The sequence below is a fragment of the Callorhinchus milii genome, unplaced genomic scaffold, assembly GCF_018977255.1.
Source record: "Callorhinchus milii isolate IMCB2004 unplaced genomic scaffold, IMCB_Cmil_1.0 Scaffold15, whole genome shotgun sequence".
Classification (NCBI taxonomy): domain Eukaryota; kingdom Metazoa; phylum Chordata; class Chondrichthyes; order Chimaeriformes; family Callorhinchidae; genus Callorhinchus; species Callorhinchus milii.
Genome location: NW_024704756.1, coordinates 16,547,984 through 16,617,068, shown reverse-complemented (window position 1 = coordinate 16,617,068; position 69,085 = coordinate 16,547,984). Strand labels below are relative to the sequence as shown.

At 46.4% G+C, this 69,085-nt stretch overlaps 7 protein-coding genes across 12 annotated transcripts in view; 4 read left to right on the top strand and 3 right to left on the bottom strand.

Annotated features, from left to right (window-relative positions):
- LOC103179040 (forkhead box protein O1) overlaps window positions 1-9,680 on the bottom strand; it is a 16,889-nt gene extending 7,209 nt beyond the window's left edge. For both annotated transcript variants that reach the window (XM_007894102.2, XM_007894103.2), the window contains exon 1: window positions 8,119-9,680. In XM_007894102.2, coding sequence (XP_007892293.1) covers window positions 8,119-8,619 — 501 coding nt within the window. In that variant the 5' untranslated portion in view covers window positions 8,620-9,680. The remainder of the gene's footprint in view (window positions 1-8,118) is intronic.
- Window positions 9,681-13,051: 3,371 nt separating this feature from the next.
- snx12 (sorting nexin 12) lies at window positions 13,052-20,258 on the top strand (the record flags this gene model as incomplete). The annotated part of the gene is given in 4 exon segments (NM_001292213.1): window positions 13,052-13,223; window positions 17,937-18,032; window positions 18,862-18,986; window positions 19,676-20,258. Coding segments are annotated over 4 exon segments (486 nt in total). The 3' UTR covers window positions 19,779-20,258.
- Window positions 20,259-23,250: 2,992 nt separating this feature from the next.
- LOC103179038 (ras-related protein Rab-7L1) lies at window positions 23,251-27,010 on the bottom strand. 2 transcript variants are annotated; one of them, XM_007894099.2, is made up of 5 exons: window positions 26,757-27,010; window positions 25,350-25,421; window positions 24,781-24,962; window positions 24,141-24,262; window positions 23,251-23,435 (listed from the first exon to the last, which is right to left on the bottom strand). In XM_007894099.2, exons 1-5 carry the CDS (start codon window positions 26,923-26,925, stop codon window positions 23,324-23,326), a joined length of 657 nt encoding a protein of 218 aa, XP_007892290.1. In that variant the 5' UTR covers window positions 26,926-27,010; the 3' UTR covers window positions 23,251-23,323. The 2 variants fall into 2 exon arrangements, with proteins under 2 accessions (XP_007892290.1, XP_042196694.1); XM_042340760.1 differs by lacking the exon at window positions 24,141-24,262 and having other exon boundaries at window positions 23,373-23,435.
- Window positions 27,011-28,703: 1,693 nt separating this feature from the next.
- igbp1 (immunoglobulin (CD79A) binding protein 1) lies at window positions 28,704-33,085 on the top strand. Its single transcript, XM_042340907.1, has 6 exons — window positions 28,704-29,032; window positions 30,369-30,680; window positions 30,833-31,028; window positions 31,698-31,768; window positions 31,987-32,099; window positions 32,213-33,085. Exons 1-6 carry the CDS (start codon window positions 28,752-28,754, stop codon window positions 32,356-32,358), a joined length of 1,119 nt encoding a protein of 372 aa, XP_042196841.1. The 5' UTR covers window positions 28,704-28,751; the 3' UTR covers window positions 32,359-33,085.
- A 433-nt stretch (window positions 33,086-33,518) lies between these two features.
- On the bottom strand, window positions 33,519-39,185 carry LOC103179036 (serpin H1). Of its 2 annotated transcripts, XM_007894097.2 has the most exons (6): window positions 39,075-39,185; window positions 37,632-37,678; window positions 36,196-36,809; window positions 35,982-36,080; window positions 35,307-35,539; window positions 33,519-34,948 (listed from the first exon to the last, which is right to left on the bottom strand). In XM_007894097.2, the coding sequence occupies exons 3-6, from the start codon at window positions 36,776-36,778 to the stop codon at window positions 34,649-34,651; spliced, it is 1,215 nt and encodes a 404-aa protein (XP_007892288.1). In that variant the 5' UTR covers window positions 36,779-36,809; window positions 37,632-37,678; window positions 39,075-39,185; the 3' UTR covers window positions 33,519-34,648. The 2 variants fall into 2 exon arrangements, with proteins under 2 accessions (XP_007892288.1, XP_007892287.1); XM_007894096.2 differs by lacking the exon at window positions 37,632-37,678.
- A 14,290-nt stretch (window positions 39,186-53,475) lies between these two features.
- On the top strand, window positions 53,476-58,743 carry gjb1a (gap junction protein beta 1a). Of its 3 annotated transcripts, XM_007894095.2 has the most exons (3): window positions 53,476-54,576; window positions 58,140-58,188; window positions 58,581-58,743. In XM_007894095.2, the coding sequence occupies exons 1-2, from the start codon at window positions 53,859-53,861 to the stop codon at window positions 58,142-58,144; spliced, it is 723 nt and encodes a 240-aa protein (XP_007892286.1). In that variant the 5' UTR covers window positions 53,476-53,858; the 3' UTR covers window positions 58,145-58,188; window positions 58,581-58,743. The 3 variants fall into 3 exon arrangements, with proteins under 3 accessions (XP_007892286.1, XP_007892284.1, XP_007892285.1); XM_007894093.2 differs by lacking the exon at window positions 58,140-58,188; XM_007894094.2 differs by lacking the exon at window positions 58,581-58,743 and having other exon boundaries at window positions 58,140-58,242.
- A 2,815-nt stretch (window positions 58,744-61,558) lies between these two features.
- Window positions 61,559-67,056, top strand: gja2 (gap junction protein, alpha 2). Its single transcript, XM_007894961.2, has 3 exons — window positions 61,559-61,636; window positions 62,138-62,243; window positions 65,929-67,056. The coding sequence occupies exon 3, from the start codon at window positions 65,946-65,948 to the stop codon at window positions 66,978-66,980; it is 1,035 nt and encodes a 344-aa protein (XP_007893152.1). The 5' UTR covers window positions 61,559-61,636; window positions 62,138-62,243; window positions 65,929-65,945; the 3' UTR covers window positions 66,981-67,056.
- Window positions 67,057-69,085: the final 2,029 nt, after the last annotated feature.

Below are 69,085 nucleotides of genomic sequence, written 5' to 3'. Positions count from 1 at the left end.
CATTGTCTCTGTAACAGCTCCCTTGTAAATCCATATAACCACAAGACCCTTTCTGTGCAAGGATGCCAAACTGGGATGGAGCTGCTCACCACATCTAATCACAATCGTGAACGGCAAACTGATTGGGAGTGGGATATGCTACACCACCCTACTATTGCCACTGCTCCAGTCTTCCTTTGACCTGTATTTTCCCCCCCACCGCCATTCGAAAAATACAGCCAGCAGTCTGACAACACTGGGATTGAAATAGTATTCTGTTGGGACAGAGATTTAGAAGCAAAATAAAACTCTCAGAATATAACCCAGTGACTCCTGGTCTATATTTGTTGCAGATGGGTTACAATAACAGTCCTGTATTGTGCTCAGGGTCTGAATGCCGCGAGTTGAGTGTGAGATTGAGTGTGAGAGTGTTGACATGACCACCAAATGCTGGCCTTTTCTTGACGTGGGTATGAGCCAGTCAACCCATTGGCTGTCAGAAAACGTGTCCGACTCTGCCTCCAGTAACAATGTTTACATTAGTGTTGGGGGGAGAGCAGTGGCTTTTTGGCAACATAAACTGAAGCATAAGCAAAGCATTAACTTGGGGCCTATTTTTTTTATATAAACTATCCTGAAGGCAACTGAGGCACAGGTTAACCCACTGGCTATTTTTTTCAATCCTACTCATGTGCAGGATTCCTTTGAATCTATTTCAATTCATCATAGTAAACAGTCAAACAAAAGGCCAAGCAGGGGCTGATAGTGTTCAGAGCAGACATTACAGATTACATCCTCTCCTGGCGATGTGAGAAGTGCAGCAAATCCATTTTCTCGTTACTTATCACAAATTTCAAATGTACTTTTTTTTAAAAAAATGATGGGGCATTAAAGGGATCAATGTATTTTTGAACTTAGAGATTTCCTAGAGTTTTAATCTCATTACAATTCAGAATAATCCACCATAAATCTGTACAATCCAAAGTACTCTCATTCCACACGCCTAATAATCCAAAACCAAAAACAATAATAAATTGGTCATTTTCAATCCACGACGGTTTGTGGGACATTGCTGTGCGCAATTGGCTGCCGCGTTCGCCCACAAATATACAGTCAATTCACTTTACAGTGTGTTCTGTGAAGCGCTTTGGGACGTCCTCCTGATGTGAAAAGCGCTATATCAAATGCAAGGATTATTATTATTATTCCTTCATCAACTGACTGAGACAGGACTGCATTGCTGGTTCTGTAGCATACCAACACTGTGACAAATACCATCAGAATTAGCATGCAGACTGCTCAAACTCCTTCATGGTAAACACATATCCTTTCTGAAGTCTATTAACTCCTATAATTTCCATTGAGAACACTTGTGCCAGTTACATAACTAAGTGTAACAGCTGCAAGCCTGTTTACTGGATCTGTACTCAGTGGCTCGAATTCAAGTCCCAGCATTTTTGCTACTCATGTTTTTCTGTGAAAGGCACTGTATAAATGGAAGTTATTGAGTACTGCCTTCAAGAGGGGAGGATAATGGAGGAAGAGGAGGATAATGGGGTGGGGGGGGAAGAACCTGGAAATAGTGTAGTATGAGTGGTAGGATATAGTTTAGCTCTCAGCATGCAGTGAATTTTATATCTCAGTTATTTGGTGGGTTCCACAGTCTTCTCACCTCATGCCAGTTACTATACTTTCCAATATTCCAATGCATTTTCCTGATGCAGGAAATGATAACAAACTCCATTAACATCTAAAACAGAACTTACATTTTTGTCACAGTAGAGTGACTCTTTTTGTAGGCAATTGCACCCAGCAGAGTCCCATTTATCTGGAGAATTGTTGCCCAGGACACAGGAGAAACTTCCTTCTCTTTTCCACCAAAGAGGGGCACAAATCCAGAACCTTCCAAGAAGAATAGAGCCCAAGCCGTACAAAAGCACAAGGCTGTTGTGCTCAGCCATGTGCCCTACATCCAGGTAATCTTTTTCTGGTACCAATACTCATGCAACACAACCCTACCATCTTAAATTATATTTTATTCTAGAAAAAACATAACATGTGCAGAATTGAACAATATCAGCACTATAAAAAGTCTGTAAATATTCTATGCCTAATTTTAATGGAGGAAAAGAACTGTTGAGAGCTGGCAGGTAAAACTGATCAGCATTTTCTGACTTTGGTCAAGACAAGCTATTGAATGAATAAATAAATGGTCTGAGGCTCAAAGACTTGTCAATTGCTCATTTTTAATCTTGAGTTTATAGAAACCTCAAACCATGTACAACCTCAAACCATGTGCTAAGTACACACCCCAAGCACAAGGATTATGATTTTAATTCCAGGTTGCGCTGAAAACTATCTGCAAACATTGGGAGTGCAAGGGCATAAATGTTCCCAAGATAAAATGTTTTTTTTCTCCTGTTGTCATTGTTAGTTAATAATAGCACACAAGGGAATCGTTTACAATCAATGCTCTGCTACTAATAAGTCTCAACTAGGGAATACTAGTCTTTAAGGCAACAATTAGCTTTTTTAAAAATATTGTAATCCTTTTAGGTAAAATATTAGAGATAATTGCAGCCTTGTGAATCTCCTATTGTGAGGTAGGTTTTACCTGCAGTATCAAGCGTCAATTGCACTGACTGGCATTCCACTGTGGAAAACAGAACCTACCCGGTTTGTGCCTCAAGGCATTTGTGCCTTCATAAACTGACTAAAGCATTCTCAGATTATGAAGTGGCTCACTGGTAAGAGTGCTGCGTTAACTATTAACTGTAATGCACGCCAGAAAAAAAGAATATCAAGGACTGAGCGGGACAGTTTAATGTACAAATTTGACTTTACTTATAAGTTCTGTTATGTGCCATGAATAAACACATGTGCACAGAGGGAATGCAGGTGCCTTTAATTATGTAATTAAGCAATGGAAAGAATTGGTGAATTGGATAATAAATTATTTTCATTTGTTAATTAGGTAAATCAGGGCACATTTAGGCACATGGAGTCCCGTAGTGTATTGGTTAGCTCACTCGTCTTGCAAGCGAGAGAACCCAAGTTCGAATCCTGGGTGGGGCAAAACCTTAGACCAGTTGCCTTACTCCACATGCTCCTGTTTACCTAGCAGTAAGTAGGAACCCAGTTGTTGGTGGACTGGCAAATCACTTTCCAGGAATAATAATTCCTCCCAAACAAACAAAATGTGGTCACTCAACAACAACAACAATAAGATTTCATTTATAGAGCGCCTTTCACGTCGGGAGGACGCCCAAGGCGCTGTACACTTGGGTCAGGACCCAAGCACGGGGGAAATGGTCAGGGTGAGGGGAGGGAAGGGAGGGAGGGAGCGAGGAGGGAGTAGAGAGTCGAGAGGGGAGCTGAAGGCACGGTCAAAGAGAAAGGTCTTGAGACCGGCCTTGAAGGAGGAAAGGGAGGAAGCGGTGAAGGCACTGGGGGATAGAGTTCCAGAACCTCGGGGCTGAGAGGCTGAAGGCCTGGGCACCGATGGTAGGGCGGTTGGGGCGGGGGATGTGAAGCAGACCGGAGCCAGAGGAATGGAGGACCAATTTATTATTGTTTTTCTTGGGAGTGATTATTATCAGGCATGTGGAGTAAGGAAACTTGCTCAAGGTTTCACCCTGCTGGGAATCAAACCCAGGTTTCTCGCTTGCAAAGCCAGTGCTCTAACCACTGAGGACTCCACTTTGTCTGTGCCTGCAGAGATGATATTGTTAACATTAAAGCAATAAAGTCAGTTTCATGAATATAATTTAAATTAGTGATCTGGGTTGGGTTCAGTGTTCCAGCACAACAACAGCCAGGGTTCACTTAACAGACAGCAACAATAAAGTTAAATTCTCAAGTTTACAATATGTACTTGCCAAAGTTAGGCTTTCCAGTCTCTATAGTCTTGTAACAATCCTAAGTTTCCTGCATTAAGTTCATGACTTGGACAGCATGAATGAGAACATAGGCATTTCTATGACCAGGCAGCAAATTCATTGGCATCAAAGCACGTTCAATCTCTCTCCCTGTCCAGATGGAGATTTGAGTCTCTGAGGACAATCTCTGGCCCATGGTTCCCTTCCTTCCTCTTGCTATACTTGCACTATACTCTCTTTAACCTCTGGCTATCACTTTGCGCATACTTGCATTGTTATGTTATGCTTATTAGACGTCTACTACAAATCAATCTATTTCAACTCTAGTAAACAGGTGATTCTGTACATTACTCACTGACAGACAGCAAACAAATGGCTGTTGACAAGCTGTGAACTGGGCAGACCAGCCAACTGTACAAACTATTGGCAGCTTGACTATACTGCTTGGCTGTGTCATTCTCTCCACCATCCCCCATGTGAAATAAAATATTGCAACCTGAAGCTACTATAAAGGAGCCATCACCTCAGCCAATATGATCACTCCTAAATTACTTTGCATTAAAATGCTTTTTGTTACAAACAATGTTTGCCTGTTCAGACAGACATTAAAGATCTTGTGACACTATTGAAAAAGAGAAAAGATTCTCCCAGTATCTGGTCCAACAATCTTTCAAATAAATTGGTCATTCCCTGCTCTGTGCTCCATTGTTCGTGCGACCTTTTGGCATGCAAATTGATTGCTGTGTTTGTTTATACACGGTCACTACACAGAATTCCCTGTGAAGCGCTTTGCTACCTTTTGCCATTATAGCCACCATATCAAATGCAAGCATTATTGTAAGATTATGTTCTCAGAAGTTGTAATGCCTGCTCAGTGCCAATGTGAATCCCTTCCTTGCACATCTTACAAGTGAGATTCCTGGATTAGCATGTGCGACATGATTAGTGTTTTTTCATTATGACACTGAAGAGGAAACATTTTTACTGTATGGATTGCAATTCACTCCCTCCTGTTTCTACCCACATTTTACAGTGCTGTTTCCCGTGGTTTCTCTTGCACAATGAGAAGTATACTTAAGTTTGTTTACCTTCTAAACCGTGAATCAACCATATGGACGTGCATAAAACCAAAGGCTCGGTTAAATTGGAGCCTGCATTCTCAGCCACACCCATAATGGTGGTTGAAGATAAGCATATATTAAATTAAAATATATTTAAAAAAATGTTAAACATACATTACGTAATAATATACTCCTTTTATCAGATGTAGAATCATTATTAACTCCAATATCTGGTTAACAATAAGGTTGTTTCTCCCAGTGATCTGACCAACAAACCTCCAGATAAATTGCTTGTTCACGTCACATCTATTTGTGGAAACCATGCTGTGCGAAATGTTTGTCTTGTTTCCTTACAAATGAACAGTCACTACACTTGACAGCAATTCCCTGGGAAGCACTTTGAAAAGGTGAACATTATATTAAGATCAAGGATTATTTGTTAAGCAACAGGCTAGTTTTTTTTTCTTAAAGATTATACGAACAACACATGAAATGTTGATATTTAATATTTTCTGATGCTCTCCATTGAGGCTCTGCTCTGTGTGGCATTAGCCATCCTCAGGAGAGCAGTGGAGTGCTGCAATGAACTTCTTACAATGGTTTCCACTCAGACATGATCCACAACATGCGGTTTTCAAGTAAGAACCAGACGGTGTACAGCTGTAAGATATTTCCCCCCCACCCCTGTGGTCAACTCACCAGGCGAAGTCACACTATGGCTCAAATGGCTGCTTCAGTAAGATAGCTACTGCCAAATGCACTTCAATCACTGGCTTTACGAAAGGACAGGGGAAGTGGGGAAGAAAACTAGTCCTTCAATTTCACTAGGTTTTACCCTGTAAGTGTGTGGGGAATGGGTGATTCCAAACCACCTGCAGTGCAACCCAATTTCTTAGGAAGATTATGACCAGGTAACACACCACAGGCTCAATGCTGTAAAGGGAGATAGGCACAGCACAGTATGGTAGGAACGTTTAAAACAAGCAAAAGATAAAAGTCAGCCACTCATCACACCCTGTATCACCACTCTTGAGATGTGGCGGGGTGAAAATTTAAGGAGAGAAGGAGCACATCCCCATCGGAAGGAACAAAGGTAGCGTGCCTAGTAGCCAGCTATACAGCAGTATTACCAGAGGTCTCAGAACAGAACCTGCCTGTGCTTTCAGCAAGGAATTCTATGTATAAACAAAACAATGCTTCAAAGTGTGTAAAAAAAATACATTTCTACCCATTGTCAGCATCCAAAGCCTTGGGTCACAAAGTTTTCATTAAGTAGCCAGAGCACCTTAAGTGCTCAAAGCACATCAAAAAGATTGATTTTTTCATTTCAACAATGTAATCAGGTCAATCCTTAAACTTGCAAGCCTGAACAGGCTGGAAGGAAATTGTATTTTGGAGCCAAGGTTTCAGGTTCACTCCCCGCTGTCGAATGACCTGCCAGCACATACAAACAATGGCCATATGGGTAAAGTACTGGAGGGAGACGAGCACCTATGGAACTGCACCCAAATCCTACTATAAATTAATCAAAACGCCTTAAGGAGACTAAGAAGGTGAGGAGGAGAGATTGAAGGATAAAATTGCTCAAGTGACTTTATTACAATAAACCTGTTTCAGTCATGGAACATGAGCTGAAACCTCAAAACCAAGCAAAGGCTATTGAGAAAGAAAAAATATCATTATGTGTGATTTGTGTCATTTACATCAGGAAGATATATCAAACTGCTTTACATGTTTACTGTAAGGTGTAGAGAATGTGCATTTTGCGGACAAATGCAGCAGCCAATTTGCACACAACAATCTCCCACAAAAATCTATGAAGTTTTATTTGGAGGACACGGGGAAAAATTCCTTTCTCTTTCAGGTAGTGCCACAGATGTTTCATGTCCAACTGGTTTTAACAGCTCATCCAAAGCACAGCACCTCCAAGAATGCAGAACACCACAATATTGCATTGGAGAGTCAGACAAGACTTTAAAGTTCAAGAGGTGAGATTGCTACCAACTGAACCAGGCTGATGCCAAGGTGTGGGTTTAAATTTGTTCACCTATCAGTTGATATGAGGTGTTCTGATGAGCTGCTTGTTATGTGGTGATGCTACAGCCTGACATAATCCTTTATCTTTGTTCAAACAAGATACATCTAATTCTACAGAAAATTTGAATGAATTTGAAAGATAATTTCAGGCTACTGAAGATTGCTATCAACACAAACACCACACCACCTAACAATAGAAACGGATTAGAATTAAACCCACAATCTAATCTCAGAAATTGTTTTTACAGTTTACGGCAGCAACTGCTGCTCTCCAGGTAGCTCAGTCATACACACTGAGTGCAGCTGTACAGAGCGTTCCATTAAATTAAAAACTACCTGGTAATGCCACATCTCAGCCAATGGCACTCAACCAGAATCACTCTCCAGTTTCCTGGGTTACTGTTCCTCAAATTATTTTTCCCGCCTCCTATTTGGATGTGCTGAGCATTCCAGCGGCCACCTCTGCATACCCTCCTCAACAGTAACATAGTGGACTATTGCATCAGTTGCCTGTTCAGATCACTCTGCCTATTAAGGCAGAGGTTAAAATCCCACCCCAATTTGGTCATTCCCCTCATTGCAGTTTGTTGGACGTTGCTGGTGCACATTTGTTGCTGCATTTGCTTAAATTTATAATTATTTCACATCAATGCCATGCTCAGTTTGAAAGGCACTGTATTAAATGCAAGGATTAGCACAAAAACAACAACTTGCACTTACATAGCGCCCTCCACGCTGGGCGGCGTCTCCGAGCACTTAACAATGGTGAAGCCCAAGGCCAAGCCAGGGGGAGGGGGAAGGTGACCATAGGTGCCAAAGCCAAAAAAGGTCTTCAGGCGTGACCTGAAGATGGGGAAGGAGGGGGGTGAGGCGAAAGAGTTGAGGGAGGGCATTCCAAAGTTTTGGGGTGTAGTGGCTGAAGGCACGGCCACCGACAGTGGAGCGGAGGATTCAGGGGACGCGGAGGAGGCCGGACCCAGCAAAGCGGGGGCAGCGGGTACTGCTGTGGGGAGAGAGGTTAGAGAGATAGGGGATGCCAAGGAATGAAGTGATTTAAACACTAGAGTGAGGATCTTGAAGTTGATCCGTTCTGTGACAGAAAGACAGTGGAGTTTGGCAAGGACTGGGGCTTCTTATAAGGATCACCACCTCAAAACGCTTACCTTCCATCCAGCTGAACTGTTGCTGTCTCCTTTGTCTCTGAAGTAGGGCACAGATTTGACCATCCACTCGTAGATCTGTGACAGAGTCAGTCTCTTGTCAGGAGAGCTCTCGATTGCTTTGGTGATTAGGTCTGCATACGACTGATGACCCCACGCATTTCTCCTGGAGGTACCTTTCCTCTGAGCTCCCGCCGCACCAGTTTGGGAACAGATGTCGGCATTGGGACCAGCTTCGCTCTCCGATTTCACAGCGTTTGGATCTGCATTGTCAGTTTTTTCTTCTTCCGTCGGTGTTCCCGAGGCCGACTCCTCCGGTTTGACAACTGTCAAATCCGGCCTTGGCAAAGGCCAAGTACAAGATCTGGGGCGACTCTTCGGCTCAAAGTCTGGGTCTATCTCGACTTTTGGCTCTTCTTCAGCCATGTCTTTATAAAAATGACTACAGAGAGAAAGCTGTATACTTTCTATTAAAATTGAACTGCTAGAAAATGTTTTAAGCATCGATTTTCATCATCCCAAACTGCTAAATTTCCACAACATATTCGACAGTTATTTCCGTCCTTTAACTTATTCCAGATGGCGTCCCAGTGTTTGCATCAAGGAAGATTAAAAACACAGACCTGGAGATGCCAAATATGATGGTATATTGTGCAACAACTCAATATTTGCAACCTCAGTATTCGTCTGCAGCTTATTTGAATTTCGGACTTAAAAAACAGAATCCACGTGAACTATTTTGAGTATATTTTAATTGGCTGTAATAAGTTTGGGCACCTTTTCACTTAATCAGTCCTGTATTTCAAAGTGCAATCACGATTTAGTCACGGTGTAGATTCCTCAAATACGTATTCTTTCGTGTATTTTTTTTTAAAAAACAAAACAAAAACCAGACCACACTATAAAACCTCGATGAAATCCACCAGGTGCACTGCCGTCGACCGGAATTTTCTCTCTCTTTTTTTTTTAAAAAAAATTGCAAAACAAAATTGTGTCCCGATGAATTAATCTGAAGTAGTAACTTCTGGAAAGTGATCTTCGGCGAGAGAGACGATACAGGGAGAGCACTCTTGCTTGAATGGCAAACTGGAAAAGGCAGTAACTTCCCCCCCCCCCTTATCCGTTAACGTGACTGGCAGCAGTAGGTCTTCTTTGTCCACAAAGCAGTCTCTTCCACACCCGCTCCGCTCCCCTCCCCGATCTGAAAAGGGCTCCCGAAAGCAGTCTGCAAACACTTAAAAAGTTCTGCCTGATATCCAAAACGTTTCTTTTATTCAAAGAGGTGGGGGGGTGGGTGGATGATGATGAGGAGGAGGAGGAGGAGGAGTTTGGAGGTGAAGAGAGTCAACGATTTCGCAATTCGGTTTAAATCCGGATTCAATGCAGGTCCTGATTTGCTTCAAGAGCAAAAGTAAAAAAAAAAAGAGAATCGATTGCGAATCTCTCCCCCCCCCCACAACAAAAAAAAATAAAACCCTAACAGCGGGCGATTGGGTTGTGTCGGGATGTGAACGCGTGGCTGTCAGTCAGTCAGTCAGTCAGTCACTACTGCTGAGGGAGGGAAGAGAAATGGGATGGGAGGGGGAGGGGGGAGAGGAGAGAGGAAAAAAAAAAGTTTGTTGTCTCTCCGCTGTCGCTGTAAGTCAACACGAGTCCCAGTGCCTCACAAACACCTGTAAATCCGGAGCCATTCGGGGCTCGAAGGCCCCGCGCGCGCGCGCGCTCTTTTCCCGCGGGTTTACTCGCGAGCCGGAGTCCCCTCCCCGGGTTCCCGCGGCGGCGGGCAGCTGCCGGGCGCCTCCTCGGCCCAGGCTGCCATCTTGACCGCGATCACCAAGACGGGGGGGGGGAGAGAGAGAGAGAGGAGAGGGGAGAGCGGTGCGGAGCGCGCGCCACGAGTCCGCCTCGCGCCGCCCGCCTCAGCTTTCACTCGAGCTCGGTGCGGCCTGGGCCCAGCGACGCCCGCCCCCTCCTCGCCGCGCCGCGCCGCGCTGCCGTGCCGTCCGGCCTCTCGCTCGCTCCGCCGCCGCCGCCGCCTCCTCCTCCTCCGCCTCCGCCGCACCGCGATCCCGGGGCCGCTTCGGGCGCCTTTCGCTTCTTTCCTCCGCTCTTCGCTCCTCTTTGACGTGTTTTCATCGCGTAGTAAACACCGTCGCCATGACGTAATGGCGGGCGGGGGTGGGGGTGGGCGGGGCTGCGCGTGCGCGGGAAGGGGTGGGTGTGCGCGCCGCAAAGCACGACGGGAGTTGTAGTCTTCGGTGCGGGGGGGGCGTGTCCCTGCACCAGGCATTGCCGGCGGCGGCGGTACAGGGTTGGAACTACACGCTCCAGCGCGCACCGCAGCAGCCAACACTTTAACCCTCTCCCCTCCTCTTCCACAGCGTTTAATGATTTGATTTCCTTACCGTTGTGTATAATGATAACGACAGTAACAATAATAATCCTCGCATTTGATATAGCGCTTTTCACGTCTTCTCGACGTCTCAAAGCGCTTCACAGCGTATACTGTAAGGTGAATTGACTGTATATTTGTGGGCGAATGTAATGACGAATGTACTTTGTAATGACCATTACTTACTGCATACTCACTCGCACTGAACCCCTACACCCCCCCCACCCCCACACCCCCCCATCGCACCATTTCCAGCCAGGCTCCACTGGTTTCCTATCACCGAACAAATCGATTTCAAAATCCTCGTACTTGTCTTCAAATCCCTTCACGCCTTGGCACCGCCCTACCTCTCCGACATACTTATTCCCCAACCCACTACCCATTGCCTCCACATAGTCTGCCGCTAAATCTCAGTCTCCCCGCTTGACACCTGTCAGCTTCTTCTCACCTGAGACACTGACCCTTTTGACCTGCGCAAGTCCCCACTCCATCTCATAGAGCCGGTGCAGAAGCTCGGTGTCAAACAAGGGATGTTCAACCTCTAACTGTCCTTCAAGCTTTCACTCAGCTATCCCCTGACCTCCACATAGGCCTACGACCTCCATACTCAATCGACTTGCTAAAAGTGTCATAAAAATGCTAAATCAGCCTCTGTACATGTGCAATAAAGAGCAGTCATTGTTGCCTCAGGAAAAATTTGATTGGCTGCTGGGGTAACCGGTAAGACTAGTCCTGTTCTAGCCCAACATTCACATACTAAATAAAATGTGAACAAAACACAAAATACTGCAGATGCTGGAAATCTGAAACAAAAACAGAAGTCGCTGGGAACAGTCAGCAGGTCAGGCAGCATCTATGGAGAAAGGAAAGTGAGTCAACATTTCGGGTCCACGACCCTTCGTTCAGAATGCAAGGTTCTGACGAAGGGTTTGTGGACCCGAAACGCTGACTCACATTTTTCTCCATAGATGCTGCCTGACCTGCTGCATGTTCCCAGTGACTTCTAAATAAAATGTGCGCGTGTCTGCCCCTCAAAACAGTCACTTCGCTTTGCATTTCTGTGAACCACTTTGAGATGTGCTCCCGACGTGAAAGGTGCTGCACCAAATGCAAGTACTGTATGATAGACTGTAGTTTAAATCTTGCAATGCCAATTATCTGCCATTAGAGGGCGAGCTAATTCCTTCTGTTTTCTGAGGCCCTCGTGTGGCGGCAACCTCACACTGCAACCTCGCTGTGCAACAGCTTACAGTACACTACACAGTAAAACAGTTTCAGAGGGCGGGTGCCCAAACAAGGTTGGGAGATTGTGGTTGGAGAGGGAGGTAGAAACAACAACAACAACAAGATTTCATGTAGGGAGCGCCTTTCACGTCGGGAGGACGTCCCAAGGCGCGGGACAGTTGGGTCGGGACCCGAGCATTGGGGGGGGAAATGGTCAAGGTGAGGGGAGGCAAGGGAGGGAGCGAGGAGGGGGGAAATGGTCAGGGTGAAGGATGGGAAGGGAAGGGAGGGAGCGAGGAGGGGGTAGAGAGTTGAGAGGGGAGCTGAAGGCACGGTCGAAGAAAAAGGTCTTGAGACCGGCCTTGAAGGAGGAAAGGGAGGAAGCGGCGAAGGCACTGGGGGATGGAGTTCCAGAGCCTAAGGGCTGAGAGGCTGAAGGCCACTGATGGTAGGGCGGTTAGGGCGGGGGATGTGGAGCAGACCGGACCCAGAGGAACGGAGGGTACGGGCAGGTAAGTAGGGGGATAGTAGGTCAGAGAGAAAGGAGGAAGGAGGAAGTTGACAGAGATATGTTTTTAGAAGGGTTTTGAAAGCAGAGAAGGAGAGTAGAAGGGAGGGAGGTATTGGGAGAAACTGTAGATAGCTGGGGGAAAGTATGCTTGCTCTTGATGACCAAAAAAAATTCATGTATTTCTTATATTTTATTTTTTCGTGTCCTCTTTCAAACCTGAATATGAATAACGGACTATTATTGACGGATCCTGTTCTTCTGAACATAGGGCACTATGTCAAATACAAGGATTATTATTATATTTGATGTTATTATATTTTTCTTACCCTCTGTTCATAGACGACTCTGGAGGCAATTTGAACCCGGGAACCCGAATATCAGATAATCTTCCATACAGCTGACTGGATGTGCAATGCTCTATGCTCGACCCTAGGCGAGTAGCGCGGCGCCCCTGCAATCTGAATATCCCACTGCAAGTTGCGTATCGCACTTAGCAGGAGTCACTACGCATGTTTCGGGGCTCCGTCTGCGGCGCCGGTCGTGGCCCGGCAACGCGAATACTCGCAAGCACGCCTCGTGCCCTGGCGTCAGATCTGTGCTATCGCGCACACGTTCCGGGGTGCGGCATGGACGTCATCGTTTGCCCGCCCACCGGCTGCCTGCGGACCCCGGAATCCGAATGACGAGGGCGCGACAGTCACGCCCGGCCGGAAGTATAGTGCGTTATGCAGGTTGCGTGGCGGGGCCTTTTTAAATTTAAAAGCGAGCGCTGGAGGCGGGGAAGGCGGGTAACGGGCTGAGGGGAAGGGAAAAAAAAAAATGGCGGAGGCTGTGGCCGACACCCGCAGACTCAACAGCGGACGCCAGGACTTGAACGACGCGTACGGGCCCCCCAGTAACTTCCTAGAAATCGACATCTTCAACCCGCATACTGTGGGCGTGGGGAGGAGCAAGTACACCACCTACGAGGTTCGCATGAAGGTGGGTGGCTGCGTGTTTCAGGTGCCCTCCCCTCCCCTGGGGAAGCCGGTGTAACTCCAGCCCGAGGCTTCGGCCGCGGCCTACCTGCTCAGTGCTGTTCGTCGCCCTCAGCGACCCCCCACTCCCCCTCCCCTCCCCGAACCCCCCCCTTCCCCCCCCACCGCCCGAGCGTTTGATTCCTTTCGCCGCAATGATTCGTGTGCGACGTTCAACCGTTGCTCGTCAGCCACAACACAGCTATTCACCTTAACCACAGGGGGGGCACTGATTTTTTTTATAAAAAAAAGTGTGGTTTTGCCAATGCGATGGGTTTTTTTTAAAAAAAATAACCTTTTGATTGTTATTTGGGTGTATTCGCAGTTCACGTGCCTTATATCCAGTGGTGTGCGCTGATGGCCCTTCTGATAAGTTTAATATTTGTCGCCAGGACCATGACAGACTGGGGTATTGCCTTCCCCGTCGCTCAATATCTGTAAGGATAAAGATTTCTCTCTCTTGCTGTGTTAAACTATGTTGTGGAGATAATCGATGTTGGTTTTAAGTGCGGGCTTTCCCTGGTGTGTTTGGCCTGCACCCTCCAGGAAATTGGGACGTTCTCTTCTTGGCTGTCACTGGTAGTCTTCTGCTGGTTGCTTATAAATACGCAATTATTACGGTTGCCTGGTTTACCTGATGTGCCCTTTTGAGTTGCTTGCTGATGTTATGCCTTTTTACTGTGGTGGTCCCTGCACTGATATTATTGGTATGGACTTGTTTAGCTGGTATGAGTCGGTGGGAGCACGCTGTACAAGAAGGTGCATAGATCTAACCACCTTGTGATACTTGGTGTTGTGTCTTATGGTTGTTGAACTTGGACAGTTGTGACTCAACAACTTGCATTTATATTGCGCCCTCCGTGCTGGGTGGCGTCTTAGTGCACTTAACAATGGTGGAGGCCAAGGCCGAGCTAGGGGGAGGAGGAAAGTGACTGTAGGTGCGGTCGAAAAGGAAGGTCTTCAGGCGTGACCTGAAGAAGTTGAAGGAGGGGCTGAGGCAAAGGGATTGAGGGAGGGAGTTCCAAAGTTTTGGGGCGTAGGGGCAGAAGGCGCAGCTGCCAATGGTGGAGTGGAGGATTCGGGGGACGCGGAGGAGGCACAACCCAGTAGAGTGGAGGCAGCGGGTACTGCTGTGGGGAGAGAGTAAGTTAGAGAGTTGGGGGTGCCAAGGAATGAAGGGATTTAAACACTAGAGTGAGGACTCCCTATGTCAGCAACTATTCATGATGTATTAGTTGACCCTAACTCTAGTCTGTGGCCACTTCCTTGTAAACTTGAAATGTATAAGTGTTGCTGTATGCCTTAGGGATCTAGAATGCATATTTTTAATATTGAAAATTGGCCACATAGCAAACATTAGGTGTGTGGTTTTATGTTGCGAAAGCTGTTTGCATTGTATTAGTGCTAATGCTGTCAAACTGTATTCTTAATGACCTCTGTGATCAGAGTGGCACAGGATCTGAAATGCTATGTTGGGATTTGGCTATTATGGTCATAATAGTCAAAATTGTACAATGAGAAAACTTTGCACTGTTTCTAATACTAATTGCTCTGTAAATTAAATATCCAGTGTGATGCTCCACCCAAAATGATGGGTGTAGATTCAGTTTGACCTTTAGTATAGATTGTGGGAAAGTCTGCAATTGAGTGATTGCAAATATATGTAGACCTGAGATAGAGGGTATTGCATTGTAATGACGTGCAATAAGAGTAGATATTTGTTTTAGTCACCACACTACCAGACTCTGGTCTGCTGTGCAGGCTAATGAGTGAAGAATAAAGCAAAACATATTGGAGGATTGTTGGTCAGGATATTATGAAAAAAATTCTTTTCCCACACTTATGGGTTATTTAACGTGCACCTGAACAGGCAGATGGACCTTGGTTTAATAGCAGTGAAAGTTAACTTTTTGATCCCTGCGGATGCTTTTGATTAACTGATATAGTAGGTCTTATGGTGAAGGGAATTTGATGCAACTTAGAAATGGATATCGTACTGAGTGCCACAGGATAGGTAGTGTGAGAGTGGTCTAAAATGGATACACAGTTTTTTTATGATGGGGAGAGTAACAGCATTCTTGCTACATTGCCAAAACTAACATTTTAAAGTGTTTGTTGGGATGCTCATTCAGCAACTGTGTTCCTGCCTGATCATGTTTCAGTCTTTACGTAGACTAACTTTGCTCCAGCACATTACTTACTGCATTAGCAATAAGTGTAAGGTCAGTGGAACTCACTTTGGTTCTGTGCTGGGAGGGAACACTCATTTAGTTATCTTGTGTTAGCATTGAGCACTCCATAGTAGAATGTAGAAGAAAAAGTGCTCAACTTCTGGGAATACCACATTAGGTGTTTATCAATTCCAACCAGTCATCTGGTTGCTGAACATTGAATACTTAGCAAAATTGTCTAGTACTCTGGTGCATTGCTAGGGGTGTGCTGCATTGTTGGAAATGCCATCGTTCAGATGAGCCATTAAACCAGATCCTGACTGCTGGCAAGATCTCATAGCACTATATTTTNAAAAAAGTTTCTCCTGGACAACAATTCCCAGATAAGAATTGGTCATTCAACTTGCAGCTGTTTGTGGAACATCGCTGTGTGCAAATTAGCTGCTTAGTTTGCCTACAAAATACGGAGTCACTACATTTTACAGTAAATCATGTGCAGCACTTTCAGATGTCTTCCTAAAATAAAGTGCTATCAAATGTAACAATTATAATAAATTTTGGCTTTTAATATGCACGAACTTCAGAATTGCACAAGATTCAACTTTGTATTCTGTCTTCTATTTACTGAGCAAACGTTTTTCTAAAAGAGCAAGTAACTGGCGTCCTCCAACCTAAAAACCTCTCAAATAGTGTTGAGTGGTTAGCTAATGTTTAAATGTCCAGTGCAAATACAATTCTCAATGATTAACTTGTTCTCTGTCTTTTGATAGATGTCCTCCCAATGTGAAAGGCACTATACAAATGTAATGTTGTTGTTGGTTGGAACTTCCAAAAGTGAAGTATCTCAATTTCCTAGTTGGAATCTATCAACAATCTGGTCATAGATTCAGCTTTGCCCTTGAGAAATGGAAATTTTGGGTATTCAACAACAACAAATTACATTTGTATAGCGTTTTTCACGTCAGGAGAGCGTCCCAAGGCGCTGGGCAGAGTCTTACGTTTAATCTATCAAACCTGGTTTGGGACTGTTTAATATGTTAGTATGATGTAGCATATTTATTTCTCCCCCCTAATTTGTTTCTTTGCTTAATGTTGCTCAGTCTGGTCTTGTATGTAAATAACCACTTACCTGAATATCCTAACAGCCTCCAGATGAAGGTGGATCCAACTACCTTTGTACAAGAATAATACCTCCATGTAATAAACCTTGTTTGGAAGTGCTTTTATTGGGTGTTAGATGTGACTAGCAAACATTTTTGTATATTACCCTAAACAATATGATTTGCTGCGACTATGTTTTTCTAATGAATTGCTCATGTGGCTTCTGAGCTTTTTTAAAAAAGAGCTATATAATGTATCTAAGTGACATTCTGTGAGTTTAAATACTATTTAAGTATTTTATTAATTGTTTTGCTGCTCTCGAACATGCATGCAGTGGTCAGTCTGCAGTAACTGTGTCCATCCAAGGTGAACTCCTTCAGGCAATAACAAGATTACATTTGTATAGCCTCTTTCATGTCGGAAGGATGTCTCAAGGAGCTGGACAGTGTACAGCATTTCAGACCTGAGCTGGGGTCAGGGAGGGGAAGGGGGGTCACAGATGGCATGGTTGAAGAGGGCTTTGAGGTGGGACTTGAAGGAGGCTAAAGAGGGGGTGAGGTGGGGTGATTGGGGGATGGAATTCCAGAGGCTGGGGGCAGAGTGGCCGAAGGCATGCCTCAGATGCTGTCTTCTCTGTAGCAGAGTTTATGCTACGATAGGCTACTTATGTCTCTGGATATACTCTTAACTAGCTGTGTGCACTTTAATCGTGGCTGGGGTTCCTTAAATGGCTATGCTGGAAAATATCCATCCATTGCAATATTGCCTCTATGCATTGATCTGTCATTGGTGAAAACTTCCATTCTTTCAATCCTGGAATGAATGATACCGTGAATAGGTGAAGTTGCCACCAAGCTAGGTTCTTGTATCTTAAATTTCTCAATATCTTGAATGATAAGGAAGACAGTTCATATTGTACTCGTCTCTGTCTCAACATTTCAACTGAGGTAGTTCTGCACCTGGGATAGCTGTTACGAGCGAAACAGGAAGTGGCCCTGAATCCTGGCTCAGTCAACTGCCCACAGCTGAGCAGGTTGTGAATGGAGAGGCCTGTAGACCAGGCTTCCAAGGGACATTGGCTCCTTCAACCCACGTGAAGTACCAGCAGTCTAACCTAAACCCAAAAGAAGGGAGGAAGTGGCTAAGTCCAGTATTGTAATACATGACTCAAATTTTAAATTATTCCTTGTTCCTGATGAGAAATATTTCTACATGTGCATAGTTCATAAAATATCTGGGACAGCAGGCAATTGTACTATAATCTTTTGTTTTCACTTCCATATACTTTCCTGCTTTTTCAAAATCTAGTCGTCATCAGTAAAGTAATCTTTATACTGTACATGGAAACCTTTTAATGGTTTTATTAATTGTAGCATTATCCTAATCTCAGTGATTTCCTTTTTCAGACAAATTTACCCATTTTTAAGCTCAAGGAATCCTGTGTGAAGAGACGATACAGTGACTTTGAGTGGTTAAAAAGTGAATTGGAGAGAGACAGTAAGGTAAGCTGGTATTTACTTTGTGTACGGAAGGGATTGGGGAGTTGGGTGGGGGGGTGGTATTGTGATGACCAAGCTTTTACCTCAGTATTGTTATGAGGTGGGGCTGATGCTAATATTGCAGTTTAAGATCGCACTAACATTTTTATCCATAACTATATATTGTTGACATGCTAAACAATGCATTTAAATTATATTTGGGTAGACTATTAGAACCCATTAATCCAAAAGTTTGTCAGGGGTAAAAGATGCAAGTAATCTCTATTGCTTCCACCTGCAGCAGCCTTCATAAAATTTCTACAAGTCCTTACTTGCTAAGGGGTTTAACTTTGCTTATTATGCATGTGAGTTAGGTAATGCATTCATTTTTAGGATTTTAAGAAGGGCTGAGTTGGAAAATATTCATTTTGTCTACAGTAAATGTTTTTTTAGTGACTTGAATGGTTGGCCCTAATCCAGGTTGGTAGCAGAATGGGGTGGTTATATTGGGATATGTCTGCAGGACGAAAATGAGGGAGGGTGCATATATTGTGCGTTATAGTCTCATTGGATTATCCATGTGATATGGCAGATGTGTAAATCACTGTAAATTGCTCTAAAGATGTTTTGGTTAACCCTGGCTCTTTGGGATTGACTTCTTGGAATGCATTGCTTTATAAATGGAGACTAAACTGGGCAGCAAACTGGCAGATCACCACATGTCAGTGTGTTGTCAGTCACTTGACTTATGATAATGGGGTGCCAGCCAAAGCAGCTTCCTTCCAGCGTGAAGGTAAACCTGAAGCAATGTTTTCATTTCACTTTGCAGTTGATGGTTTTGTGTCTATTCCAGATTGTTGTGCCACCTTTACCAGGAAAAGCTCTTACACGACAGCTTCCATTTAGAGGAGATGATGGAATTTATGATGAAGGTTTTATTGAAGAAAGAAGAGCAGGACTAGAACAGTTCATTAACAAGTAAATAGTCTTGTTTGTCGTGTTAGAAAGATGTTTGTTTTTTTTCTCTCTGGGTGGAAGACTATTCAGCTTATGTCTATGCTGGCTTGGCTTCCTTTTCTCTCTCTAGAAGTAGAAATAATCTCTCCCTATTGACCCTTCCAAAATGCCATATAATTTTAAAGATTTATCATGTTAGTGCTAGATTTCCACTTCACCCATCCGTTAGATATCTACTCATTGCCTTCATCGTGTTCTTTTTAAATGTTACTCAGGTATTTGTAATTCCCTCTTTAAATGTGGTTGTGACCTATGCTTTAAGACCCATTTGTATGGCATTCCATCCTATGTGTTCTCCTCATTTCTGTAGAAATGATTTATTTCATGCTCTTGATTTACCAATCAGTGAAAATGGGTCATCAGCCTGGCTCAGTTTGTAGTAGTCCAAAAGTTATGGGTTTAAGCCCTATATTGGGACTTTTCACATCTATTCAGTGCTGGAGGTAGCTGTCCTTCAGATTAGATGTTAAGGTTCTATCTGCTTGTTCAGGTGAATGTTAAGGATCCCATGCCACTATTCAAAAATACCTTGTTGAAGATCATTTGGCAGCTGGCAATGATTAGGCTTGTACAATGCATGCCAGCCTTTATTAGGGATCAATATGAAGGACCTTTGCCCACTAACCTTTGTCCCTTATTTCTCTGTCTAGAATTGCTGGTCATCCATTGGCTCAGAATGAGCGCTGCCTGCACATGTTCTTACAAGAGGAAACCATTGACAAGAATTATGTTCCTGGTAAAGTACGCCAGTAGTCTAGCACACTTGGTCTTCCCTTCATTCCCAACCTCCAGTGTGAATTACATTTATTTTTACACTAAAAACTATATATACTCTTGCTTTCATTCTTGTATTGTTTGTCAACCTTTCAAGACTAAACCATGCTGTTCTGACAGTATTAATGTGGCTTCTAACACCCATTTCTATTTATCTAAAAAGCTCCTTAACTTTAGAAATGACTACATTAAGACTCTACACGGGTTACTGCTGAATTGCTTGGATTTTTTTTTGAGAGCCCAGATACTATGTTCTGAATCACTGACCTGATTGTCTAAACTTCCTATTATTTCACCCCCTTCCCTCTCCCTGTGGTTGGAGGGGTAATGATTTAAGTTCAGCTCACAAATTGCCAGATAGTATCTGTTCCTAATTGTGTAAAATTTAAGTATGAACCGCCATTGTCCCGGTGTACAATCGTTGAGCTGTCCTGCAAATATATTAAAATGCTTCTGGTGAACAACTTGTCTGAAGACTCATTGAGACTAACTTGAATGAGTCTCTGAACATAATTGTGTTTGATCAGGGGAGAGGAGCGGTCATTTCCCCCCCCCCCCCCCCCCCCCCGACCCAGATCCTCACGATGTTGGTGTTTGCTCTACTCTGATGTACTACACAAATGGGATCATACTACACTCTAGAAGAACCATGAAAAGGACCAAGAGGAGAAACTCCTTGGACTAGACTAGTAGAGCTCTACAGTTTTAATAGTTGTCACAAGATTGTACTAATCTGGTGCTAATCCTTTAAATAGCATTGGTAAACTGTGAGCCATTATCAATGAAAGCTGTGTCTACAGCTGAGGTTGGACCCAAGCTTCACTTATTTTTGCAGTTTATACAATCGGCAAACCAAGTTCATCTATTTTAGGATTGTGCCCGGATTGTTCCTCTGCTTTGTTTTCAGACTTGGGATGTCTGGATTTCTGTCTGGTGAAAATGAACTGGGTATAGAAAATCAGATACCTGTTCAAAATATTTGGCAAATGATTCAGTTAACTGACTTTCTACTGTAGAAAGTATTATTGTCATATGCTGATGTAAATCTCAAACTTATTTGAATCTAAATTGGATGTAAATTCCACTGATAGAACCTGGGCAGGCTTCAGGAGAGGGCTGAATTTTCTTGGGTGGTGTCTAAGTGGTATTAGACTTGAGCTGAATAACTGGCCTAAATATGATGCTAAAGTCTCCGATTAACAATGCTGTAGGGAGCTCAGTGATAAGGGAATGGTTACGCTGGAAACGTCATGTGATTGTTTGGTATTTGAAGTGATTGTTATAGAATAGGCTGAAGTATTCCAGTCCTAAAATGACTTCAGTGCTGAATTTGGCTTGTCGTTCCCGGCCCTTAAATTGGGAGGGATATACAGTGAGAATGGACCTCTGAAGAAAACATATTTGTCAATGGTGAGTGCCCCCAAGTAACTGGTTCTATGACTTCTGCAGTAGATGCTTCTATGCTGGTTAGGCCTGGTGAGGCTGGTTCGATATAGTGCAGCTTTTTAGTGGGAAGTTTCCAGCTCAATCTCTTTGCCAACCAAGTTATTGGTAACTAACTTTACAGTGGCATCTTTTCCATTGATCACATCAGATCCTCTCTCCTGTATTTAGAATCTGTCAAAGGACTTACTGACACAGAAAATTACTGCTTCAAGGTAGTGTTTTATCTCCGAGCACTGTTCTGATATGGTGACTGACATTTGAAACTCCCATCACACATCATGACTGCGTTTTGACTGTGCTGCTCTGGGACAAACTTGTGCAGGGGAGAATAGGATTTATTTGTTGGAAAGAGAAGGGCTATTTATTGTACAGCACCGCACCCTCTAGGCTCATGTTGAAATGAAATTGGGAAGAAGGATGTAAATAGGTTTGAGGATTGACCAAACTACATAACTCACCTCGCTGTATTTTGAACAAACTGATTACAATATCCAATTGGAAAACCTGGATATTTGCCTTTTGAGTGGAAAGGCTAAATCCATTATCCCAAACAAATTGTGGTGTCCACAAGTATTGTGCTAGACATTTAAATGTGTCCAATCTACAATAATGGCCACTAGATTCACCTAGCCACACAGGATACTGGTGTAGGTCCTGTGGTTTGGTTCTGTTTGCCAAAGATTATTGTATAAATTTTTCTTCCATTACTTCAAGCTAATAGCAAGTCTCCTAGTACAGTGTGCTTGACTGGGTGAGTTCCTTGTCAATTGTTTGTTTGATTGGATGTTCTATTTCTGGTGGCTTTATTTTATTTAGATGCCTTCATCTGTTGCTTGGGAAGGAGAATTCTTGCTATATTAAATGTATTTCTCTTGATCCAAAGTGATGTGATCTGTCTAAAGTAACATGTCAAGTTATGTTCATATTAAACCACAATAAAACCACAGCTAGTCTAAGGTGGTCCTTTTGTGATTTGTGCATATTAATATTGGGGATTTTAAGTTGCAGCACAAACATCCAGCTTCAATGCCTGTCACAATAACTGCAGCAGAATGTTTTTTTTCTGCTGAAGGTGGTACTAACTGTAATCATTTATCCATTAACAAGTGAGTGGAAACTTTCTAAAATCAAACTGTCAATGCAGCAAACTAGGAAAATAACTAAAATAATTGTGTCCCACTTCCACATGTTAGCAAGTGCGTCACTAAGCCTCATCTAAATCACGTTTCAAGATGGAAAATACCCAAATCGTAATACTCAGAATAAAGAATTTATTCAAGCTTGTTTATTCTTAAATATGAATCTCCTGAGTACAAGTTCCTTAGACTGCTAAATGAGCATTCTGTTCCTTATCTTATAAATTGTCAACCTACCTAGTCTAGTTTGTACACCTCTCTAATGTATTTTATTTTGATGCTGAGGTGAGCCAGTTGGGCTGAGTTGGTGCCCTAGTCCTGTTTGCTCAAAGAAGGGTGATAGTTAGAACATTCTTTTACACTCTTTTAGAATGTTAGAAAGCAAATCAATTTAACTTTGCTTGAACGGTTTGAGTGTACAAAGTAATCTCTTGGGAAAAGGAATGTTGTGTAGTGTCGATAAGACCCTCCTCTTCTCACCGTGCTTTTGATCTCCCTGCTTCACCCTCCCCCACCCTAACCCTCAGCTCAGGTCCATAATTCTGTCTGTCCAGCGCCTTGGGACGTCCTCCAGATGTGAAAGGCGCTACACAAATGTAATTTTGTTGTTTTGGGAAAACTCGTGAAAAAATGGCTGAAAGGTTATCCTCTTCAAGTAACACGAGCTGTATGGGTTTTGTGAGTAAGTGACCTTTAGTGACCCAAAGTCCTACTACTGCCCACTGTGGTGAAAGCTGTCAGCCATGTATTTTAACCATTGAGCCTGAGAGAATTGCAATGTAAAAAGCTCCAATGTCATTTCACCAAAGTTCTGGAAGGCTGTCTTCGAAGCTCAATATTTTCGTAAGACACTAAAGTCATGGCTGTCCAATGGAAATGCAAGGATGGCTCGAGTGAGATGGAGCAGGTTCAAATTGTTCTGTCTTTCTTTTCCACTCTTACTCAAATCTTACAGCAATAGCTCTTGGCTGGAGGTTGGTGAATATCTAATTCAGGCTCAGAAACAGGCTCCAAGGAATCTTTGCTTCTTTCCATAACCACTTCAATCAAACATCTATGGAGTAAACCCAAAAATACAAGGTTTTTAACATTGAAGTTACTTTTTAACCAAAAACTCATCCAAAAAGAAATAATATTTTACAGTAACTGAAATCTAGTGACCTTTTTTGCAGCAAATAAATAATCCTTGAGTGTGATACAACGTTTTATCATTGTTGATGTCTCAAAAGTGCTTCGCAGAATATACCGTAAAGTGTTGGGACTGTGTGTATTGTGGGTGAAACACTGCACCCAATTGCGCACACCAGTGTCCCACAATGAGCTGTGGATTGAGTGACCAAATTATTTTATATATAATAGATATAATTTGGGGCTTATTATCCCTGCACGGTCCTGTAAACATACATGAGGTGAATAATCAAGAGAAGTGTTAGCTGGGACACCAGAAGAAACCTTTTTTAAAAAAAAGAATAGTATCACAGGATTTATGATCTCCACCTGAACAGGCAGCTGGGACTTTGGTTTAAAGTCTCATCAGAAGAACAGCAAGTCCAATGATTCAGTGCTCCCAGGTTTTGCACTGGAGTGTCAGTCTATACAGTGAGCTCAAAGACCTAATAAGGGACTTGACCCCACAACCCCTGTGATAAGTATGTTACCAAAGAAGGCAAGCTGATGGTGTTGCACTTAAACTAGCGGTGTCTGAATCTTGAGGTCTGAGTAACTCGACAAGAGTAACTATCTTATAGCTTTTATTTACCCGACAGATTCTTCCAGTTGCTCGTTTCTCTTGACCGAAATCTCTTTCCAACACAGAAAGTTGCATTCACTGCAAAACTGGTCCACTCTTTCCCTCGTCACCGCCCACTCCTTTAAATCACACTGAAATAAAAGACCAATGCTTGAGCATGTGAACTTTGAGGTGCCTTTTAATGAATAAATGTGACATTGTTATAAGTGGTTGAAATAGAACACGTTCTCTCGCCTATAATAGCTGTGTGTGTGTGTGCATTGGCCCATTCCATCTGTGAGTTTAGCTCTGAACAGATATCTATCTAGGGTTGTAAGACCAAGGAATCTTTGGTTTATGCACATCAATGTCAGGGACGTTACTGCTTTCATCTAATGTCAGCATCAAGAATGCCTAGGTCAAGCTTCCCAATGGCCACTACCATTGGCCTAGGGCAACCTTTCCCCCACAAAATATATGGTCACTCCACTTTACAGTATATTCTGTGAAGTGTGTTGAGATGTTTCAAAGATGTGATATGGCCCTATTAAGTGCAAGGATTATTATATTAATGTAGACCAAAGCAACCAATCCATACCAAATACCTGCAATAACAGCTGCTGAATCAATTGTTACTATTTTAGTAATAAGTCCTCTTGGGTCTCAGTACCTTATTGGCCAGCAGGATGCATGGAATGGGCATCTCATATTTGTCACAAACTTCGGAATCCACAGCTTCTTTTAGCTCCTTGCAGAATTCAAAGGACCTCTCGGATGTCATATCAAAGATTATCAAACAGGCTGCTGCATTCTTGTAGAAAGCTCTGGTCATCTTTGTTGTGTCTTCCTGCCCTATCAACGACAAAGGGATGTGTTTAAAGAGATTCACTATTTTGAGCCACCCTTCACAGTGTTGCTGTTGTGATAATTGCTTTGAATTGAGATTAGAGTAGGCGACTCCGAGTGGGGGAGAGGGGAGTAAGCACCAGACAAACACGGTGGGTCAAATAGCCACTGCAGATGTGCAGCGATTTCTATGATTTCAGGTGGACTTTTCCCTTCTCTCACTTCTGAAGTGGGAAAGACTTGGTTCACGTGAGGAGATGCAATGTTCATAGGACTTAAGACTGGTTCCCCGTTACCCCGTCCTCCTGTCATGAAAGGCGCTACATAAATACAATTTGTTATTGTGTGTAGACTAAACTGGAACTGACTATAATCTTTACCTAGCAGTCTTACCTTGAATATCCCAGAACTGCAGCCTCACAATGTCATTTTCTGTCCACTTGATGGTTTTCATTGCAAAGTCCACTATGATTAAAAGGATATGTCACAAATTAGAACAGTGATTACTACATTTTATCACATCTATTTAGTTAGCTCTGTCAAGTGCATGTAGAGACCGTGTCTTTTGTAAGCAATCTTACAAGCCAAGATGCCCATCGCAATGTCCCAAAACAGCTGTGAAGTGAGTGACCAATTTTATCTGTGGGATAGTCAGGCAGGACAGTGAGAAAGAGAAACTCCCTTTTCGAGTAGTGCCATGGGATCTTTAACCTGAACGAGTACACACCGCTCAAAATCCAATACAGGATTTAAACCTGCGATCTTCTGGCTTGAGGCGAGACTGCTAGCAACCAAGGCAGGATCACGATGGTTAAACAAATATCCGACAGCGCTGCCATCACAAAGATCAACAGGATGTGTCATGGTCAGCAAGTGGAGCTGACAAGAATGAAGGAACCAGAAGAGGAAGAATATCGGGTCCTGAGGAAGGAACCTGAGGTCTTAGTGGGTTGTATCCACTGATAAAAGAACAAAAACTTTTTATAGCAACCTTTCATGTCAAAGAGTCTCGAAACATTTCCTAAATCATTGCTGCTAAGTGTAGTAACTGCGTTTGTAGCCGGAACTTGAACAAATTGATCTTATCTGGAGGCATGTTGGTCGGGATGCAGATTCAAAACTGAGCTGCAGTTGAAAGATGAACAGACCCAGTATTGTAAACAGAGATTTTAATTGAACAAACCAATTAAGATTTGAGAAGGATTTCACCCTACCCAATTCTTAAATGTACACCTGGAAAGAGTATATTAATCGTCCTTCTATTGAGACATGGAGACATCACAAAGATTGCTATTGCAGTGCATATTGGATCATATTTTTTGAGACCAAATTAGTTGTGAAATGGCAACAGGAGGCCATCAACTCAGAATACTATTGGAAATAAAAAGGGGGGAAACTTGCCTTCCCACCCCCCCACCCCTGCCCATGCCACCAACAACTAATCAAAGACTTCACTAAAAACCAGAGCTCACCACAACTTCCACTTTACAATATATCCTGTGAAGCGATTTGAGATGTCTCAACGATGTGATAAGGTGCTATATCAAATGCAAGCGTTACTACTATTATTTATCTACGTGCACTCCTAGAGCATCTTTCACACAGGATGAACATCTCAGAACTTCAGAGGGAGCAGTGAGAGGAAGGAGGATTTAAGTGTTGAACAAAGGTGCGGTGAAGAAGGTATGTTTTTAATGTATCAAGGAGGAAGAGAGTCAGAGTATATAAATGTAATTTTGTTGTTGTGAGAGGAACAGGGAGTGAAGGGGTTTGTCACAGACATCAGAGGGCAACACTCACCTCCCACCGTAGCCTTGTAATTCTCAGTAAAGAGTCCGTTCACGTAGCGTTGAATAAAGGAAGTCTTTCCCACCCTGAACTGGCCGATTACAATCACCTTAAACAAGTGCTCGGTGCTGCTTTTCGGCAATGAAGTCTGCATTTCCAAGATCATGATGCCTGATTTCATACTTCACAAGATTTTCCTCCAAAGTGGCCGTTCAGACTCGGGGCAAGCCGACACGAAAGCGTGACCGAGAGGACGGAATATTTTTTCCGTGTGATGTACAGCTGCTCTGTGCTCACGACTTTGATGATAGTTCTTTGTTCCTGAACGGAATTTTAGAGGAAATGAATTTTTGACAACGCTCTCTGAATGCAATGAGACAAAGCAAAAGTTGTGAGTGAGGAGAAGAAAACCAAGGGTCATTTCTGCTTTTTAATTCTTGAATGTGAGCTATTTAAAGGCTGAGGGAAACTCCAAGTGCAAGGATGGGAGCAGAGCCAGTGAATAGGCTATGTGTGTGGGATTTTTCACCAAGTTTTCTGTATATTTTTGCCCACAAATATAGTCAATTCACTTTACGGTATGTTCTGTGATGCGCTTTCTGAGACATCTAGAAGACATGAAAAGCGCTATATTAAATGCAAGGATTATTATTAGTATTAATCACAAAAGCAATGAGCCCTGTATGAAATCCCAGCATGTCAGTATATCCCTAATAATTGCTGGAAGGGAATGTGCTCTCTCTCTCTCCCTGAAGGGAAGCATCCTGCTTACTAATTCCAGAGAGTACCCAATGTGCTTCCTGATAGCAGTTGCAGCAGCTGTTGTTTTGCCAAACCTCTGGTCCGGTTTACTCTAAGATGACGGTTAGTTACCGTAATTGGATTATTTTTTTATTTCACAATATCATGGAGCCCACAGAACGTTCCACAAACTGCCCTCATAGCGAAAGCTCCTAAGTTAGAAGTAATGACAAATCATCGTTTTTCGCTTCCTAACTTCCTGGGACCTGGTGCCAAAGACTGTTGACTACTCGGCCCAAGGAGCCGACCCTCACCCAATATCAGCCCCCCCATCCCATCCCATCAACAGCCCATAGCAGGAAACCAAACGGACGTCCCTCCACTCCACCCTACAGCACAGTCCAATTGCTTGGCTTCCAGTGACTCCACTGCCCCAAACAAGGCTTCATCATCATCCCGACTGAGGGCCACAGTCTCCGTGTTAGATGTTGCTCAGCGCTTTGGGACGACCTCCCGATGTGAAAGGCACTTTACAAATGTGATTTTGTTGTTGTTGCTCTCAATAAACCAGCGTTTGTCAAATTAGTTTCGCCCACAAAATACACAGTCACTACACTTTACAGTATATTCCATGAAGCGCTTAGAGACGTCTCAACAATGGGGTAAGGCTCAACGTCAAAAATGCGATGATTATTATTAATGTTAGTGGTGCAGTACCTCTCCAGCGCTCAGTAACTTGGGCTGTGGGTGTGAGGGGCCGGTGGGGGGCGCTGTGGGGGTGTGGTGCCGGTGGGGGGCGCTGTGGGTGTGTGGTGTGTGGGGGCGGTGGGGGGGTGGGGTGCCGGTGGGGGGCGCTGTGGGTGTGTGGTGCCGGTGGGGGGCGCTGTGGGTGTGTGGTGCCGGTGGGGGGCGCTGTGGGTGTGTGGGGCCGGTGGGGGGCGCTGTGGGGGTGTGTGTGTGTGGGGCCGGTGGGGGGCGCTGTGGGGGTGTGGGTGGGGGCGCTGTGTGTGTGGGGCCGGTGGGGGGCGCTGTGGGTGTGTGGGGCCGGTGGGGGGCGCTGTGGGTGTGTGTGGGGCCGGTGGGGGGCGCTGTGTGTGTGTGGGGCCGGTGGGGGGCGCTGTGGGGGTGTGTGTGTGTGTGTGTGGGGCCGGTGGGGGGCGCTGTGGTGCCGGTGGGGGGCGCTGTGGGTGTGTGGTGCCGGTGGGGGGCGCTGTGGGGGTGTGGTGCCGGTGGGGGGCGCTGTGGGGGGTGAGAGCCGCTGGAGCAATGGCGGCCGCGGCGGCGGAGGCGGAGGCAGAGCTGGAGTTGCCGCCCGCGGTCGTGGCCGAGAGCAGCGGCGTCAGGAACAGTAACATCATCATCATCGGCGGTCGCGGCGGAGAGGCCCCGAGTCTGTCCGACATGTTTGAGGGCGGGTGGCGGGCGCTGGAGGAGGCGGAGACCAGCGACCAACCGTCCAACTCCAACGGCTTCCAGTACACAGTGCGGCGCGGAGTGGGCCTTCTGGAGGAGGCCACGCGCCTGGTCAGCCAACTGGGGCTGTTCAGGTACCCGGGGGGGGGGAGAGGGGGGGGGGGAGAGCGGGGCTCCGGGGGGGAGGGGCCCGGGGGGGAGGGGGGGCACGGGGGGGAGGGGGGGGGGGGGAGGGGGGGGCTCTGGGGGGGGGGAAGGGGAGGGGGCCCGGGGGGGGGGGGGGGGCTCCTGGGGTGGGGGGGAGGGGGGCTCCTGGGGTGGGGGGAAGGGGAGGGGCTCGGGGGGGGGCTCCTGGGGTGGGGGGGAAGGGGAGGGGGGGAAGGGGAGGGGGCTCCTGGGGTGGGGGGGGAAGGGGAGGGGGGCTCCTGGGGTGGGGGGGAAGGGGAGGGGGGCTCCTGGGGTGGGGGGGGGGGGGGGGGGGGGGGGGGGGGGGGGGGGGGGAGGGGAGGGGGCTCCTGGGGTGGGGGGGAAGGGGAGGGGGGCTCCTGGGGTGGGGGGAGGGGAGGGGGGCTCCTGGGGTGGGGGGGGGGGGGGGGGGGGGGGGGGGAGGGGAGGGGGGCTCCTGGGGTGGGGGGGAAGGGGAGGGGGGCTCCTGGGTGGGGGGAGGGGGGGAATCCCGGGGGGAGAGTGGGGGGTGTTTGGTGGGTGATCCAAAGAAAGGATCAGGTCCCGATGGGGCCCTTCAGGCTAAAGGTCTTCTGCGTCCTGACCGCTCAGAGGTCAGTGGGTATCGCTCCGCGTGTGGACTCGGGGTTCAACCCGGGACTTGGGGGGTTCAGGCCACATGTTGGGGTTTGAGCTCACAGTCTGGGCTGAGGGGGGGGGGGGGGGGCGTTCCATCGCCAGCGCTGCTGTCCTTGGGATGAGACCAAACTCCCCGTCTGCCCGTTGAATATCCTCTGGTGCTATTCAAAGACGTGAGGGGGTTTCTCTCCCACCCGAGTGGCCAGCCCACCAGCACCCCCCCACCCCCCAACCCCCCACCCCCCCAAATAAAACCGGTCGCTCATTTCATGGCTGTTTGCGTGATGTCGCTGTGGGCGAATTGGCTGTCGCTGTCGCCTACAAATACAGTCACCGCGGTTCAGAGTAAAACCCCGTGAAGCGTTTTGAGCCGTCCTGACCGTGTGATAAGTCGCTGTAACGCGTTGCAAGGGGTTGTGTTTATTTTTGCGCTCTGCCCCTGTAACTGTTTCTTTGCGTGTGTGTGTGTGTGTGTCGCTCGCTCTCTCGCGGGGTATGCACTTGCCTGGATCAGATCGCTCCCGCTCACATTGCCGCACCAGCCTGACTGATAGTTGTGAGGAGGTTTGAGCGGCATTGAGCGACTGTGCAGCTTAGTACAGTGCGTGGGAACGTAAGTCTGACTTCACTTACTGTAGACTAAACTTGCTTTTTATCTCTTTCCAGTCGTAACGAAGAGCTGGAAGAGATAGCGACAGCAGACGTTAAGTACCTGTTACTCCCAGCCTTGCTCGGAGCTCTCACCATGAAACTGAGTAATTCCGCAAAGCGCTTGGAACACGTACAGAAGGCCCGGATTTATTTTACAGACTTCTTGAAACGTTGCAAAGACTATAATGTCATGGTCTTCGAACTCCCCAAAACGGAGGAGAACAGCGACGACAGTAGCAAGGCGCTCGCTCGACCCACTGCTCCAGCAGCCATCAGTCAGCCCAGCCTCCTATCGATGGCAGCGAGCAGACAGAGTAAAATCGAAAGGTACCGTTCTTCATTTTCAAAATATATAATAATTTTCGAAACCTTATACTCATTGAGTGAGCGTAAGTGCACGTTAACGTGGACAGCAATGCTCTGAAATAACTATTTTCCACTCTTCTCCCTCCCCATGTTTTTGATTCACTACCAACCAGGTATAATCAGAAGAAAGAAACTGAAGCCAAATTGAAGGAGATTAATTCGCTCGTCTCCTCCGGAAAAGCAGACGACGAGCTGACGAGAACGTTTTATGGACTGAACTTGAAGCGGTGGATAAGCATAAGCATCGAAGAGATCGAGAGCATAGACCAGGAGATTCAAATCTTGAAAAGAATGATTGGAGTAAAACGGGTACGCTGTTTAATATTAATCTTGTGTGAATAATAATAGTCCTTGCATTTGATATAGCGTCTTCTGATGTCTTTGCGATGTCCCAAAGCGCCACTGTCAAGCGCTTTCGGGCACTATCCTGCGTGAGGGCCGCTGTATAAATGCAAGTTGTTGTTGTCTCGAAGCGTTTCACGGAATATACTGTAAAGTGAATTGATTGTATATTTTGTGGGCGAATATTTAATCTCCCTCCCCCCACCCCCCCGGCCAGCGTGCGTGAAGGGCTTTGAGATGTCCTCCTGATGTGAAAGCTGTCATATAAATGTACATTGTGTTGTGTACTTGCCTGATACGGAAGCAAAAGATAGGAATCATTCCTTTGCACATAGAGATCCTACTGCACTGGCCTGGGTTTAGCTGCTCTCTCCCCCTCCCCCCAGCTGTGAAAGGGAACTGTTGGACAAGCCCAGGTCGTTATCCTGACATATAACCTCACAAGCAGCTTTTAGTGTGTAAGTGTTATGGCTGTACTTCCAAACATGCTCATAGTGTCCGTCCCACTTTCTTTCAGCTGTCTGTCTTCACTGTATCTAGACCACGCTGGAATTGGCACTTAAGTTGCTTTTAAAATGACTTTTTTTGAGATGTAAAGGGTTCCTGTGACTACTAATCTGTTTGTTTCCTGAGCAGCCCCAGCCTCCAAGGCCACAGCGAGCTCCGATGCCACCCTTCATCCTAACCCGAAATGCAGCTCAAGCCAAGTAAGTACTGAACGTAGTAAATAAGTACTGCATTAGTCTGTCCTGTTTCCTGAGTCTCAAACCAACCAGGGCCCTGGCTAGAAGCATAGAAATTTACAGCGCAGAAGGAGGCCATTCAGCCCATCAAGTCTTCACTGACTCCTGTGAAGCGATTTGAGATGTCTCGGTGACGTGGTATCAAATGAGAGAATTATTATATTGTGTGATTGATTCCGTAGAGTGTTTGGCGCTGGGTACCCCAGTCTCGCTACAATGACTGTTGATGATTGGTACGAGGAGCACAAGAAGCACAGCATGCTGCCTGATCAGGGAATACCCCGAGGCCGGCCAGGTAAGAGTAACAATACCTTCGGAAGCTGCTGATTCCTCTGCAGAACCACAATGTACATTTACACGCTGGCTGCCAGGCTGCGGGAGCTTTCACACAGTGTTCTGCTTTCCCAGGTGAGCAGCAGGATGACAATCAGGAAACCGCAAGCAGCAGCGAAGCGGACGCAGACGACGAACAAGCCCTGCGGAACGCCCGGGAGAAGGACGAGTGGAAGGACACACACCGGCGGGGCTACGGCAACAGGCACAACATGGGCTAACTCCCTGTGCAAGCCGCAGCCCGAGTCACAGCTCGGCCGAGAGCCTCTGAAGGTGCACCGTGACCCGCAACCTAAACCAATATGGTTTGTTATTTGCACCGCTCCTATTTCTATCCCCTCTCCCCCCCCATTGTGAGGACATTCCTTGTTTCTCAGTCTCAGAAACTCAATCCCGTTGTTGGTGGTGCCTTCTATTATTTAAAACAAAATGGTTTAGTGACTGCTGTGAAGCTACGGTGGAAGCCAAGTCATGTTGCTCTGTGCTCTTTGAAACTTCCAGCAATGTAGTAAACTGTAATAAGAAGAGGATTTGCCAGTGGGATTGGGAACATCATACACAAATGATGGTCTCAGGAGAGTGCTTAAGAATTGCATAGTTGTAATATTAAAGTCAAATTTAGTGAGGAGCAATTAATAGGGTCAGAACACCCATGTTTTGTTCTGAACCAGAAATTCCGATCTGTTTGCCAATTTTCAATAGTATTGTTAGTTTAAAAAAAACTGGTGAATTCTTAGGAAATGGCTTTTTTATTTGCGTTGGAAATTATTTACTCCTGGAATCGGCATCAGCCGAATTCAACCCGAGCGCATTTGAAACTAGTTCCAGTGGTGAAGACATCCATCGCACTTCCTCACAGCAGCTGGACGGAACTCGCTAAGAGAATTGATTATTTTTTCCGTGTTGTAAATTATAAGTTGCATAATTAAAAAAAAACTTGACACCTTGGACGTCCTTTTTAGTGTCCTCACTAACTGGCTTAGCTCTAACATAGAATTCCGCCCTTGCCTCTTCACTCGCTCCTAACCGTGCGTGATTCTGTAGCGATCATTGCTACCCTGTTAATGTTTAGTTTCATAATAATAATAATCTTTGCATTTGACATAGCGCCTTATCTCGTCTTTGAGACGTCTCAAAGCCCTTCACAGGATATACTGTGAAGTGAACTGACTGTTTTGTGGGCGAAATGCGGCAGCCCATTGCGCACAGCAGTTGTGGATTGATTGACCAAATTTTTGGGGGGAGGGATTATTCTGAGAAAAGCGATCTACCAATCGACTAACAAGCGGATTCCTACTTACTGCTCGGTAAACAGACATATGGAGTAAGGAAAGTTGAATGTAACCTACATGAATTTCTGTAACAAAGAAAGAGGCGGGTGATTAATTTATCTTTTAATAAGAACATCGAAGATAAGTCGAGGTCAAACATACAAAAATACAATTAGATGTGAAATCCCTGCAGCACACTCATGCGTTTTGGTTTCTTCTACAAATAACTGTGATGAATGTAAAAACAACAACAAATTGGATTTATAAAGCACCTCTCGTGTCAGGAGGACATCCGAAGAAAAATATTTGTTCCCTGAAATGATTCTATTAACATTTAAAAATTGACTGTTGATCTACTCAAAACAAAGATTTAAAGTGAAATGTTATTATCTAAACGATTTTCCAGCTTTCCTTTACTCACTAAAGATTCTCCTGGACTTAACATGTCCTGTTGAAATTCCGCTAAATGGAATGATCTTAAAACTAATACAACAAAAACTTGCCTTCCCATGCAGTCTGAGCAAGAACAACAATAACAACAAATTACATTTGCATAGTGCCTTTCACATCGGGAGGACATCCTAAGGTCCTGGACAGTCGAGGATTTGCACTGGGATCAGGAGGGTTGGAGGGTACGGGTAGGAGGGTGACTGAAGTCGCGGTGGAAAAGATGGGTCTTGAAGGAGACCAGAGAGGGGGCGAAGTGGAGGGACTTGATCAATGAAGCAGTTGATATAGGGTTTGAACCCAGGAGATCACAGGTTGTAGGTCTTAGATGTGTCATGTTACACCACCTACTACAGTCTGAGGTGAACATGTTCCTTTGGGTCAAAGTGAGCAAAGTCCAGTTATTGGCAGAGTTGCTACTTCAAATTCTGTTACAGATCTGGTTCCTCCTGCCCCTGCCTGCCTCCTGCCATCAGTTTACCAAAAATATTCTCCTGAACCACTCCTGTGTCGGTCTTAAGTGTAAAGCAAAGCAGAAAAACATATATGCATCAATATTGTCCCATCATTTAAACACGATTGAGTGACGGTATTGTATGTGAAGGGCACTATATAAGTGCAAGTTGTTTTAATGGGCCCCAAAAAATATGTAAGTGTTATTGAACCTAGGTTTATTCTGCAGTATATTTGACTTAAGCTATCCACCTTAACATGTTCAGAATACCACAAAAAGGAACTATTCTCAGAAGTTGAGTGCATGGATGAATGCACAGTGCGTGGCAGAGTTTCAAGTTTACAGTTCATCGTGATCATTACTTTTGGGTTTGACCAGTCTTCCGATGAGCAATATGGAGTTGGTTTTGTTGTCTCGGATCAGGAAGATGTAAGCGTGATCGGCATAGAAGACTTTGGCGGATTTCGTTATTTCTGGGGAATTCCAGTCCTGGTCAAACTGGTTTCCTTCCGTGTCCCAGTCGATAGCTGTGGCATGTAACATGCCTGACAAGTGCAAGTTTTTCTTACCCGTGATACCAGAGAAGTCAGCTTTGTTCTTGTCCACAGCCTCGGTCAAGCCCAACTCTTGCAGGTATTTCTAAATGGCAAAGAATAAAAACAAGATTCTAAAATTTATTTCAAATTCCTGAACTGTCCATTTTATTTAAAAAAAGGCGTATCAACTTCTTGGTACATCACACTGGCAAACGGCCTTACAGAAGCAAAGGTTCCTGAGATGATCTATAGCACTACAATTGTCCTCAACTAGGCTAACGTTGGCGGTGGGGGTGGTGGTGTGGGGAGGGAGTAGAGGTGAAGTCAGCTATCATTACTGCTCTCAACAATCAATGAACATCGACTGCATGTTATATTATTATTATTATGTTTAATGGTGGCAGAACAAAACCTGAGTCTCCAGTCCATCGGGTACTTGAGAGGCTCAGGACAGCTCTTACCTGTAGATCGTGGCTGACCTCCAAGTTGACTTTGGGGAGAGAGATGGAAACTGTGTGTCTCTCCAGCTTGCCGATCCAAGTATTGAGCTGCTCTTTTGTCAGCAACTTCTCCAGTCTGGCCAGTGGCTCTATGTGTTTGGTCATTATAAAGATCATGCTGGAATGTTTGTGACTCAGAGGCAGCTCCAGCACCTGAAGTGAATTAGCGTTGTCTTCATAGTAGTTGCACAATCCTGAAAATTTCAATTAGCGATACCACGTGAGGAATGGTAAACAACAACAATTCGCATTTAAATAGCGTCTTTCAGGTCAGGAAGACCCAAACATCAAGTCTCAGCAACCTTCCTTTGATTTGGAGCCTTGTCTTGTGAGCACATTTAGATGTTAGGTTTGCTCTGTTGGGAGTTACATTCTCGACTCCTGATCAGAAGTTGTAAGATCCAAACTCAACAACAACAATTTGCATTTATACAGCCCCTTTCATGTCTTCGGGGACTTACTGACCTTGGTTGTGAAATGCTTTGCAATGTTTCAACGTGATATATGTTGCGGGCAGTCTCGTTACTATGTCGAAGGGCGAGAATTATTCTTGTGTAGTTCACAAAAGAAACACAAGTTTGCACCGTCATTAGATATGACAACGTGAAATCCGAATTAGATAATTCTGACACTTACTTATTTGGTGCATCATCGGGATAGAAACTGTGTGGGTTCGTGTGATTATGAATCCTCTTTTATCAACCATTGTCTGTTGGAAACTTTCATCCCAATGAGCTGTCAAAGAGAACAAAGAGCATCACATTTATAGCCTGGTATTTGCCTATGAAATATATTTATATAGACTCTTGTGTTTCATGACACATTGTTGACTTTTGATTGCAATACTCACGCTTGAAGTAATTGGCATTGATGATAAAGGCACCGTCTGTGCTGGACAGGGCTGCTGTGATTTCTGACAGTTTGCCCTCTGTTGCTTGGGAGGCCCATTGGTTGATGGATCGCAATGCGCTCCTCTGGTCTTTGAAGTTAATCTGGGAATGGTCGTACTTGTAGTGGGTCTTGGTTTTCTGAACAAAGTCATCTCGGACGTTGACCGAGGTAGGTGCGTAGAGGCAGTTGCCAATCTTCCAGGTGGTGTTGCGGGCAGTCTCGTTACTGACCTCGTTAAGAAGTTCCGAGAAGGCAGAGTGGAGGGTGTCATCGTTCAGGTTGATGTTGAGGAGGGACTTCACTTGCTTGGCTGTTTTATCTTTGGCTCCCATGGACATCACACCCAAAGACGAAGCCACCACCACAGGTGAGAAGAGAAGGTTCTGAGATCGCAATTTCTGGTCCTTGATCATGGTCTGGTATAGGCTGAGACCCAGATTTACGGTGCTATCTCCCAGGATGGGACCTTGCTCTTTCAGCAGCACAGGCTCTGATTTTACTACACAAATCAGCAAACTTAGGAGAATCAGTTTCATCCCCATGGTTTCCTCCAGTGAACACAAACCTGTAAGACTGATCATGAGAAAGCGACGTGAAAGGTCAAGGCCAGAGTTAGGGGCACCTCTGAGAAGAGGAAAGTTTTGATAAGTGGAAGAAATATTTAGGTGGCACCAAACTCACAGAATCCTACACCGCAGAAAGAGGCCATTCAGCCTATCATGCCTGTGCCAGCTCTTTGAAAGAGCAACCCAATCAGTCCCATTCCCCCACTCTTTCCCCATTGCCCTGCATTTTTTTTCTTTTCCAGTAAATATCCAATTCCCTTTTAAAAGTTATTATTGACTCTGCTTCCACCACCCTTTCAGGCAGTGCATTCCACAACTCGCTGAGTAAATAAACTTCTCCTCATCTCCCCTTCTGGTTCTTTTAGCAATTAACGTGGAGCTCACGTTTAAGTGAGTGATAAACGGAGACAGGAATAGACAGATTAGAAGACTACAAATTGGCAACAACGCCAATAGACCATTGAAACATTGTAGGTTTCCTTGATTACAAAACCTATGTGAATGGCAAAGGTCCAAAGTATAGAGTTCCACTGGGAATGAGTACCAGACACAATGGCTAAGTGATGCTAAACTTGGGTTTTAAAAGCCTGTAGAATAAAAGAAGGGAGACTAGGGATGATCAGGAGGGAAGTAAGAATTGAACTCTTAACAGGACTATGTTGTGATACCAGAATCACATCTTATTATGATGTTTGCCATGATATATAGGATGTTCTCTTGGATATGAGATCTATCTTCCAAGAGCAAATCACATTATATTGATGGACCAAGTTCATGGCCTGTGTTAATGCCAATCCTAAATTGGCAAACTTTTTTTTCCTCTTAATACCTCGAAATCTTTTCAAAGGGTTGTACATCAAAATTGTCAAGTCCATTCTGAAAGATATAACAAATAGAAATGAAGGGTATACAGTTCATTAGAGGCTCCTTCCTCTGGTCATCAGTACAGTGAGGAGAGTCTGGGATCAAAAAATGTTACATGTAATTTGCTGTGAATAAATAATCATGTGAATGTCTGAGATCCTTTGGCCAGCCAAATACAGAGTAATTAATCCTGAGTCATCACAGCGCCTTTCCAATCTGCCCGTTACATTCATTCCACTATTGCGTCACACTATTACTATGGAGTCCTATAGTGTAGTGGTTAGAGCAGTTGTCTCACAAGCGAGTGAACCTGGGTTTGATTCCTAGGTGGGGCAAAACCTTAGGCAAGTTTCCTTACTCCACGCACATCTATTTACCTCGCAGTAAGTAGGAACCCTGTCGTTATTCGATTTGCGGATTGCTTTCCGGGAGTAATAATTGCGTCATTCGCTCCACTCCATTTGGCTGCTGCATTCGCCCACAACATACACAGTCACTTTGCAATACATTCTGTGAAGCACTTTCAGACGTCTCAACAAAGTGATCAGGCTTTATATCAAATGTGAGGATGATTATCATATTGTCGCATCACACTATCACTATGAACATTTACACTAAGAGAGGTTTTCTTTCAAAGCGCTGCATTACTTATTTACAATTAATTTGCTCCCCCTTTTCTTTCGTCAAAACCTGATCGATATATGAATACCTAACAAGGCTGAATCAATCATAGGTCCTCCCTCCCCTCTCTCAATCTGTATCTCTCTAACTTGGTGTCCATCTGCGGTCGCTCTCTCCGTGTTTTGTCCACAAAATATACAGTCAATCAATCACTTTGCAATACATTTGTGGAGTCTGTAGCGTAATAGTTAAGAGCAATCGCTTTGGAAGCGAGAGGACCCGGGTTCGATTCCCCGGGTGGGGCGAAACGTTAGGCAAGTTTCCCTGCTCCACGCACCTCTGTTCCGAGCAGTAAATGCCTATTGTCTGCTGTTTCTGCCTCCAATGCCTTTATGCCTTACACACAGATTCAAACTTGACTCTCTTTCTGTCTCCTACAATGTTCTCTCTGCCTTTGGCTCACACTCCATCTGCCCAGGAATCACTGCCTTGATCTGTCCATCTGCTTCACACCAAATCCCTTGTGTGGTTTCTCACCCTCTTACTCTCAGCCCCTTCACACGGCACTCAGCTCAAATTAGCTCGAGTTTTGCTGCTGGGCGATACAGTACAGTGTGCAATATTGCACATCTGGACTATTTCTCTGCCTTCCCCAGGAGTTGCAGTGACTGTCTAAGGAAACTCCGTCTAGACAAGGAATGTCAGAAGCCACTATTGCAGAGGTTTGGGTGTCAGGGAACCAAATAATAGTCTGATGAGCCTCAAAGAGCAGAGAGTCTTGTCTTACCTTCTCTCACTGCTTCGCCTCCCAGAACTGCATCAACATCTGCTCGGAAACCGACCTCTGGGCTTTATATAAGCCAACCCTGCGAAACTTCTAGAAGGAATGTGCTCCACACATTATTTCGTGGACTGAAACCCGAGCCAATCGCACCGCCCACTCCCCCAACCCTTAAAAGAACAAAGAATTGGGGGTGGGGAGTGGGGGAAAAAAAGATATGTTTCATTGCAGCTGGTTTTCTTTGTGTGGGGGAAAGGAAAAAAAAATCAAATTTAAAATTTCAGACTCAAACGTTAATTGGCAACAAAGTGCTCGTATTTGGCATTGCTTATTATTGCACTAAACTGTCCCGAACTATTATTACCTCCTTTAACCATTTCCACCCCTTGCTCAGACCCTGTCTGATCCGTGACATTTTTTTCAAACAAACGTGTCAAATGTCTTTTCCTTGCAGAAGGTGGTTGGAATAGTCAGTGTTGTGTGTTTGCTGTTGGTTTGTTGGTAACTTTTTATAAAAGTTTCTCTCTTGTTATGTGAAAACAACAGCAACAAGATTCCATTTACAGAGCGCCTTTCACGTCGGGAGGACGTCCCAAGGTGCTGGACAGTTGGGTCGGGACCCGAGCCTTGGGGGGAAATGGTCAGGGTGAGGGATGGGAAGGGAAGGGAGGGAGCGAGGAGAGGTAGAGAGTTCAGAGGGGAGAGAAAGGTCTTGAGACCGGCCTTGAAGGAGGAAAGGGAGGAAGCGGCGAAGGCACTGGGGGATAGAATTCCAGAGCCTCGGGGCTGAGAGGCTGAAGGCCACCGATGGTAGGGCGGTTGGGGCGGGGGATGTGGAGCAGACCGGAGCCAGAGGAACGGGGGTTACGGGCGGGTACGTGGGGGGATAGTAGGTCAGAGAGGTAGAAGGGAGCGAGGCCGTGAATGGCCGTGTAGGTGAGGATGAGGATCTTGAATTGGATCCTCTGGGGGATGGTGGGGCATCAGCACAGAGAGAGACAGCATTTTGTTTTTGTTCTGTTTATCAACAACCAAACCGAGCTACAGATTCATTACCAGGACTTTACTGCAAACCGCGTTGATTTTATATTCATCTGGGTTTTTTTTCGCTGCTGAATTTGGACCCCCCCCCTCCACCCCCTCCCAGAAAAAAAAGCACTCTCATAAGTGCATCTCTTTCATCCCTTGAATCATCTCTTCCCCCAAACTTCGCCCCTTTAAAAAAACTGCCACGTCGACACAGCAGGAAAAAAAAGAGAGACACAGAGAGAAAGAAATGGAAACAGATTGCATTCCTGATGATAACTTTGGAATCACTGTAATTCTCTGATTAACTCCTTCTATTCCAAAGTCGAAAGGTCTATCCCTCTGGCACTTTATATAAAAAAACAGGCGGCAAGGATTTCTGAATCAAATGATAAAGCATTTCTGTGTTTAAAAAAAATAAATTAAATATGTGTGTGTGTGTGTGTACACATGTCTGGGGTTGGGGGGTCTCTGGAATACCCACTTTCCATAAGAGCAGAAAAACACTGGATATGATAAGAAAAGCGCTCTATCAAATGCAAGGATTATTATTATTATTAACTCATGATCAGAGGCAAACTGTTGCCACTTTTGGTCGCTCCACACAACTCTTTAGACCCCGAGGCGTTGCTTTACACTCGATCTTTTTTCTTACACACACACAAAGCTTTTTGTTGGGGCTGTGTGGGGGGGGTCTGTGTGTGTGGGGGGGGTCTGTGTGTGTGTGGGGGGGGTCTGTGTGTGTGTGGGGGGGGGCTGTGTGTGGGGGGCTGTGTGTGGGTGGGGCTGTGTGTGTGGGTGGGGCTGTGTGTGGGGTGGGGCTGTGTGTGGGGTGGGGCTGTGTGTGTGGGGGGGGCTGTGTGGGGGGTGGCTGTGGGTGTGTGTGTGTGGGGGGGGCTGTGTGTGGGGGGGGGCTGTGTGTGGGGGGGCTGTGTGTGTGGGTGGGGCTGTGTGTGTGGGGGGGCTGTGTGTGGGGGGGGGCTGTGTGGGGGGGCTGTGTGTGGGGGGGGCTGTGTGTGGGGGCTCTGTGTGGGGGGCTGTGTGTGTGGGGGGGGCTGTGTGTGTGGGTGGGGCTGTGTGTGTGGGTGGGGCTGTGTGTAGGGGGGGGGCTGTGTGTGGGGGGGGCTGTGTGTGTGGGGGGGGCTGTGTGTGGGGGGGCTGTGTTTGGGGTGGGGCTGTGTGTGGGGGGGCTGTGTTTGGGGTGGGGCTGTGTGGGGGGGGGGCTGTGTGTGGGGGGGGGCTGTGTGGCAGTGCTGACGCTGTGGCTCAGTGTAGTGCAGTGAGTGGGACGCGGTTTGAATTTGGCGCGGGTGGGGACTGAGCCGCGCTGATTGGTCGGTGGGGGGAGAGGGGCGGGGCTTCCGGTGGGTTTGAGAACTGGAGGTCAAATAACAATAATAATAATAATCATAACAGCAACAATGTGGGTCAGAGCCAAGAGGTGAGAGTAATAATAATAGGAAGTGCAGCCACAGAGCCCCAGAGGTGGAGTAACAACACAGTCAACACCACTGTCTGCGCTCAACCACTTTATATATAAAGCAGAGGGTTCGCCCTCAGAGATGACGGTGTCGGAGACTATTAAATACTGTTTAACTGTTTTTAGACATCAGAGGATCAGTGAGTGTGGGTGTGAGCGTGAGTGTGAGTGTGAGCGTGAGTGTGGGTGTGAGCGTGAGTGTGAGCGTGAGTGCGGGTGTGAGCGTGAGTGGGTGTGAGTGAGCGTGAGTGTGAGTGTGAGCGTGAGTGTGGGTGTCAGTGTGAGCGCCATCGTTTTTGTGGCAAATCATAATCTGTGTGACCCGACATCTTCTGTCACACGGATGGAGCGAGGAGGCGAGAGTGTGTCATCTCTTGACCCCCTGTTTCAGCTCCTTCCCCACTCCACAGTCTCGTATCGTATCGTATGGTATCGTCGCTGCTTCCGAGGCGCCATAAACATTGTTAGAAACGTGTTAAACATCCGTTTGATTGTGAAAAGCTGTTGAGACGTTCGTTTGTTGTTGTGTGAAAGGCGATGATGCAATGCGGGTAATTGTGATTATTATTATTAATAACGATGACAAAACCCAAACTTTTCGAGTTTATTTTGTTTCAGGAAAATGCCAGGAACAGCACAGAATAAACTGCCCAAATCAGTCTGGATCTAAGACCATTGCTAACCCTAATCCTAAACCTAACCCTAATCCTAGAAAACAGCACTGGGGTTCTCGACTGTTAAGTAGTGAAGGGCCCGTGTTCCAGCCTTAAACCCTGACGATGGAGAAAAGGAAGCGTTTCCTCTGCTATCAGCTGGTGATAACCGAGAATTACCAAAAGGCCATTAACCAGGAGCTCGGACAGCTGGTTCAGTGGGTGCGTTGCTGTGTTTTTCCTTAATTTACTTTTCGGAATCCCGTATCTTAGCGGTTAGCGTGCTTGCCCCGCGAGCGAGAGGTTCCTGGGCAGACCGAGACCTTAGCCAAGTTTGCTTACTCCACACACACACACACACACACACACACACACGCGCCTGTGTGTCTGACTCGCAGTAGGTAGGAACCTGGTTGTTATTTGATGGATCGCTTTCCGGGGGTAACAGTCCCTCCAAAAAAAAATGTGGTCATCCAATCCAGTCGTGGGACTGTTTGTGGGGACGCTGCTGTACGCAATTGGCTGCTGCGTTTCACCCACAAAATACACAGTCAACTTACCTTACAGTATACTCTGTGAGGCGCTTTGAGACGTCTCAAAGAAGTGATGAGGCGCGATATCAAATGTAATGATTATTATAATTATAATTATTCCCTCTTTTCGTCTGTTTGTCCAGGTCAGCCTGAACATTCGGGAGCTCACCAGCAGTTCAGAAGAAGATTTCAGCAAAAATTACAAAGCCGTCTGTGACCAACTGAGTCGGCTGCACAGAACAAGCGAGGAACTGTACAAAATCCTGCAGGAGACCAAAGCGGGTAACGTGCCACTGTTTATTCCCAACCTCAACCTTTCGACATCTCCATGAGGAGGGCTCCGTAAGAATATCGTTATGCCGTCTGTTTAATAGGATTTGCGTTTGATGTAGCACCTTATTACGTTGTTGAGATGTCTCGAAGCTCTTCACAGAAACATTGTAAAGTGGAAACGCGGCAGCGAATGGCTCACAGAGACATCCCACAAACATCATGGGTTGAGTGACCAAATTTAACAAATAATTTACATTTTTCCTCCTAATTTTGCTTTTCTGTCTCTCATCCAGGCCTCTCTTCTCCCTCTGAATCTCTGTATGAGTTGTTGGATGGACCACTGACAAAGCTGCTTCTGTTTCCCACTGGAGCTCAAGCCTTTATTTCCCTAAACCCAGCAGTCCTTGACCCCCCCGGCAAGGGAAATGTGAGCATGTCTGACGTTAAGGGGTCTGACAGGTACAGCCCTGAGCTCCATACTCCTCAAGTGAAGCCAACCAGGGAGAGCGGGCAGTGCTGGGGAGAGTCCACAACACAAGCTATGGTGCAGAAGGTCAATCGTGCCAATGGGACCAAGTCTCTTGCCAACGTCCAGCCTTTAAAGGTGAACAAGACTTTGGATGCACCGGCGCCGCCTGCTGGTCAGACGCCTGAACTTCATGTGGCAGGACTGACAGTGGCCAAGTCAGGTGAGCTCCACCATGAAGACCCCACGTCAGAGATTCTGCTACAAGAGGAAAGAAATCAGTCGCCGAGGCCCAGAGGTGATGGAGGATCTTTTCCCAACAGCCAATCAGCCAAGACAGACACTGCCCCCAACGAAGCTCTGTGTTCACAGCCGCCTGACGGCAGGAACGTAGCCAAAGACGAACGGTTATTGTCCGTTGGGACATCTGCGAGGACAAGCCCAGCCCTGGAGGACGACTGTCCTGTCCTGAGCAAACAGAAACCGAGTGAGGGCCTGACCCGCGTTGCCCGCTCGGAACACGAGGTCTGGGACACCTTTGAGTTCTCTTTATCCTCGGTGTCCGATTGGGACACCCGGGGCGACATCAAAATCAGTGAGAAAAGGGAGAGCGGGGGGCATGTCTGGGCCTCGACCGGTGATGTCTCCTCGTCGCAAGAACCTTTGAGCCCGGATGAGTCGTTCAGGGAGTCGGCCTGGGCTCAGCCGTGTGAGCAGGTGGTTACCGGGGCCGTCGCTCCCCAGTGTTCTAATGGTCCGTATTACACGTTGAGTCAGACACCGAACAGCCTTCCCTCAGAAACGCCAATTAACAATCAAACGATGGAGCGACTTCCTGACGTCCCCAAATTCCAGTACTGCCCGTGGCAGGAGCTGGAGGTTAGGGTCAGCCACGTGATCGACCCACAACATTTTTACATCCAGCATTGTGGCCGCGACCTGCCAGCGCTGATGAGGGAATTAAAGTGAGTCCATTGGAGAATCTTCCACCCACCCGCTCAATGCTGATGCCACCCCACTTAATAATAATAATAATAATAATCCTTGCAGTTGACATAGCTCCTTATCACGTCGTCGAGACGTCTCAAAGCGCTTCATAGAATATATTGTAAAGTGAATTGACTGTGTATTTTGTGGGCGAAACACGGCAGCCAATTGCGCACAGCAGCGTCTCCACAAACAGTCGGGGATCGAGTGACTTCATTTTTTTTGGGGGGGGAAGAGATTATTACCCCTGGAAAGCGATCCGCCAGTCCACTAATAACCGGGTTCCTGCTTACTGCTGGGTAAACAGAGGCTTGCGTGCGGAGTAAGGAAACTTGCCTAAGGTTTCGCCTGATCCGCCCGGGAATCAAACCCGGGGCCTCTCGCTTTGCTTGTGAGGTGAGCGCGCTAACCACTACGTCTATGGTTTTCACAGCGCCGAGTGCTCCTGGAGCTGTGACAAGTTGGCCTGTCTCCCCTCGATCGGCTGCTGTGTGAGCGCCTGGCTCCCGGACACCAGTCTGTGGTACAGGGCTCGTGTGGTCTGCGTTGTGGTACTCAAAGCGGCCACTGGAGACGACACGGACACAGACTACGCCGAAGGTCAGCTGGAAAACTCGGCAGCCAAAGTGTGAAGCAGTGTGTCGTTTGAGGCATAGTGTAAAATGCTGTTCATAAACCACTATATGTCTTAATGATCTCTAAGTCATCCCATTTACATGGGGGGCTATAGTGGGATACAAACAGGAGGAGACCTGTTCCGCCATTCTACAATGTCATGACTGATCTGCACTCAACTCCAATTACCCGCCTTTGCCCCATATCCCTTGATTCCCTGACCTAACACACATCTATCCACCTCAGTCTTGAAAACGTGAAGGAGAGAGCGCACGAGATACTCTTAACAATACAATTAGTGTTTCTCTCAGTGAGTCGTCTGTTCATCTGAGCCGCAGATGAATCCATCGACAAATAAAACCGTTGACTCTTTTTTTCTGTTTAGCAGAGGAAGCCGGCCCGGTTATGTTGGAATTGCTGTGCGTGGACTACGGATTCTCTGTTTGCCTCCCGTTCGATTCCCTAAAATATCTTAATCCAGCACTCCGTGCCCTGCCCCAGCAAGCCCTGCTCGTGTCTTTAGCAAATGTGAGTGAGAGAGAGGGAGTGAGTCGCTAAGCTGCGAGTCTTAGGAAAGCATTGCGTGTGGGTTTTACAGCGTGTGAATTCACACAGTCACTACACTTTAGCTCGCACGTGCGGTGAAGCGCTTGGAGGCATCCTCCCAATGTGAGAGGCGCTGTATTAAATGGCGACGTTGTTGTTGTAAAGACGCCTTGTTTTTACAATATCTTAAAAAGTGTTAGGTAAGGGACAGTTTTTTTAGATTTTGGTTTCGTTGGGGACCTGTATGTTGGGGGCGGAACTGCAGATAATCGGCCCTCAGATTATTCTTAAACAAACCTGGTCACTCAATCCACGGCTGTTTGTGCGGGACGCTGCTGTGCGCAATTGGCTGCCGCGTTTCGCCCACAAAGTACAGGGTCACTGCACTTTACAGTATATTCTGTGAAGCGCTTTGAGACGTCTGGAAGACGTGATCTCGTATCAAATGCACGGAATAGTATTGTGTAACCTGTGGAGCGCTTTGATTTTGATCGCTATCAAGATGTCACGTTGGTTCTCGTATCAGATTTCTGTTGCCTTGTTCAACAACAAGATCAATGATAGGGTCTGTTTCAATCCCCCCCCCCCCCGGGGCAGGTTTCTCCGCTGGGGGGTCGGGTCTGGTCCAGGCTGGTGGTCGGCTGGTTCAGGAATACTGTGGAAAACAGAACTTTCTTTGCGAGGTTTTACCCGGATTCGGACAGGATGGTGGTGGAGCTCTTCAGCGACAGGGGAAAAATCGGGATTGTGAGGTACTCCAGAGAATTTTCACTTTATTAGTAATAATACCTTTCATGTCGGGAAAACATTTCAAAGCGCTTCACTGGGTTTTACTGTAAAGTGTAGTGATTGTTTATTTGGGTTTTCCACCCAGTCTGAGATTGTGGAACCATTTTGTCTTAAAATAAATTTAAGTTTTGTGGATAAATCGGATGGCTTTTCCCGGGGGCTAATAATCCCTTAAAAATAATAATGACAATTGGGTCATTCAATCCACGACTGTTTGTGGGGACGCTGCTGTGCGCAATTGGCTGCTGCGTTTCGCCCACAAAATAAACAGTCACTACACTTTACAATATATTCTGTGAAGCGCTTTGAGACGCCCCGAAGACATGATAAGGCGCTATATCAAATGAGAGGGTTATTATAAATACTGGGTTGGATTGGTTGGGGCAAATGGGCTGTTTGTGTGTGTGTGTTGCTCCGTGGAAATCCATAATAATAATGATAAGATGTAACTATCATCTCCAGGAGAGGAAGCAAGCTTTCCCAGAGGCTGGTGGAGGCCGGCATTGCAACACACTCGGACACTTGTTGTGGTGAGTTCTTGCGGTCAGTGGAGTTATCAGTGGCCTCGTTTAGCATCGATCCCGTTGACTAAATCCTGTTGCAGTTTGTGCCAACCATGTGTAAAGCAGATGTGTCCCGAGGGAATTACCAAATGGTGCCAAGGTTCCCAGAGTCATCGGCTGACACAGCTTTTGCAAAGATTTTACAAAGAAGGTACAGCACCCAAAGAGGCCATTCAGCCTAACCAGTCCATCCAGTGTTTATACTCCACACAAGTCTCCCTCCTCCATCGCTTACTCTCTCTCACAACCTTCACTTCCCCTCTCCCTCATGTCGAGGTCTGGCTTCCTCTTATTTTAGTCAGTTGGGTGTCTGATAAAAGCGGAAACCCTTCACCAGGGTTAAGAGTATCCAATTTGAATACATCTACACTATCTATTTCATTAGGCAGTGAGTTCCACACTCTCACTGCCCTCTTGGGTGAAATAGTTCATCTTAAATTCTCCGTTAGATCTCCGACTCGCTATCTTATATTTGTGACCCCCTGGTTACAGACTTACCAACCAGTGGAAACAGCCACAAGTGAGATATGTTGATCTCATTGAACCCCGGCTTGAGTTGTGAGCTGATCTGTACCCACGCTCTCTGTGGCACGTGTCGTTGGGTTCCCCTTGTGTAATTATGTAGTGATTTGTTTGAGTGATTTGTCCATGTTTATGATGAATGTGTGTGCGATTTGAGATTTCTATTCTTTTAAAAAACCTAAGAATATTTTTGTCTTGTTTAAAGTCTCGCCTAAAGTTGGAGCCAGTATCCCTCTGCAGTGGAAACAGCGGCTGGTAAAGTACCTGATCCAACCAAATAACGTGAGAAAATAATAAGGTAAATAATATTCACTGAATAGCAACCCACTCAGTGACAATGCATTAAATGTCACAATGTCGTCTGGGTTCCTTGACATATTATTATTACATTGAACTGAATTCTTACACTACAGCAACAGGTGTATCTGGGAAAATCTGAGTTGAATATGAAACAATAGATTGTATTGCCACGTGGAGGGGGAGGGGAGCAAAGTGGAGGCCAACTCATTTCATAGCAGGAATTAGTAATATCAAATAATCCTTGTGTTTGATACAGCGCTCTATCACATTGTTGAGACGTCTCAAAGAGCTTCACAGGATATACTGTAAAGAGACTTGACTGTATATTTTGGGGGCAGCCAGTTGCGCACAGCAGTGTCACACAAACAGCCGTGGAGTGAGTGACCACATTTTATTTGGGGGATTTGTTGGCCAGGGCATCAGAAGAAACTCTCGGGGAATTATGGATTTATGTGTATTTTTTTAGTTGCCAAGTGGATCAGCCGATTGGAGAGTGAGGGTCCTGCTGCTGTACAGAGGACGGGAGTGGGAGGGAGTTCACAGTGGATTGGGAGGGTCCTGTTAACTAGGGATCAGAGCGGTGCTTTGTGTGTTCCTGCTGGCTGAGCCCATCCAGATGTTTGGAGGCCGGGCCTTGTGCCAGTGTTATGTAACTCGGCATTGCGTGTATCAGCGCGTGCTGGTGTTGTTGGCTGAGCCGCTCTGACCATTCACTGGGACCGGAATTGACAACAACTGGCTTATTCTTGTCCGCCTTGTTTAGCTCCATTGTCAGCTCAGCTCTGAAGTTAGCGGGTCATTTTGTGAATGAAGGTCGACCGAGTGCTTTTTCACTGCTCTCCAATCGCGCTGTAAAAGCGGCCCAAATCCGCTTGTTTCTCTGTCTCGGGCGTGTTTTATTGCCTGGATGGAACTGATATCCTCGAACGCCGCTGAAAGTAGCTGCAGTATTTGAGTTTCAACAACAACAGCCACAACAAAGGACATTTACACGGTGCCTTTCACGTCGGGAGGACGTCCCAAGGCGCTGGGCAGTCAAGGAATTTCACCCGACCTGAGGGTTGGGATCAGGAGGGGTGGAGGGCAGGAAGGGTGGGAGTAGGAGGGTGACCGAAGACGTGGTCGAAGAGGAGGATCTTGAAACAGGCCTTGAAGGAGGCAAATGAGCGAGCGAGACCAAGGGACTGTGAGTCGCAGTTCCAAAGGGTGGGGGCAGAGAGGCTGAAGGCCTGACCCTGATGGTGGGGTTAGTAGGGAGAGGACATGGCGCAGGACCGAGACCCCTGAGCGGAGGGAGCGCACGGTTTTGAAGGAAACTTTGCGTTATTGGTTGCCCTGAGGCCTCCCCTCCCTCCTCTCGCTGCCTTCAAAACCCTCTATTTTTTTTTAAAAAAATCCTCACGAACATGCTTTTGAAGAGGTGACTGTTTAGTGAGAGCTAAGGCATCCAGCTATGAAATTCATTCACTGAGTCAGTATTGCATCAGCTATTTGGTGTCTGGCATTTCTTCTCCCATCAGCGAGTTTCAAGTGGCTTTTCATTTGTCTGGCGAGAAACTTTGGAGACAGGAAGCTTTTAAAATATGCCTGTTAATGCATTACAGATGGTGGAGATGTTTCCCTGCCTGTGCTCTCTCTTCCTGCTCCACCGTATCAAACTTAACTAAGAAGGTTCCTCGGGTTAACGTGGCTGCCCTGTTCAGGACCGTGCTTCTGAGTGTAGGAACGTTCTGCTCCAGTGTTCACGCGCTGATGTCATTTTTGACCGACCGATTCTCTGACCGGCCGTTGCAATAGAGTAAGGAGGTTGCGTCATCCAGACTTGGCTGAGAGAGAGGGAGTTACATGGGTTTAACTTTGAGGGGAATTATTTTAAGGACATCAGAATCTGTTGGCGAAAGAAGACCAAAGTCCATCCAGTTTGCCTTCCACCATCCTGGCAGGCAGTCACTTTGACATGTCGTGTCCCAAACTATGCACTGTATCCCCAGACAAAGTGGTGCTTTCTGAAGGCACAAGTGAAATCCCGAGACTCCGGGGGTTGCGATGTGCGCTCTTCTCTCTAGAATCTTCCGAAACATATGGTTTAAACCTATAAACAAGAAGTCAGAGAAGCACAAACTCTAATGGATTCTCTTCTCTGATCCACTACAAGTGGTGACTTGTTTTTTTATTTTAAAAAATTGCACCTTTGATTTGACCATTATTCTGGCTAGGGAGTAAAAGCCAGCGTTAATAATAATAATTAATAATAATCATAATAGCAATAACAATAGCAATAGCAATGCTATTAATCTTCAACCATGACGGCTTAGAATTGCAGAAAATTCTTGAATTTGAGTCTTAATTTGGAGTCTGGGTTTCCTCTGTTCTTAAAGAAGCTCAAGACTCAGTTTGAGAATTTGGCCCCAGTTTTACAGGGTCTCGTATTTTACCGCAAAGTGGCCTCACAGACTGACACTGGGTGGAATTTCGGGATTCGGAATTCTTCTGTGTGACATTTTCCAAAACATAGGGGGTGGGAAGTAGACATCCAAACGTCTCAAAACGCTTTACAGGATTTAGGGTACAGTCTAGTGACTGTATGTTAATAATAATCCTTGCATTTGGTACAGCGCCTTATCACGTTGGAAGGACTTCTCAAAGCGCTTCACAGGAGCGACCGTGTGCATTTGTTCCACGAACAGCCGTGGAGCGAGCGACCAATTTTATTTGGGGGGATTGTTGGCCAGGAAACTGGGAGAGAGAGAGAGAAACTCCCTTGTCTTTTCGAATAGCGCCCACGGAATCTTTATCGTTCACCTGAACAGGCACAGACGGGGCATCGGTTTAACGTCTCATCTGAAGGACGGGCAGGTGAAGGATGACACCTCCATAAATGTAGCCCCAGCCCCTGTGCTGTAACGTCAGCCTAGACTAGGATCTCAAAGTCCTGATTGTGGGACATGAAACCACAACCTTTGACTCGGAGACGAGAGCCCCCCCCTCCCCCCAATACTGAGCCAGGTGACACTGACCTAATTATTTATTTACTAGTTGCAATCTTTCTGATCAATACGCCATAGAATGAGTCACATTCTTCCGCCGCTGGATGCATCGGACGCTCGGAGACGAGTTTCCCCTTCGCAGACCGGGCTCCAGCTGCAGTAAAACCGCCAGTAAGACCCCGTTCTGGGTGAAGGGTGAGAGGGGGCGACATGGACGGTGACATTGAATGCCGCCTTGTGGCTTCGTGTGCCTATTGCACATCCACCGGCTTGAACCCGGGCCAAAAAAGAACCTGATTCCCTACATCAGGATTTTTATACGGTATAATCCAACGAGCAATCTCTGGTAACCTCTGAGAAGAATCCCGTTGGGGTTCAGGACGGACAAATTACCGAACGCCGGTTTGGTGGCTTTGTGAAAATCACTCTCCGTGCCTCCTACACTCTTAATATCACAAACTGGAGCCTGGAGCGCAGTACAGAGCACAGGGTGCAGCTCTGTATTTAGCTTGCAGTGTATTGTTAAATCTAAATATTACAATATATATTTTACAGTATATCCTGTGAAGCGCTTTGAGACGTCTCAACCAAGTGAGAAGGCGCCGTATCAAATGCGAGGATTATTATTATTATAACCTTCGCAGTGGCATGGAACTTGTATTTATACTGTTGACCACAACAGAGCTGTTGGCTGGGAGGTGTGTGTGTGTGTGTGTGTGTAGAGCTGCCCTTTGCTGTTGATACACCAGAGCAGCAGTGAGTGAGCCACAAGACTGTGTCTTGAACTTTCCAGCAAGGGCTGGGACCGACGACAGAGAGTGTGTGTAGGTGTGTTTCCTGACAATAGCAACAGTGTCTCCCAACGCTCTGTGGCCACCACTCGCGACGCAACTTGGCAAAGTGAATAGAGGATGACATTCAGCATCACAGTCCTCGCTCGGCCTTGACGTCAGTCGTTGCATTGACGGCAGCGAGTGAGAGACCGCCCCATCGGGGCATCTTCTGCGGCCTCCCACGCAAGACCTTTGACGGTCGCAGTGACTCAGGTTCTCGTCAACCGCGCCCTTCTGCTGCCGACGGGTGACGGTGAAAGGTCAACATTGCGGGGGGGTCCTGTGGTGGAACGGAAGGCGTTAAGCAACGATCTGTTTTAATGAAAATAATTCAGTTTGCACGATTGAGGTTCAGACCAAAAAAAGGGTTCGTCTCACGCTCCCAGAGAACCTCTCCAGCCATCCCCACATTACAGCATCAGCACTTTCTTATATAATAATAATAATCCTGGCATTTGATACAGCGCCTTATCACGTTGTTGAGACGTCTCAAAGCGCTTCACAAGATATGCTGTAAAGTGAATTGACTGGTATTTTGTGGGCGATCCACTTTAATAAAGAAAATATAAATACAGTATATCCTGTGAAGCGCTTTGAGACATCTCAACGATGTGATAACGTGCTATATCAAATCCCAGGATTGTTATTATCATTATACCTTAGCGTTTGGCTATGTCTGTAGCCTGACTTGTACACAATGTGTTGGAATGATATTTTCTGCCTCGCCGCCGTCCCTCCCCACCATCACATTCCCACATCGGCAGCAACTGAAGGCGACTCTGAGGAAGATTTTAAATGCATCAAATGGGAGCACAGCTTCCCACAGGCAAACAAAACGACCTCTCACACTCACATCACATGCCGAGTGTTTACCATCGCTGCAAGCACTGAGCTCACTCACATAATGCTCTCCTTATGATGATCCTTGATCATCGCGCCTATAACATCAAAGGCTCCACAGATATTCACTGTCAAGTGTTAGTGGCTGAATATTTGGGGACGAGCAGAGTCTTGGTTATCAGTATCTGACGGCCAATTTCAGTGAGGTATCAGCTTAACTCAGTTAGTACTGTGATCATTCTCACCGCTGAGTCAGAAGGTTGTGGGTTCAAGACCCACATTGAGTCTTTGTACTCATCATCTAGACTAAACACTCCAGTGCAGTGCTGTGGGGGAGCACTGCATTGTCGGAGGTGCCATCCTTCAAATGACACGTTAAACCGAAGCCCCTTTTGGTCACTCAACCCACGACTATCTGTGGGACACGACTGTGTGCAATTGGCTGCCATGTTTCGCCCACAAAATACACAGTCAACCCACTGTACAGTATATTCTGTGAAGTATTTATCACTCAAGGTGCTATGTCAAATGGAAGGATTATTATTATTATAGTGACTGAGTTTGCAGGCAAATTCTTAAATCATCTTAAATATTAAACGGCTGAATTTTCTTCCTTGGGTTCCACGGTTGTGAGTGAAAGGACACAATCGCGAGGTGTGTTGTGGGGAAGGTCCCTTTCTCCACTGCCGCCCGATCCACCACTTTCATCTTTGCAATTTTTATTTATTTTATTCCACAAGCGCAAAAACTGTGTTCTGACCCCCGCAGGAGATTTGATTTTGTGCCGAGCAGCTGAACAAAATGAGAAGATATTCAAAAAAATTATTCATTTTATATATACGCGTGTGTGTGTGTGTGTGTACTTTTTTTTTTGTCTTAGAAGTTCGAAATGTGTTCAAGAAAACTTTGGTTCTCCTGGGATTGCTCGCAAACGAAGAATGCAATTACCAGAAGCATTGGATAAGGAATAGGATTGGGGGAGGGTGGCGGGTGGGGGGAGAAAGAAGGAGGAGAAATTGTTTAATTAGAGTGTTCATTTCCCTCAAAACACGGTACATTCATGCGGTGGAGAAAGGGGAACGTGGGTTAGAGAGAGAGAGAGAGAAAACAATGGATAATGGGCGCATGCTGCTTCTGTGACTTCAGTACACAGATTCCTTTATCTGGTGTAGGTGGGCATGAAGGGGTCGGAACTGAATACTGTTTTGTTAGCGAAATAAAAGGAATCCTTGTGGTGGGGATGTTATATGTAGAACGTCGCAGGCCATATGATCGGCAGTCAGAAAAAGGCGCTGGGTTGATGCTGACACGGAAGAACCGAGAGACGGAGAGACTTGATTTCTAGCTGTTGGCGTTCCTTCCAGACTTCGAGGGGAGATGAACTGGCAGGGCTTCTATGCGGTTCTGATCGGGGTGAACAGGCACTCCACTGGCATCGGCAGGATCTGGCTCTCTGTGCTGTTCATCTTCAGGATCATGGTGCTGGTGGTGGCTGCGGAAAGCGTCTGGGGAGACGAGAAGACGGGCTTCACGTGCAACACCCAACAGCCGGGCTGCAACAGTGTCTGCTACGACCAGTTCTTCCCCATCTCCCACGTCAGGCTGTGGTCCCTGCAGCTGATCATGGTGTCCACGCCCGCCCTACTGGTGGCCATGCATGTGGCTCACAAACACCATGTGGACAAGAAGCTCTTTCGGCTCAAGCAGCTGTCGGGTCAGTCTGTGGGCGAGAAGGACATCGAGCACTTGGCGAGGAGGAAGGTGCACATCACAGGCTCCTTGTGGTGGACGTACGTGATCAGCGTGATCTTCAGGGTCATCTTCGAGGCGGCGTTCCTCTACATATTCTATCTCATCTACCCCGGCTTCAGGATGATCCGCTTGGTCAAGTGCGACGCTCCGCCGTGCCCCAACACCGTGGACTGCTTCGTGTCCAGACCCACCGAGAAGACCATCTTCACCATCTTCATGCTGGTGGTGTCCGGTGTTTGTGTGCTGCTCAACATCGCCGAGGCGGGCTACCTGATCTTCAAGGCTTGTCTGAGACAGTTTCAGAAAGACGAGCCTCGGCCGGGCAAAAGTACCTTTTACGGACGTAAGTTTGCACAGTTCAAGGCCAGCGACATAAACGATTTTCTGTCCGATCACAGCGCCACTTATCTGAAAAACCACAGAATGAACGGTATTAAGAAAGATGCCATTGACCAAAATATGTGCAGAACCTCTTGATATTAAAGGGACAGTGCCCCCATCCTCCTCCCCCACCCCCTTCCCCTCCACCCTCCCCCAACCCCCCCCCACCACCCACTCGCTCCCCACCCACCCCATTGTGTAAGCAAGCCCTTGCCTGTTCCTATTGGACCCGTTCAACTTAAATGGCTCCACCTCCACTTTGCTCTGACTATTGTGTGTGTAAAACAACAACAACAACATTTACATCACGCAGCTCCCCTCCAGATCGGGAGGACTTCCCAAGGCGCTGGACAGTCAGTGATTCGGACCCGAGCTGGGAGTCAGGATCAGGAGGGAGGGAGGGTAGGGGTAGGAGGGTGGTCGAAGGCACGGTCGAAAAGAAATATAAGCTCAGTCACATCCCCCAGATCCAAACCTGCCTTAATCACCTCGCGCTCTGCTCTTTTACCAGTTTCACTGTGACATGCAGCTCACTGGGACAAGGACTGTTTACCCACCACTCGTGTTGTAACGGTCTTCAGTGTAACTCCATAACAAACACACCCATAGACATCAGTGTTTACTTCTTTGTGGGGGTGGGGGCGGAATCTGTCCCAATAGTTTGGGGTTTTAAAATGTACGGATTGCCCTCCCCCACCGCCACTGCGTAAACCTCCGTTAGTTTGTTTATGAACCGAAATTAAACCAAATTAAATTTTGGGATTGAAAATTGACCGAACCCCCAAAAAATCTAGGGGGAGAAGGAACAGGGGAACATTTGCTACCACACTGTGACTGAAAGCTTTACCGCCATATATTTCCTGATTTCACGTAGGAAGGTAGACGGTGGGGAACAGACTGTTGTTGTTGTTGTTGTTGTATGTTGTGTTGTCTAGTTTGTCGCCTCAGCTTGTACGTACACCTGTGACTTCAAGGTGTGTGAGTGTGGAGTTACTTGAACGCCTTCTTGGTTTGCAGACCTTTCTTCCCCCCTCCACTTACTCCCACCCTCCAGAAGAGTGACTGGGCTATGGCATTGGTTTCCTGGCATTTAACTGAGAAGAAAATGGGATAATATAGAATTGTAGAGCATTATAGAATTATTTTAGCACTGAAGGAGGGCCATTGGACTCATTGGCTCTCTGTAAGAGCTGACTTGTTAGTTCCCTGACTTTTTTCTCCCCAACCACTTTTTACACATCCTCATAACCCTCTGTGTGTAAAACAAATTCTTCCTTTGTTTCCTATATCGTATTTTTTTAGAAAAATCTCTGCTTAACTAACTAAACCACTGCCATGCCTCTTTGGTCAACTGGATGCTAATTAGCTATAAATGGAGAATAGCAGGTAAACTGTTGACCAGCGTTGCTCAAATGGGAAAATGTGATGGAGGGAGGGAGAGAGGGAGGCTTGGATTTTGGATTGCAAGCCAGATATGCTGACACACATTCACAGGCCAGTTCAGAATATAGAAGAAGCCAGAGCCTGATGGAATGTCTCCACTAAAGTCTTTGGACAATTTCAGAGGCTTCACGCGTGTTATACTCACCATGTGCCTCGGTTGCATAACAACTTATCAACAACTCAGTGGTTAGAGCACTCGCCTCACAAGCGAGAGGACCCGGGTTTGATTCCTGGGCGGGGCAGAACCTTAGACAAGTTTCCTTACTCCACACGCCTCTGTTTACGTAGCAGTAAGTAGGAACCCGGATGTTAGTTGATTGGCGGATCGCTTTCCATGGGTAATAATCCCTTCACAAAATAAAATTTGGTCACTTAATCCACGACTGTCTGTGGGACGCTGCTGTGTGCAATTGGCTCTGCATTTTGCCCACAAAATACACAGTCAATTCACTTTACAGTATATTCTGTGAAGCGCTTTGAGACGTACCCGAGCGCGGGATAAGGTGCTGTATCAAATGCGAGGATTGTCATTATAATTATTATGCAGCAGTGCTGTGTGGATTTGCTTGGCAGAGGAAACAAGGAGAAAACAGGAATATTTTTGTTCCAGGAAATTTGGAAGACCGAATGGTATTCCCACTAAAGAGTTGTTAGTATTACTATAGTATTCACATGCAGAAATATCTGGCTCACAATCCGCACGCATTCTTCATTGACGCTTTAACCCCTCGTTGTCCTGTTTATAGCGTGTTTTTGTGTGTCTGAAGAGAGGAATGGAGGCTTGGGAGACCACGATCCCTCATGGCTGCCCTTTCACATCCAAGTGAAGTGAACTTTAGACTTTTGCATTGGAAAAAATAATTTAATTCGACATCACAATGAGCTGTAATGTCAGGCGGCCTCCTGTGCTGGGATGGATTTTTGACAGACTGTGTTACACCCTAAATGGGAGATGTTTAGATCCTCAGACAGTGGAGGTTCCTGTTTATACCACAACTGAGCACATATATGACTGAGTTCTTGACCTCACTTGTCCTTCACTAGCTCAAGGTTGCTGCTCCATGTCCATCCCCCATTCCCCCTCTCCCTCGAATGTGTTTAACATCGAGGGCATCTCACTTTGGTTCCGTCACTGAATACCCAACGATGGGGGAAGTTGGGGGTCGAGGTGGGGGGGGGGAGGAGCTGCTTTTGACTTTAGTCCCTGCATCTTACCTTCCCAACTCTCCATATCTCTGTTCATTCGAGTATCTGCATGTACGTTTGTCATTGTCTGTTTTAAAGGTATTGATTGACTTTTAGATATGTACGTCTGTAAGTGATAAGGTGTCATTACCTGCTGACTCTTTACGAGACTCTTACACTCAAACCTTAGCCTCTCCTCACCCACCCCACCCTATCCCACCCCTCACCACCCTATTCCACCTCACCCCATCGTATCCCACCCCATCGAATCCCACCCCTCCCTATCCCACCCCAACCTATCCCATCCTATCCCGCCTGACCCTATCCCATCACACCCCATCGAATCCCACCCTATCCCATCCCACCTAAAGTTGGGGGTTGTTGACTGTTGACTCTTCGATGTTGTATTTGGAAAATTGAAAAAAAAATAAACGATTGCAATTTTTTTAAATGATCGTGCGAGGCCCCGGTGCTGGCTGGGCGTCTGTGCTGATTTATCATCGCCCGAGAAACTCCGGCTTAACGTTAACTAAATTATTATCTCCCCAAATAACAGGGAGTCGGTCTGATTGGCGCTCGGTACATCTTGAATGACCTGTCTCTTTGTGGTGGATGCTGAATACAGTCAGACCCCTGGTATATCGCGTTTAGGTCCATAAACACAGACCCCGGGTTATAATGAGAGGTAATACAGCACGGCTGCTGGTCAGTGCTCTAGGGTCAGCAGGTCACCAACCATGTCACCAAACTGCGCAGCGCAGGAAGTCCACCGCCTCTCTGCCAAGCCTTTCCAAAGGTTACTGAGACACCAGGAGCCTCGATGCCTGGATGTACCACACGCCCAGTGTATACTGTGTTCGCTGTGCAGTGTCTAAACATACCTCAATGTTCATCTAGGCTGATGCTCCAATGAAGTGCTCGGGGGGAGCTTGCTGCATTATCGAAGGTACTGTCCTTTGCATGAAATGTTAAACCAAGGCCCTGACTGCTGGTTCAGATGGAAAAGAGAAGGAAGTTTCTCTCAGTGTCCTGGCCAACAATCTTCCTGTTAAACTGGTGGCTTCACCTCATGTCTGTTTTTTAGATGCTTGTTGCGTATAAATGAGCTGCCGTGTTTGCCTAGAAATACAGAGTCACTACACACAACATGCGACAGTAATTACTGGCGGCCCGCGACTGTTCTAAATAGTTCTGTCATCCCTTCACTACCAAACTCTAAACTACCGAAACCAGTAAAAGAGAATTTAACACCGCCGAATCCTGCGCTACAAACTCTAATCTCTACCCAACCACACAATACTAGCCTCCAAAAAAAGATAAAGTGTCCTACTATTGCAGATGCCTGAAGACTCCTCCAAAGCTGCAGGATTGATGGTGATGGGAACGCCAGGATTCACAAAGGCAGCTCAGCATTGCCCCTCACCAACTCCAGACTCACCTCCCAACCACTCCCAGGGCCTCTTGTCAACATCACAAGGGTTTCTTCTGTGAGACGCTTGAAAGTATCTTGGGTTGACGTTGAAAGTCAACACTCCTTGTTTCTCATCAGACAATTCAGGTTCCTCTGACTCACTACCCAGGTCAGTGCTCAAGATTTTCCCCATCAGCCATAGACTGTTTCTCTGATTGGCATCAAACGCCTCCATTATCAATAACCAACGGATTTGGACATCAGATTCCTTGAATCGACACCCGAGGCATTCAGTCAACTAATAGTTGTCCTCATAGCTTCTTCTGATGGAGGTTCCTGGAGAACTAGACTGAATCTGGTAACACCCAAGATGTCTTCTTCATGACTTCTTCTATTGGACACTACAAGTCCCATCTCTTCCTCCTCTATAGAGTGACCCTGAGGCTTTCTCCATCTCTAATTGACGTACGACCCCCATCAACACCCTCCTCATTCCCCACCCACATCACCTCCTTTCTGGCAGGATTCGTTCATGTGACAGCAACAAATCATTAATTAAATCGCCCACAAAATACAGTCAATTCACTTTACAGTATATCTTGTTAAGCGCTTTGAGACGTCTTGAAGATGTGATGAGGCGCTGTATCAAATGCGAGGATTATTATTAAATCGCACTGTCATTTTTCAGTAAATCGGTTTGGATTAAAAGTTTGAGTTTGATGGTTTGAGGACGAATTTGGTCCTTCACCAAGTTTTGTTAAAACTTTTTTGAGTCGTGGTCGGTTCTGGTGTTGTCACTGGAGAGAATAAACTTTTGAAATTAATGGTTTAATGGTTCAGTTCTGTGGGAGCGCGAGCAACAACAGTAAATCGCAGCAAGTGACAAAAGGTTAACTGGCACTGGGAGTCGGGTTAAACCATCGGTTGAGTTTTATCTGTTTTATCTTGCCCAGTTGTTCATGTTGATTGGATTTTGTGTGTCTGTGCGTGTGTGCGCGTGTGTTTGTGTGTGTGTGTGTGTCCAAGTTTCAAAGCTTGCATCCGTGGAGTGCTGTAATGTATTGTGGAGTCCTGTAGCGTATTGGTTAGAGCACTCGCCTCGCAAGCGAGAGGACCCGAGTCAATTCACTTTACAGTGTATCCTGTGAAGCGCTTTGAGCCGTCCGGAAGACTTGACAAGGCATTATATCAAATACAAGGATTATTATAGATATGTGGCCTCTCCCATTACTTGAATTTGCCTACTGCTGAGCGAAAGGAAAGAGTAAATAGATAGAAATTACAGACTGAAGGAGGCCATTTGGGCCTTTGAACCTATGCTGGTGACAGCTTTTCCCTATAGGAGCCATCTTCTCTCATCCCAATTCCCTGCTTCTTTGAAGCAGAGCTGAAAACGTACATCAACTCTCAATTACTTAAGTGTTTTTTTATGTGACCTCGCGCTCATGTGAGTTCAAATCTCCTCGCAGAAACCCTTTAAGATAAACCAAAGTTAGATCCTAAATCTCCACCCGCCACGTGGTGCTGTCTCTCTACATTCACTAATTTCAAAATTCCGTGACATTTTGTTGCTAACTATTAATCGAGTAAACTCAGCGTGCTCGTGTGAACAAGTGTGTAACAAGCAGTAATCTAGAGATGTGTCTGTGTGTGAGAGAGAGAGAGAAAGGTAGAACTTCGATTCAATGCAAGTAAAATAGTTTTATTCAGATGCTACTTGAATATTGTTTGGCTGGAAACTGTGTAATATCTGTGCGGAACTAAGTCGAATAAAGTTGACTTTGAGACTTTCCTGAGACTCTTTCAGTGAAATTACAGATTCACTTTAAAAATAAAAAGTATTTTTTTAACATGCATAAAACACATTTTTCTTCTCCTCTCCTGAAAACTCCCTTTTTTTTTGCTTTTCACTATACGTAGGTAAGTTATATACATTTCTTATCAATGACTGCACCTTTAGTAATCTCCATCGTACCCCCCCACCCACCCCCCACCCCACCCCACTCACACACTCACCTCTACCCCGTCTCCAGTTCTATCTCTGTAAAATGCTTTGAGACATTTGAGGCACTGTATATAAAATGCAAGTTGCTGTTGTTGCTGTTCTTTTACTATTCTAGGTGAACAAAAGTATTCTGTGTCCATTCATTTATTCCAGTTGTAAGAAAAACCTTTTGAAAGCGTGACTTTATCGAGTGCAAATAGGACCCAGACAAACACCTCACACGACTCCAGCTGAGCCCAAGCTGTCGAGAAACATGAGGAACGTGGTCCCTTTAAGATCTCTGTGGGTAAGATATTCCCTGTTTAAGAGGAATACACTGGAATGTGCTGGACCCCAACTAAAGACAGAAATAGACCCTGAGAATTCCTCCAAATGACAATCGAGTCGACTAAGCAAACAATCCGAGCAAAGGACAGGAGCGCTCGCTGGCCTCCAACAAAGGGGATTGAGGTGTCCCACAAACCCAGACTGGTGTGTACACTCTGAGAGTCAATGTGCTTTGAGACGTCTCGAAGACGTGATAAGGCACTATATCAAATGTAAGGAGTATTCTTATTCTTATTATACACACACACACACACACAGACGCAGAGACCAACCTCCCCCCCCACCCCCCCACCACCCTCCTACTTCACCCTACTTCTGAGTTGGGGGGAGAGGGGGAAAGAAAGACACACACAAAGCCAGAGACACACAGACAGAAGCCCCATGGGTCAGTCTCTAGAGCACATTCCAGCCCAGACATTGATTGACTGACCGACTGACAGGCTGACGGGCTGATACCACAGCACAAATCCCTCCCCATCAGTAACACAGACTCTGGTTATATTTAGAAAAGTTCCCGACCCCCGGCTCGATTTACAGCCATTGGCTGGTGCCACTGTCACTCGCAATCCCCCCCCCAACACACGCACAACTTGCCGTCGAAAGACTCGGTTTCAAAGACTCAAACAAACCGACCCAAACAGCTGGGACCAGGTCTGTATTGGTACTTGTGTGTATGTGTGTGTGGGTGTGTGTGTCTCTGTATGTGTATGTGTGCGTGTGCGGTTGTGTGGATGTCTGTCTGTGTATGTGTATTTGTGTGTGTGTGTGTGGATGTCTCTCTCTCTGACTGTGTATGTGTGTCTGTGCCTCTATATTGGCACTTGTGTGTGTCTCTGTGTATATGTCTGTATGTATATATGTATGTGCGTGTATCTGTATGTCTGTGTAAGTATGTATGTGTGTGTCTTTAAAAGCCAGACTCTAAATTAAGACGCCAGATCAGATGAACTAGAGATTGTACTAAATTGGTCAACACTCAATGGTCAGTGTTTGGACTGGAGGAGTGTGTACGTTTGAGCGCATGAGTGTATTTAAGTGCATGGATCTGTATGTGTGTGTGTATCCGTGTGTGTGTGTATCTCTTGTGTGTGTGTATCCATGTATGTTTGTGTTTTGGGAAAGCAAAGAAACTCATAACTTTATTTTCCTAAGTTCAAGACAAGTGGCGTGGTGATACTTTGGAGAAATGTCTGGCAGATTGCCCCCAACATCGTGGCGAGGGTTCGGAAGGCAAAGAAATGTGTGAAGGAGTGAAGAGGTTGGTGTTGGCTTCTCTCTGATCTCTTGTGGTTGATGTGATCTCCAGGTTATTGCTGTCGTCTTCCGTCTCTCCCATTAACTTTGTTGCTCTGTGATATCTGGTACAGGCTGTGGTCACACACTTTACACACACTTTGTTGGGGATATTTTATAAATGGTTAATGATCTTAAAGGGTCATTTCACGGCGACGTGGAGTTTAGATGGGGGGGGGGGATGTGGGGGGAGGGGGACGGTCTGGCTCTATCAGAGAACTTGTATTTAGATGAGTTTGAGAGCCTCGGTTTCCTCTGCGACCCACTAAAATGCTACCAATCTGTCCACTCCCTCTGCTCAGTGGGCACTGACCAGCTCCACGTCACCCACCCAGGGGCCTTCCCCCACCCTGTGGACCTCCATCCCAGACCCCCTTAACCTCCATTGCCTCTTTCAAGGTCCGTCTGAAGACCTTCCACTTTGACCTTGCCTGGAGTGAGGCAACGGGGCCAATGTGGATTTGGTCACAGCGAGGGAGAGAGAGCTGAGGCTCACACAAAATGAATGAGGTCGATAGATTCAGAGCCGATGGTTGGCAGTTCCTGGTATGAGCCGAGCAGGATAGGGTGGTTTATATTTGACGTTCAGTTGAAGGAAGTTAAGGACTTGATGTCTGACTGTTGGGCGGTCGCTCAGGACAGGAGGCGTTGGTGGGGGCGAACAGGAGAGCTGGGCGACAGCAAATGCGAGCAGTGCTTTGCAGTAACGTGACTCATTTTTTAACGTTTACTATGAACCATTTTGCAGAACAATAAACGCTCTCAAAACGGAGTTCAGAGCAGGGCTGAAGGGGGCTGATGATGGCAATTGTGAGGAGATGCTAATCTCACTGCCTGACTGGGAAATGAATCAGAAACACAGCGACACTCAGGACCTCAAACAACCGTCCTATCTGTCAGTCCCAAGACAAAAATAATGAAGTAGGGAGTTTCTCTGGCTCTCTTCCTGGTGTCCTGGTCAACAACCCCTCAGAGAAAAACTGGTCACTCACTCCACACGACTGTTTGTGGGACATTGCCTTGTGCAACTGGCTGCTGCGTTTCGCCCACAAAAATACAGTCACTCCATTTTACAGTATATACTATGAAGCGCTTAGCGATATAACAACAACGTGATAAGGCGCTCTATCAAATGCGAGGATTATTATTATTATGCATTAATAACCCCCAGTCTTGACATGTCAAGCAACTGCCAGGATGGTGGAAGACGAACTAGATGGACCTTGGTCTTCCTTTGTACTTATCAGTAAATTCTTATGTTCTTATCGGTAACTGGGGTTGAGGTACAGATCAGCCATGATCTTGTAGAATGGCAGAACTGGCTCGAGGGGCTGAATGGCCTCTCCCTGTTCCTATGTTTAGCTCTGCTGTTGGAGTGGCTGATTCTCTCCATTGTCTCAGGGCTGATATTCTCATGTGTCCCCCAGGACACAAGCTGGAAACTTCCCTTCCTGGTCATTGTGCTGAAGAGCGGCTGGAAAGGAAACTGTCTGAACCTCGATCCACCGGCCAGAGGCAGGGAAAGAGGCAACATACGACAGGCAAACAGGGCAGAGTTCCATTTATTGTCCATCTGCCTTATTGTCCGCCTCACGACATTTCCCTCTTTTCACGGACAATGTGGAGGCATCTTTCACATCCACCATAGGTCCCATTGTGCTTATTTTTAAAGTTTATTTGAAACTATTTTGGACCTTTTGCTTTTCCGTTTCCGACTTACTTCTGACAGGCAATTCCTCCCTTGGCTCTCCCCATACCCCCACCCCCCACCCTCCCTCCACCCCTTCCTCCTCCAGCTGGAGAGGTAAACAAGATGGTCCAAGCCAAATCCTTACTCAGTTCATTCAGAAAGAGTGACTTTGGGCAGAATTGGCTGTTTCCCTTGGGAGTTGGTTCACTGCTCACAGGGGAGAATCAATTTTTCTATCAGCTCCAGGCTTTTTAACATTGAACCCGTGCCTTCTTGTTGTGGGTCTAAGACCAGACTAGAGCAGCCCCTAACATTGCTGGGAGTCCACACCTTCCGTCAGAACCTCCAGACTTTCCTGGCTTCACGCTTATTTCTCCCAGCATCTTCATTTTATCTCATCCAATGGCATCCGCAAGCGAACAGACAGTATATCTTGGACGGATTGTTGATCCAGGATATTGTGAGAAACTCTCTTCTCCTTTCCATTAACATCGCCGGAATCTTTAACGTCCACCTGAAATATCCCATTGTATATGTGAGAAATTATTTGTTTCTTTTGGGGGTGTGGGAGGGGTGGGGGGGAGGGGGGGAGTATTTGGGGATTGGAAATGTAACGAAATGTAAGCAGTTTCTTACTTTCTTGCATTGTACTGACGAGGCGACTTAGCCTCGGAAGCCTTGGTGGAGCTGGTCAGGAGTAATCAATTCCTTCTCAGTGTCATGTGGCCTGGGTGACGGTTCACGTGACATGAAGGGAGATGTTGTTAACAGGAGGGGTGCACAGGGTGCCCGGGAGGCGATGAATGTTGTGTCTGTGCGACGCTCGAAGGCAGAACGAGGGCAGCGGAACATTGTGACCGAGTCATGTTGGCCTTTGTGATTCCAACCACATAATCCTTCCTTTGTTGTAAATCGATCACCGAGGGCCGCGCTTTCTCCAGTTAGTGACTGATCTCTCGCTTCGCAGACGTGTGGCTCTAATTGCCGTCCTTTCTTATCAAGAAGCAGTTTTGTAGACGCAAAACCTTAGGCAACTTTCCTTTCTCCACACGCCTCTGTTTACCTAGCAGTAAGCAGGAACCCGGTTGTTGGTCGATTGGCGGATTGCTTTCCGGGAATAGTAAGCCCTCCCCCCAAAAAATTGGGGATCACTCAATCCATGACTGTTTGTGAGACACTGCTGTGCCCATCAGGAGAGCAGAGCAGCGCAGAATCCCCTATGGCTCAGGGTAACATTGCATTGTCGATACAAAGCCATTTCACGACATGTCAGCTTCGATACGTGAGTGACTTATCTGAGCTTAACCAAAACGTGTTGCGGGAATCCGCAGTGAATGCTTTCAGCTCGCTTAAGCCCCTCACGACTGGGTCTCTGTTCCCAATCACTCGAGATCGCTTGCTCTGATTGTCCCTGGAATGGATTTTGCTCAGGTTCTGTTCAGGGTAAGACCTCTTATCTCTCTGCACCTCAGGCACTAACTATCCGGCAGCTGTCCTCCAACTCCGATTACCCTGACCGCATTCACGCTTTTATTTTGAAACATACATTTTTTTCCACAATTTTGGTTAAAGTGCCAACTAACCTTTCAGCTGTTTTTTCTCTCCTCTCTTGGTCTTGGTCAGCCACACTCAGAAACCCATCACTGTGTTGCTGAAGGAGTCCTGTAGCGTAGTGGTTAGGGCAGGTTTCCTTACTCCGCACGCCTCTGTTTACCCAACAGTAAGTAGGAACCCGGTTGTTAGTCGATTGGTGGATCGCTTTTCTGGGGGTAATAATCATTTCACTTAATCCACGGCTGTTTGTGGGACGCTGCTGTGCGCAATTGGCTGCTGCGTTTTGCCCACAAAATATAGTCAATTCACTTTACAGTATATTCTGTGAAGCGCTTTGAGACGTCTTGAAGACGTGATACGGCACTGTCTCGAATGCAAAGATTATTATTATTATTTTCCTCGACAGGTTAAAAGCCGGGAAATATGGGAGACTGGAACTTGTTGGAGAAGCTGCTGGACAGCGCCCAGGAACACTCGACGGTGGTGGGGAAGGTGTGGCTGACGACGCTGTTCATTTTCCGTATCCTGGTGTTGGGGGCGGCCACCGAGAAGGTGTGGGGGGACGAGCAAAGCTTCTTCACCTGCAACACCAAGCAGCCGGGCTGCCAGAATGTCTGCTACGACAGGACTTTCCCCATCTCCCACATCCGTTTCTGGGTCCTGCAGATCGTCTTCGTGTCCACCCCAACCTTGGTCTACCTGGGACACATCCTGCACATCCTGCGCCAGGAGGAGAAGAGGCGTCTGAGGGAGAGCGTGAGGGAGAGCCAGGGGCCAACCGGGCAGAACGTCAAGACCCCTAACCTCACCCTCCAGGACGAGCGGGGCAAGCTCAGACTGCAAGGGGCGCTCTTGAGGACCTACATCCTCCACATCATCTTCAAGACCCTGTTCGAAGTGGGGTTCATCTTGGGTCAGTATTACCTGTACGGCTTTGAGCTCAAACCTCTCTACAAATGCAACCACTGGCCGTGCGGCAACACTGTGGACTGTTACATATCTCGACCGACAGAGAAGACCATCTTCATCCTCTTCATGCTCTCCATGGCCTGCCTGTCCCTGCTCCTCAACCTGATTGAAATGTGTCACCTGGGCTACAAGGCTTGCAGGGAGCGGGTGCTGGCGAGACAGGCTGCCGCGTCCCTGGAGAGCGAGCGCAGGGCCAGAAGTTCGGTGGAGAAGATCGCTCCTTGCGCCCCCGCCTACCCCTACTTCGCCAGTCACAGGGGGCCGCAGCTGTACAAGGGGGATTCCAGGTTCAGCCTCGACCCCCCGACTGATTCGGGCTCCCTCTGCCACCCTTACGGCGGCAAAGCGGTGGCCGCCCGGCAAAACCGGGACAATTACGCGACGGAGAGACTGGACGAGAGGCGCCCGGAGCCCACCGCGGATCCCTGCGGCGTCAGCGAGGGCAGCAAACAGAGCAAACACGCCCACTCGGGTGATCTGGCCATCTGAGGCCGTGGGAAAGGTTACAACGGTGGGCAGGGAGAGCCCGCCCGCATATTGACTCTTAAGCGGAGGACAGACCGGTGGACCATGTTTCCTCGATCACCCGACCGTTCAACAACAAGGACAGTTACCCGGAGCCCTTCGCGTGGGGACGACGTCCCAAGGCGCTGGACGGACAGGGGTTTGGGGCCGTACACAGCGGGTTAACAATCCCGAGTGAGGCGCAGCAGAGAAAAGAGGTACAGAAGTAAACCCTCTCGGGGGAAACGGAACCCGCATTGTTATAGGGCGTTACATCATGTCAACAAGTAATAACTTTTGAAGCGTAGTGACTGTTTTTTGTAGCAGAGCGGTCTGGCTGCATCTCCTCTTGGGAAAGCTCACCCCATACAATAGGTGCCTTTGATTGTGTTATATTTTCCAGGGCCAGATCAGTGGGTGCTGAACGCCCCCCCACCCAGTTAATGGATTTCTCCCCCCCCCCCACACCCAATTCTTCTGAGAAAGCTACAGCGCAGGTCTCACAGCAGTGCACATTCTGTCAGCTCCAGACCCTCGGAGCAAATGAAAACTATTTATAAAGTCCACAAATAGAAATATATATATATGTATGTATGTATATAGAGCAAAGTGTCATTGCCAGGAATGAATTGCTGTGTATTTTGAGGGGTTAATTTCCACTGCACAAACAGGCAGCTCGGTATAAATACATAAAACCACAAAAGGCAGGATTCAATTACTGTATTTAACTTTCTGCATTTGACGAGCGAGACATCAGGGCGTGGCTGTCAGACAAGTCCTGATGGATCGTTATTCAGTTTAACCCCCGCAATTCTCTGATCTATCTCTGGCTGTTTTTTTTCCAATAATGTCGCAGGTGCGAGGGGTGGTGCAGTGGGTGATGAGAGTTTTGTGGGTATGTGTGTGTGTGTGTGGGGTGTATTCTGAATTGTCTCTGCCCCCCCCCCCCCCAATCCCCACCCCCACTGCACATGTGCCACAGAGAGACTTGCACTCTCCCCAAAAGACACAATTAAGAGTTGCTGTGGAATCCTGGACCACATTGAACAGCTTTAAAAACTCTCCACCAGGTTGAGACACGCAAATCATTTTCCGTTTTATTTTCACGTGGTATCCAGAAACAAAACGAGTACACTTCTGGAAATGATCTAAAACTGAACTGCTGTCAGGATGGGCAGTACGGGGACGATGGGTGATGGGGGTGAAGCAGCTTTTAAAACCAGTCCTTTGTAACATCAGGTCCATCCATTGTGCCAGCTTTTCATCACCACCTTTTAACATTTTTTTTTTAAAACACTTTTTTCTAAAAAAAACCCTTTTTGTATTGTTTAAACTTGGCAAACCGTAGGTCACCAATCGAATACTGTGCGCAAATATTTATTTTTGTATTTTTTTTTGTTTGAACAGACTAATTTCAGACTGATCTAGCTCACAGAGACAGAATCATATACACTACACAGATACACAGAAGACAATATCCTTTCTCTCTCTCTCTCTCTCTCACACAACCACCCCAGAGAACAAGGACAGAATATGAACCACCTCGACCTCGGTCAGTAACATTCAGGTCCACTCCTTTAACCCTTACCTCTTTTGCACATTCACTCACATACTCACAAGCACTCACACTCACTCACGTACACACACATTCATTCTACCTCTCCCCTGTACGCGTTAGTTTCTTCCCCAAGTAACAGACGGATACCGTCCGCCAAACACGACTTTTGAAGATCGACGCAGTGTGTGTGGCCACAGCAGTAAAACGGGATCATTGATGGACTCCCCCTTCCCTTCCCTCTCAGGATCGATTTAAACAGAAATGGAAAATACAGAGAATGTCCCAGGAGAAAGGAAGCTCTCTCAGTTTCTGTTCCCACGAGGAGCAGTCAGTGTTCAAGCCTCAGGATTTATAATCCACCTCATCCATTTTTTTTAAAAAGTCTTTTTTTTTTGGTTATTAAAAACTCAAATGAAAAATATTCAATGCAGTGTACAGCAAAACTGAAACAACTTGAGAAACCATCAACCTATCTTATACACATCAACAGCCACCCACACACACACACAGGGCACTGAGGTACACATTTCTC

Bases quoted from the DNA above. Each gene is read 5' to 3' on its own strand.
- LOC103179038 (XM_007894099.2), bottom strand. From the start codon at position 26,925: ATGAAATCAGGCATCATGATCTTGGAAATGCAGACTTCATTGCCGAAA. The intron at 25,422-26,756 runs GTGAGTGTTGCC...TTTTAATCATAG, and splicing joins TTACAAGGCTACGGTGGGAG to TGGACTTTGCAATGAAAACC. The intron at 24,963-25,349 runs GTAAGACTGCTA...TGTCGTTGATAG, and splicing joins GCAGTTCTGGGATATTCAAG to GGCAGGAAGACACAACAAAG.
- igbp1 (XM_042340907.1), top strand. From the start codon at position 28,752: ATGGCGGCCGCGGCGGCGGAGGCGGAGGCAGAGCTGGAGTTGCCGCCC. The intron at 29,033-30,368 runs GTACCCGGGGGG...ATCTCTTTCCAG, and splicing joins AGCCAACTGGGGCTGTTCAG to TCGTAACGAAGAGCTGGAAG. The intron at 32,100-32,212 runs GTAAGAGTAACA...CTGCTTTCCCAG, and splicing joins AATACCCCGAGGCCGGCCAG to GTGAGCAGCAGGATGACAAT.
- LOC103179036 (XM_007894097.2), bottom strand. From the start codon at position 36,778: ATGGGGATGAAACTGATTCTCCTAAGTTTGCTGATTTGTGTAGTAAAA. The intron at 36,081-36,195 runs GTGAGTATTGCA...TCTCTTTGACAG, and splicing joins CAATGCCAATTACTTCAAGC to CTCATTGGGATGAAAGTTTC. The intron at 35,540-35,981 runs GTAAGTGTCAGA...TGAAATTTTCAG, and splicing joins CCCGATGATGCACCAAATAA to GATTGTGCAACTACTATGAA.
- gjb1a (XM_007894093.2), top strand. From the start codon at position 53,859: ATGAACTGGCAGGGCTTCTATGCGGTTCTGATCGGGGTGAACAGGCAC.
- gja2 (XM_007894961.2), top strand. From the start codon at position 65,946: ATGGGAGACTGGAACTTGTTGGAGAAGCTGCTGGACAGCGCCCAGGAA.